This window comes from Bos mutus, chromosome 16, assembly GCF_027580195.1.
Source record: "Bos mutus isolate GX-2022 chromosome 16, NWIPB_WYAK_1.1, whole genome shotgun sequence".
Lineage (NCBI taxonomy): Eukaryota > Metazoa > Chordata > Mammalia > Artiodactyla > Bovidae > Bos > Bos mutus.
The window spans coordinates 22,355,616-22,427,362 of NC_091632.1; the positions used below are offsets into that span (position 1 = coordinate 22,355,616).

The 71,747-nt window shown below is 46.2% G+C and overlaps 1 protein-coding gene across 1 annotated transcript; it reads left to right on the forward strand.

Moving 5' to 3' along the window:
• The first annotated feature begins 12,390 nt into the window (after positions 1-12,390).
• On the forward strand, positions 12,391-38,380 carry RGS8 (regulator of G protein signaling 8). Its single transcript, XM_005910130.3, has 5 exons — positions 12,391-12,416; positions 14,846-14,947; positions 16,185-16,249; positions 36,592-36,758; positions 38,198-38,380. Exons 1-5 carry the CDS (start codon positions 12,391-12,393, stop codon positions 38,378-38,380), a joined length of 543 nt encoding a protein of 180 aa, XP_005910192.1.
• Positions 38,381-71,747: the final 33,367 nt, after the last annotated feature.

Sequence of the window (71,747 nt, forward strand, 5' to 3'; positions counted from 1 at the left end):
GTGCAGAGGAGCCTGCTTGGAGGAAGTGGTCCTGAGTGCAGCCAGAAGGGTGAGGAGGCAGAACAAATTACAGAAACAAGGCCTAGAGACTTGGAACCATGATGTGTGCTCAAGACTGTGAGCACTTTGGAGTTACTAGAGCATGAAGCATCAGCCACTGGGCTGGTGGGCAACTCTCAGGTAGGTGGGACCCAGCTCCTGAGGACTTTATGTGTCAGAATATTTAAGCTTGAACTTTATTCCGAGGCTTGGGCTTACAGGTTGTGAGGTGAAGGGACCATAATCATGTTTTACATAGGTGATTATGGCTGCAGACTGGAGTTGAATTTAAGGAGGTAGGCTGGATCACAGAGCCCGAGAACAAGAACCAGGAACTATGAGCCAGGAGGTGAACCAGAGCAATGGTAGTAAGGAAAGAGAGGAGGCAGGTGTAAAAACTGAAGGAGATTTAATCAGTATGGTTTGGTAACTGCTTGACTATAGGAGATGAAAGAAAAGGTGTCATCTCTAATTGCTTCCCTATTTTTGGCTCGAGTTACTCAGTGGATGTTGGTGCCAGAAGCTGAAACCAAAGATGGCAGAGAAAGCCAAGATTTGTAGGTATATGGGGGAAGGGTGGGCGAAAATGGGTCAGGAGAAGAAGTGGGTATGATGTACTCAATTTTTAGATAGATCTGGATATGTTGTGCCTGGGGAATATCTGAGAGGTATATTCAGCAACCATGGGCTATAAGAATGTTTACAATTGGGAAAAGGGCCAGAATTAGAGGAAAGTATTTGGAAATGGTCAGTATATCTGTGTAGTTAGGAGTGCGGACAAGGATAAGATTGCCCAAGAAGCATTTAAGGAGAGGAGAACAGGAAGCCAAGGTTAGAAAGCAGGAGAATATCAATATTTATGCTTTGAGAAGAGGAGGAGCTAGCAAAGAAGACCAAGGGAAAAGGCAGTTAGGACAGTGTCAGGTAGAGGAGACTAAGGGAGTAGGAATGCTAGAAGTGATGGGTCACCGTGGTGGATGCAGTGAAGAGGTCCTTAAAGACAAGTGTCATTGGACATCACAGGATGGGGGGGGTCCCTGTTTCAGGGCAGTGGTGGGGATGGAAGCCAATTGTGAAGAACTGAGGATGGGATAGGAAGTGGGGAAACGGGAGATGCTGTCAGACAGCTTTGCTGACAAAGGGAGGAATACCCAAGGGGGATTTTTTTTAATGAAAGAGTACTTTTATTTGTAAGTGTAATGGGGGAGAGAAAGAATAAAGATAGAGAGTTGATCAAGCAGGGAGGGTTAAGTGGGGAAGCAGGGCCTCGAGGAAGAATTTGCCCTGATAGACACACCTGCGAGGGGTGGATGTGCATAGATTTGCAGATGAGGAGACAGGAGAAGAGGTTGAGGTTATTTCGTACCTGAGGGCTTGATGATCATGATGAACCAGGAGATGAGGCTGTGGACATGTGAAGGATCACGTTCTAGAAGCCCTCTCTTCTCTGTGGACTTCCCAGGTGGCTCAGTAGTAAAGAATCTGCCTGCAATGTAGGAGATGTGGGTTCAAACCTTGGGTCAGGAAGATCTGCTGGACGAGGAAATGGCAACTCCCTTCAGTATTTTTGCCTGAAAAATTCCATGGACAGAGGAGCCTGGAGGGTTACAGGCCACGGGGCTACAAAGAGTCGGACATGACTGAGCGATGGAGAATGAGCACGCACACTCTTCCTTACTCTCTGGCTTCCTGCCCTTTGACTGCCTTCGCAGAAGCCAGCTGGCCACTGGGAAGCTAATTTGTAAAAAGTGAGTTCACTGTGTAAGGCTCAGGTCACAATAGGGGCAGGGAAGGGTTGGGGATGTAAGCAAACAGGTCATCCTTTGCATCCTCGTCCAAGGGTGACTTGTGGCCCTGGATTCTGGATGTTTGGGCAGCTCAGAAATGGGAGGAAAGGAAGTAAGTAGCTGGATGCTGTTCTAATAGCTCTGTGCTGAGTCCTGACTATGGCTCTAAGAAATGTGACTTTGGGCAAAGTCTTTAAAGTTTAGGTTCTGTAGGTGATATCTGAGAGTCATACCCACTCTAAACCTCTATGAATTTTAGCACCTGCTCCCTAGGAGTCAAATAGTTTTTTGGTTTTTTTTTTTTTTAAGTTGATTTATCCTTGGGGAGGAAAGCTTACAAAGGAAAATAAACAGGAAATCAATTTCTGTTCAAATTGCATCTTTCATATTTTGATTTCCTTGCACTAACAGTTTACACATATGCTCTTTTTACTAAAGCATATCTTGTCACACTAAAAAAAAAAAAATTAGGCATACTATCAAAAATACACAAGTCAAGAAGACAGGACAACTCAGCTTTGATCCCCTTGCACTCACCACCCTGGGTGATTTTTAAGCAATTTCCAGATAGCATATCATTTCAATGTTAAATATTTCCAGGTGTATTTCTAAAGAGTGAGATTGCTTAAGGAAAAAAAAAACCCTCAGTATTGATATCACATTAACAATAATATCTAATCAGTGCTCCCCCTTCCCCCAATTGTCTCATAATATTTTTTTATGTCTTTAAATTCAAGTCAGGGTTCAAGTTAAATTTCACACACTGTATTTGGTTGATGTGCTTCTTAAGGTTTTGTTTTGTTTTTTAACACTGATGGCCACTGTCTGAGAGTCCTGTAATTCCATAACAACTCCTGATTTCATGTCATTTCTCCCAGTGTAGGTCTGCCATTTAATTTTAGGAGCTCTAGGGAACCACTGCAGTTTAGACAACAAAGCCTCCGAAGATTCATTTTAAAATTCCTTCTAGACACGCTTAGAGGGAGAAGTATAAAAATAATGAATAAAGAAAAGAGGATAGAAAGAAGGAAAGGCTGGAGGGAGTCATAAGGAGACACACGAAGGCTCAAGGGGGACAAAAGAAAAGGGCTTTTGTAGCCGGGACTTGAGTAACGCCCATCCACCAAGAAGCTTGAAAATCCTTGCAAATGTGTTTCATACTTTTTTTTTTTTTTTTGCTGTTACCTGGCTTAGCAAGTGGCAAACATGAATCTTTAAACAATAACATTCTATCTATTTAGTGTGTTTTCCCAGACAGCTTATCAAATAGCTGAGTGGGTATCATTGAAGTCATCCCCTATGTAAAGTGGGGAAGGGTAGGAATTCTAATTCCCATTTTACAGATGATGAAACAATTGATACAGCTAATAATGGTGGCTCACAGTCACTTGCCGTTCATCAAACATTATGCTGAACTTGATGATGTTATCTAATTGGATCCTTTTAACAAGCTGATGACATTGGTATAAGGATCGTTATAATCTTTGTAGCAAACTGATGACATGATGAAAATAATACTCAGAGAGGGAGAATAACTTGCCCGCAGTTACAGATCTGGGGAAGTCAAGGAGCAGAGATGGAAATTCAGGGCTGTCAAACCCACTGTTCTTTTTTTCCAGGTCAGTCTACTCTCTACTAAGTCATCAATCTTGTTCTGCATAGACTTGCTCACTGGCAAAATTCCATTTAGAGAGTAGCACAGAGCATCACCAAATATAATAACAGGGTACAGTGTGCTGGAATTTGCAAAGCATTTTCCTTCCCATAGACTGTCTCATTTCTTTCTTATAACCACCTTGAAAAATAGGGCAGGTGTGTTAATTTGTGTTTTACAGATGAGGAAATTGAAATTCAAAGCTCTTGGTTATGTTAGTTGGTAATCATGCAGCTAGTGAGGGCAGTGAGTGTCACGGAGCTAGTTTGCAGCAGAGTGAGGATCAGAGGCTCTTTCTTCTGATTCCAGAGCCCGTGTTTCTCGGGTCCTCTTTGCAAACCTCCTGGGCCCACACCTTTAGCTGCTGACTTTTTTCCATGCCCCCTCTGATGTTCCTTGTGCAAAGTCGAGTAGGCTTATTACAAATTAAATATCAGGAAGCTTGAACTGATGAACAGGAAGGAAATGAGGCTGCTAATGCTCAGAGGAATGGAATCGAGATGCATTTTTTTTTTTTAGCAGAATTTTGGGCAACTGGCCTCTTTCTGTCCTTCCCTTCCCTGTGTCCTTCCAGTCTCCATGGAAACCCCAAATCAATGTGGCATATGTTGATTCATGTTTCTACTGTTACTAGGAAGCTACAAACTGGAAATTGCTTTTAAAAGATTTGTGGAAGAGCTTTAGCATGCTGACCAGAATTCAAATCTAATATCCAAATGACTGTTTTATTAAAAGCTTTTAATGTGGTCCTATCCTAGGTGGTGTGTTGATGAAATCAGCACACAGGGGGCATTTGGCAATAAACCTCCGCTTCCACTATCGTGGCTTTTAAAAATATTATATTGCAGTCTTTAATTCCCTTTATCTTCAATGTAATTACATTTCTGTGGCCCGTGTGACAACGCCAGGTGTCCTTTTGCTCTTGATTAATTCCACTCTGCCCCGACCAGGCAGTTGGGAACAATAGTTTGCAGATGCCGTACATACCTGGATGGCTGCCCCTGGGCGTCATTAACGTTGGTCTGACTTCCATCTTGACCTGGAGACTGCAGAAGTCTGGTGTGTTTCTGCCATAAGGAATCCTCGGTGATTTTTCACATTTTCTCATGAACTGAAAATCAAATGCAGCTGACATTTATTAAACACCTGCTCCATACCAGGCAATGAAAATTGATGGCAGGGGGAACGAGTCAGAGACTCTGTCTTTGTGACACACACAGTCATTTGGGAGGATCTGAAAACATAGATCACAAGGATAAACTACAGGCTGTGATGTGGGCTGTCAGAGAATCACAGCACAGCGGCGATGTCGGAATGGGGGGATTCCTCCCAACTGAGGGAGCTCTGGAAATGCTTTGGAAAGGCGAAGTTTTAGCTTGGAGATATTGGGTTTCAGGAAGGAACTGGGGGTTAAGAGACAGACCCAGAGTGGAGACATTCAAAGAGACTAGCTGAGGAATCAGGTGTGTGCTTGCATGCATGTGTGCACGCATGCACATGCCTGAGTGTACAACGGGATGTGAGACTGGATAGGTAAGTGAGACCAGATTATTGGAATATCAGGCAGAATGGGGAGTTACAGTGGAGCCCGTTACACAGATGATCTGCTTTGTTGTTGGTTGTTGCTGTTCAATCACTCAGTCGTGTCCCAGTCTTTTGCAACCCTGTGGACTCTAGCCCACCAGGCTCCCCTGTCCATGGGATTTTCCAGGCAAGAATACCAGAGTGGGTTGCCATTTCCTCCTCCAGGGGATCTTCCCGACCCAGGGATCAAACCCGTGTCTCCTGCAATGCAGGTGGATTCTTACCACTGAACCACCAGGGAAGATTTGCTTTATGGATCTATTCAGTAGGTTACTCTTGTGGTAGTGGAGTGTGCCAGAAGGTTTGTGGGGAATGGGGGTGATGAAATAGGGACAGGAAGATCAGTTATTTAGGGGAGGTGAAAGGGCATGCATTGTGCTGGGTGCTGATAACCTCTGACATGGCAGCATCAATGGATGCGAGATGAGGAAATTCAGAAATAAATCAGAAGTACAATGACAAGGTTTAGAAATCAATTCAGCAAGAGGAATGGAGGGAAAGAAACCCCAGATACCTGCATTTATTACCTTGAGGGTCTGGAACACAGTGATGTCATGAATGCACACAGGAGCCCAGCAAGAATGGAGGACTTGGAGGGGAAGGTGGTTGTTTTGGAGACAGTTGAGAGTCTGCAGGGTCTGAGAGGGGTGGGGTTGTTTAGAAGACCTCTTGAAGTGCAGCATGGAGCTCAAGAGAGCTAGGACCAAAGTCCTGATTCTGGAGAGAAGCCGTGACCGGTGCTTGGGAGGATGGAGTTCCACAGAGGAGCAAGTGCAGAGAGGGATGATCATCGAGGTGCCCGGCAGCCAGAAGTGCCGAGAAGCCAGAGCAGGGCTTGCGGTGATTGCTTTCCCAGGAAAAACCATGAGTCGCAACCTGAGATGCTGTCCTATGCCTAGTTTTCAGCCAGCAGCTCAGGAGCTGTAAACAGAGAAGAATCCAGAGTTCTATGTCCCTGGACCAGAGTCCAAGTAGCAAGGGCCTTTCTCATTAGCCCTCCAACCTGCTTGCCTTTTCCTATCTCTCTCCTTTGGAAAGAAAACCATGCCAGGATACATATCCCCTCAGTTCAACTTAATTTCCTGCCCCTAAATTCTTTATACACCTGCCTCTATAGGAAGGAAGATAAGAGTCCTCCCTTAAAAAATTATTTATTTGACTGCACTGGGTTTTGGTTGGGGCACGCGGGATCTTGGGGGCTTTTCAGGTGGTGCTAGTGGTAAAAAATCCATCTGCCAATGCAGGAGACTCCAGAAATGTGGGTTGGTTCCCTGGGTCGGGAAGATCCCCTGGAGGAGGACATGGCAACCCACTCCATATTCTTACCTGGAAAATTCCATGGACAGAGGAATCTGGCGGGCTACAGTCCATGGGGTCGCCAGGAGTTGGACACGACTGAGTCCGCATACCCGAACCACTTGGGATCTTGAACCTGGACCTGCTACACTGGGCCACCAGGGAAATCCCTAGAGTCCTCCCTTGGGAGGGACCTGTCTGGTCTGTGCTGCTCAAACTGGGGTGCTGTGAGCTTACTCCTTGGTGTTTAAGAGAGTTTTCTTTTTACTCATGTTAGAGTCATGTCTACACACCCTCATCCCTCTGCTCTTTATATTCCTGTTCTTTCTTTTAAAACTTTATTAATTATGGTATTTCTCCTTAAATGTTTGGGTTGGCTTATTGACTTGCTGCAACTGTATTAATTCTCTAAAAGCTAGTTGAAGATTCTGATGTCTGGTTAATATGGGTCAGCTTCCACTTGAGAGTTGGGCTCCCGTACAACACTCCCCTGCCTCCTCAGTGCCTTTAAATCCTGGATGCTGGACTGGGCAGTGTAAGACTTGGAGGAAGCCTCCAGCCCCCTGTGTTAGCACTAGTAAAGGGGTCCCACGCTGACCCTGCCTTTGTATTCAGGCAAAAGGTGGAATAGGCTGGAGGCACTGAGTTTGGTATCAGACACCCAGCTCTGTTGCTTATAAATGGCTTTTCTCTGTTTTCCCATCTGTAAAACAGATGGTAAAGACGTTGATCTTGTAAGTTTGTGTTAGTCACTCAGTTGTGTCCAACTCTTTGCAACCCCATGGGCTATGGCCCACCAGGATCCTCTGTCCATGGAATTCTCCAGGTAAGAATACTGGAGTGGGTTGCCATTCCCTTCTCCAGGGGATCTTCTGGACCCAGGGATGGAACCCAGGACTCCTGCATTAGGCAGATTCTTTACCGTCTGAGCCACCAGAGAAGCCTGTAAGTTTTTGGTGAGAGTTAAATAAGATAACAAAGTGCAATGTTTAGCACAGTGTCTGGCACATACTAGTCAGTTCAGTCACTCTTTCATGTCCGACTCTTTGTGACCCCATGGACTGCAGCACGCCAGGCTTCCCTGTCCATCACTAACTCCCGGAGCTTGCTCAGACTCGTGTCCATTGAGTCGCTGATGGCATCCAACAATCTCACCCTCTGTCGTCCCCTTCTCCTCCTGTCTTCAATCTTTCCCAGCATCAGGATCTTTTCCAGTGAATCAGTTCTTCTCATCAGGTGGCCAAAGTATTGGAGCTTCAGCTTTAGCATCAGTCCTTCCAATGAATATTCAGAACTGATTTCCTTTAGGATTGACTGTTTTGATCCCCTTGCAGTATGAAAGGAGTATGAACAGTATGAAAATGGCACATACCAAGTGCTCATTAAACATTAGCCCTGGATGAGGAATCTAGGGGTGGATCCAGCTTATAGTATAAACTTACCTTGGATTGCTGCTGCTGCTGCTAAGTCGCTTCAGTCGTGTCCAACTCTGTGCGACCCCATAGACAGCAGCGCACCAGGCTCCCCCGTCCTTGGGATTCTCCAGGCAAGAACACTGGAGTGGGTTGCCATTTCCTTCTCCAATGCATGAAAGTGAAAAGTGAAAGTGAAGTCACTTGAGTTGTGTCCAACTCTTAGCGACCCCATGGACTGCAGCCTACCAGGCTCCTCGTCCATGGGATTTTCCAGGCAAGAGTACTGGAGTGGGGTGCCATTGCCTTCTCCGTACCTTGGATTAGGGAAGCGCTTATCGCTGGGCTTTTATTCACTGGTTTATCTGTGTGCCTGTTTCTGATGGTACAGTTCACCAGGAAAATGCCCAGAAGTGAACGATTCTCTTTATGCTTTAATTCGAAACCCCAGTTTGCCTTGGGGTTCAGGACAGGAATTCGGAGGGATAGAAAACGCTCGTTTGCATCTCCTTTTATAACACGAAGTTCCCTTTACCTAACAGAGGGGCACTGTGGACATTTTCAGAGAGAGACTATGAGTCACTGTGGAGGCAGCATCAGAATTTTTATTTCATCCTATCATCAGTGTGGTTGCGGCAGAGTCATTGCACTGCGAGGGTCCAGGCTATGCACCAATAGATCTGCCAGGAAAGACTGCGTTCTGGCATGACGTAGTAGAAAAAGCTCTGCTCTAAAAGTCATAAGAAAGCAAGTTCTGGTCCTTGAAGTGCCGCTGATGCATGGTGTCACTTTGAAAAAGGCAGGTCACCTTTTCTACCCTCAGTTCTCTGATCTGTGTCACAGGGATGATAATACTGTCTCTTGACTGTGGCAAGGGGTTGTTGAGTGACAACACATGACAATGCTTTCTACATTGGGAACGGGTCAACAAAGAGAGTCTGGTGTCTTTAGAATAAAAGCATCACTTTCCATAGTGATATCTGCTGATATCTCCAGCCAGTGCTGCTTTCTGGGTTTCAGGAATGATTTGCAGCAAAGTCTAGGTGCATTGGGAGCTAGTTCCTGGGTGGGAGCAGGAGGCGGTGCCTTAGAGACCTGGAGTGGAATGAGGAGAAAGAAGGTAAGTAAGCTTTATCCCAGGGTAGCGGTTTGTAAACTTTAGCATGCATTGAAATCACCCGGAAGGCCGGCCCCATCCCCAGAGTCTCCAATTCTGTAGGTCTGGGGGTGGGGCCTAAGACTTTACATTTCGAACACATTCCCAGGTGATGCTGACACTGCTGGTCCAGGGACCATGCTCGGAGAATTACTGTACTAGGGCAAGCAGGAAGAGAGAGTCCTCCTTGTGGAACTGAACCGGGCAGTGTGAAGATCCATGTGGGTAAGGCGATTTGAAAGAAAAAGAAAAAAAAAAGACTGTAGAAGATAGAAAAATAGAGATAGTGTGCGGATTGGGCAGAACAAAGGGAAAAGTCTCATTCTGTGACAAATGCAAGTCGGGAGAAGTTGCTAGGTGATGGATGAGCGAGAGGGGTGAATTTCCAGTGTAGGGAAACCCAGGTGAGAGGCAAGAGCATCGATTTGGAAATGTACAAGTCTGGGGAGGTGGAGATTTCTCATCAAGAAGTGAGGAGTGGTGTGGTTGGTTCTGGGGGCTGGGATGGGTTGGGGGGGACCAACGCCCCTGTGGGGTAAGAGGGACAGCTGAGCTGTGGCAGAGGGGGATAATTTCAGCGCTGTGTGGTGTGGCTTGGCAGTGTGGCACAATAGAAATTGGGAGAAAGGGGGTGGAATTTAGATGTGTGACCTGCCCCATAGCTTTCTTGCTCTCTGCATTTATCACATCACATCACACCCAGCAAGACAGCCCCCCTCCTCCTGGTTCATTAGGAGATTTGATTCGGCTTGGCTCCTGCTGTCAGCAGCTGTCTGGGGGCAAAATCTTTATGCTCCCTGCTCCCTAAGCAGCAACCAGCCTTCAGCCAGCAGCAGAGCTCATTAGAAGACGCCCCCCGCCCCCCACCCAAACCCTTGATTTTCAGCTCACTGGTGGCGGGAAAGAGTTAATACCTCCAGCTTTGCTGCCCCCCTGGGCAGCCTCTGGGTGCTGAGGGAGGCAGCTCTGGGCTGTGGGAACTTCTCCCTGAGCTGCTGAGCTGCAGCCAGAGGAGCAGTGAAGCAGGTTAGTGAGGCTGAAGACGGAGATGCAGGAGGAGTGCCAGGCGAGCTCCGCTCAGGGGCACCTCCTGCATCCTGCCAATGAGGATGGGCGTGCAGCCTGTACCCGGGAGCTGAGCCGCCGCCCGCTGGGTGTAGGCTGCTTCAGTATTTACCGAATGTGACAAGCGGAGAGAAGAGCTTTCAGCGGGGCCGCTTGCTGCCCGGCTCAAGTGGTGGGAGGTGTGTTGTGCATGCAGGCATGTGGATATGTGTGTGTGTGTGTGTGTGCGTGCGCAAGTGTGCCTCCGTGTTCATGCACACATGCCCTTCACCCGCCAAGGATTTGACTGCTAAGAGAAAGATCTACTCTTTCCCCAGAGCTCCTTACCCGCAGCCTCTCTGACCATCCCGTTGGCAAAGACGCGCAGGCCATGAGGACTGGTCAAAGACAGTGAGTATCGCTTGGGTTACTCTCTTTCCTCTCTGGGGTGCCCGTGTGGGCTGATTGCATTATCCATATTTAATTAACCTGCCTCTCCATGCATATTGATTGCCTTCTTCCCGCTGAGGCTGTTAGTTCCTCTTCCCTCTTTATAAATCTTTGCTCTTCGCTTTTAACCTTTTTTTTTTCTTTCCCCTTGAGTATCCTCACTTTCTAATGTGTCTCAGCCTGTCTGCCCCAGAGTCACCTGTAACTCGATGCCCACTTATTAGGGCACATGGACTATGGTACCATCATACCTTTGACCTTCCTGGGCTCTGGGTAACCCCAAACTCTTCTACAAATCGAGGGCCAAGTAGGGTAAGAGCCCCTAGGTGCTGGGATGAATGATAAACGTGGGGTCAGGGTATCCTGCAAACTCTTACATACTTGACTAAGCTGATATAAGGGGCAGTGGAGGGGTTTAAAGGGCAATAGTGGCCAGTGTTGGATGCGGAAGAGAGAGAGGCAGACATCTGAGCAGCCCTGGGAAGCCGGCATGGATGGTGGTGGGACCGAAGAGCCGCAGGGCAGGGACAAAGGCCAGGTGATACCGCCCAGGTGACCTTGCCTGCTGTGAGTGTGGGTGGTAGTACCTGATTCTGCTCGGCCCCAAGCTAATAAAGGCTCCTGGCCTGGGGGTCCCCCTCCTCTGGGGCTCTAACCCACAAGTCCATGAAAATGAGGCTAAGATACCGCAAGTAATGATTCCTGGTGACGCTTTTGGCTGTGAAGGACTTTGATTTCCTGACTTCTGCGCATGCAGGTATACGCACTGTTAGGGCAAAGATTGAGGAAACGTCCCTGCCAGGAACACAGCCCTAGCTCAGTCCCCTGCACACAAAGTCTAATTCTTTTCCCCCCCAGTTTTAAGAAAGCAGTCTTTTAATTTGATTAATTATAGTAGTATGAGAGAAGGTTTTTTTTTTTTTTTAAAGTATTGGTGAAATGTTCCCGGTGATATCAAAATAATTTAACCTGCGTAGATCTTGCTGGGGCCGTATCTATCTAAATTAGGTTTCTTTGAAAATGGATTCTATGTTTGGTGTCAGGGTTCCCAGGGGAACCCTTAATGGATAGGCTGCTCTCCTCACGTGTTTCTTCCTATCAGTTTCGTCTGTGGGAACAAAGGGTTTGACGCCCTGAGAGTGGGACCCCACAGGAGAGAGAGGGGATCAAGTCAATCAGGCCTCTACCTGGAGACCCACGTTTCCCTGATGCGCTTCCTGCTTCAGGTCAGGGACAGGCCAGTCCCCAAACTGTGGAAGGTCAGGCAGTCTCCATCTGGGATGGGGAGAGTGACTTGCATATTCATTTCTTCAGCCTGTGCCTGTGATCCCTGCAAAGGAGCAAACCTGAGTGGTGACAGCGCCTGACGAGCCTCCCTTGGAGTTCTTCCAACCTTCCTCCCGCTCACGCCCTCCCTGGGCTCCGGCACTCCCACCTCCGGGACAGGTCCCCTTGGAGGGAGGTGAGAAACAGCCAATTAAAGGATTCTGGAGCAAGCGCTGACCCCTCCTCCCCCACCCAGGGCTGGCTGGTCACTTGGGCCCCACTCAAGTAAGACATAGGGAACAGTCATTTTGGGCTTGCGATGCTGTGCCTTCCTCCCCAGGGAGGGGCTCGCGTCCCACTTTACGTTGATGGTCAGTAGCCGGGGAAGCAGGGACTCCTGACCAACAGGCAACAATGTGAATCCACCCAACACCTGATCCTCGTGCACCCTGGTTGGTCACCCTTGGTCAGGACCAGCAGACGTTCGTGGGGGACGGGGGTGTGTGGGGAGGTATTTCCTTGGCAGACGGTCACCTGCTAGGACTTGCAGTACAGTCAGAGAGGGGGGCCCCCTCTTACAGCAGATTCTTTGATTTTAGGTGAGAGGACGTGAAAGGGTAAATCCCTGAGCCCTGCAGTCTTATCTCCCGCCCTGTCGTCCCTGCACATCAGCCAGAGGGTTAACCATAAGTGGGCGCCCGTATGGCCGCTTTACTGATGCCACGCAGGTAACTGATGCTAACATGTTTTCTCATCTTTCTTTCCTCTTTTTCCACCTTCCCACCTACCCTGCTGTCTGAGCCAGCCCCAAACCTTCTAATCCTGTGGGTGGATCACTGGCCTCCATCCCCCAGGCCTCCTGTGTGGACTGTGCTGTGTTTGCCTGGATGCTTCTTGCAGAGTTGGGGCCTTGCAAGCAGAACCTGCCTTAGCACCAAGCCCTGCCCTACGGGATGGGACTCAGAGGGTGGGACTGTGCATGAGTTTGTATTGAACCTTTTAGGGGTCTCTCTGTGTTACTGGGATAGAGAAGAAAGATGAGGGCAAGTCCTTTGTTTTTAAAGTAGCCTTAACCTTTGACTCTTGCTTTTGCTCCTGTTATTTCAGACCTAATGAAAAGGTTAAGTCTCAGTTAGACAAGATAGAAAGTCAGAACTATTTTGCCCCAAAGGATATTTTATGGAAGATTTTTGCAAACTATTTGGAAGACTCACTGTTGTCTTGGTAACAAGCAGCACCCTTTACACTGGCCCCTGCTAAACCTTGTTAGATGGCTTGCATGGATTTGCCACTTATTGAAGTCCTCTTAATTGCTCTTTTGGGGGCATCGACCTGACTATTCACTGACTGATGTTTCTGAGGCACCGAGGAATGAGCCAACTCACTCTGAGTTGGTTCTGGCCTGTGGTGCAGCCTGGGCAGGACCTGCACTTGAATTCATGGAATGTGATGATTCAAGGGCCCTTAATCAGTTGCTCCAATAGCCTGATGCTGGGACACCCTGTGATTTGTAAGAGCAAGTGGACATGACATGCTCACTGTTGAGGGAGAGAGAATGGCTGTAGCCAGTGTTTTGAAATGCAAGGAAATCGATGGCTGCACAGTGAGCCTGGCTGAGATGAGAGCTGGGGGCACAGGATATGCAGGAGAGGAGATATTTCTGGGGCCTTGGATGTTCTGGCCTTAAAAGGCTCCTCGGAGATAGGCTGTGCATGTGTTGTCCACCCCCGCCGAAGGTAATACCATCCCCGTAGACGTTTGCTGGATGAGATTTCTGTGAACAATGACCGGGGTCAGAGATGAAAACCCATTTGAAGTAAAAGAGCTTGAATTGGATCTCACATCTCTGCCCAGGTCCAGGATTTGTGAAAATGAGGAAGGGAAACCAGGATGGAAGAAGTTCCTTTTAACAAGGAGAATAATGTCTTCTTGGACTATTTCCAGGCCAAATTGTCACCAGCGTGTACATGGCTGTCCCCTTTTATCAGCTACTTTTAAGTCCTGCTCATCCCAAACTCCTCCCTCTTACCTTTGCCCTCCATCCAAGGAGTGATCATGGTTAGAGGTCAGGGGTCAATGAACTTAATCTATCAGGAACCAGGGAGTAAATATTGTCAACTTCATGGGCCATACAGTCCATCCTCAACCACCCAACTGTGCCCTTATGTTCAAAAACAGCTTCAGACCATATATAAACAAGCAGGGTGTTTCCAATAAATAAGATTCCAATAAAATTTTATTTACACAAACAGGTATCTCTCAGGGCTGTAATTTTCCAATCTCACTGAAAGGTCAAAGGGGGCTAATATTGAGAGTCTGAAAGAGATATTAGCTTCATTTCTCTTGGATGCTGTCACAACAAGTAACTGCAAAGTGTCTGGTCCTTAAGAAAACAAAAAATATGAGAAATTTAAGCACGCATGTTAAAATTTTAAATGTGTTGATTGAGATTAGCCAAAATACAAATAAGTGTATGAGAGCTTAGTTAAGTGAAATTGCTAACAGAGGGTACCCTGGTTCTTAGCTGCTGATTGTACCCACTGCTTCTGCTTCCCACCTGCAGGCATCAGTCCTCTGGTCTGTCACCATTCATGTCTATCCTCAGCTTTGTGGGATGAATGGGAAGGACCTGAGGTAGAATTGACCTGCCCTGAAGGTCCCTACTTTGTGCTCTGAGATCCTGTGACAGGCATCACTGTGTCACTCGAGCATCTCTCTCTCTCCGTGTGGCTATCACTGGGGCTCTGCAGTCAAGAGTTATCGCTGCTGCTGCTACTTTGCCCTCCTAGAGGGAGAGCAAAATGTGGATTGTTACTTCGCCATCACTGTATTTCCTTTCCCCACAGAGAATCCTAATTTAGAAATTCTTCCAAGCTAATGACCTTCATTGACTTACCATCAACTTGCATGTCAGCTTTAAAAAGCGTTAAGCCTCTAGGGCTAGGGGACCTATTACTATTCCGGTCGTCAAGATAGGGAGTGAATACTGCCCTTGATCCTCTTGGTGTTTCTCCTCTCGCTCATGAAATCTTCAGGGGCCACCTGGGGAAGGATGGGAGCGGGGCGGGGCTGGCCTCTGCCACAGCAGCTCCCCTTTGGGGGCTGACAGTTATTTTCATGACAGTTCCCCATCTTTCTGCCCTTGTGTTTGTTGCAGGAACAAAGGGATGAGGACTCGACTGGGATGCCTGTCTCACAAGTCTGACTCTTGTAGCGATTTCACAGCCATTCTTCCCGACAAACCCAACCGTGCTCTAAAGTGAGTTATACGGCCACACTGCATCCCCAGAGTGTCGGCCATGGGATGCTCACGCTGGGACTATACAACCCCTTCTTCTCTGGTAGATGGCTGAAGAGATGAGCCGAGTGACAATAACTTCCAGTCTCTTGGTGGCTTCTTTTCTATCTTTGAACGCAAGTGAAAGAATGTTATCTTCCTTTTCAAAGCATATGGCTTCAGAATAGGGATCCTCCTTTTTCTCCTAAGAAAGCCATATTAAGCACCACTCTTATAAAGCTGCAGTGAAGAATACTTCTTTGTTCTACTTAATTGTCAACCTGAGCTTCTCAGTTTGGAAACACTCAAATCTACTCTTAAAAATCTGCTTAGGTTGAGATGATCTGGTTTCAGTGCCTATTCTCTGTGCAGGCACTGTCTTAAATGACGTCACAAACGGTACCTCATTTAACCCTCATGGGGTGCTGTGATGGGTGCCTTCAACCCCATTAAAGAGGCGAGGAAACAAAGCTGGCAGTAAGAGATGGAGTCAGGAACTCAGCCTCACTTTTGTTTCCAAGTCCAGCTTCTTTCCGTTGTGATTGTGATATGTTAATTAACTAATTTATTAAGGAGAGGTATAGTTGGCTTGGTGGCTCAGATGGTAAAGAATCCACCTGCAATGCAGGTTTTGATCCCTGGGCCGTTAAGATCCCTTGGAGAAGGAAATGGCAGCCCACTCCAGTATGCTTGCCTGAAGAATTCTATGGACAGAGGATTGTAGGGGAGGGGGTCACAAAGAGTCAGACATGACTGAGCAACTAACACTTTAACTTTCATAGTTGGCTTGCAACGGCATCTGTTTTCTTATTTTTTAAATTTTGCTTTTAATTTATTTTGGCTGCCCTGTGCAGCTTATGGGATCTTAGTTTCCCTTCCAGGGATTGAACCTGGGCTCTTGGGAATGAGAACACTGAGTCCTAACTGCTGGGTTGCCAGGGAATTCCCCTACAGTGGCATCTTTAGAGGATATACTTTCTTAGTTTTGCTTTTTAGACTGAAAGCCAACTTATTAAACTTACGGAATCCCAATTCTGAGATTCTTCTATCAGCTACTTAAGAATGTGTACATTTCTAGCAACAGGATTGCAGGAGTCCAAACGTGGTCTTCACTTGCCCTCCATTGCTTTGATTTGTTCTCATGAGCAAATCTCAGTGGTGGCTGAAGGAGAGGAGGTCATTGCAGAAAGATTCAAGACAGATGTTTCTTCTTTCCTAGGAGACTATCCACAGAAGAAGCTACAAGGTGGGCAGATTCCTTTGATGTGCTTCTCTCCCATAAGTGTAAGTAAAATTCAGGCTTTATCATGTCTCAGCAAATCATTCATTTTGTAAAAGATGAACCCACCATGATCCAGGTACTGTGCCTGGTGTTCCAGACAGCTCCAGCCTGCACCCTCAGAGAGCCTGAGTATAGACAAGAAAACATAATTTAAATGCTCTGGGAAGAGGGCCCTTATTTTCTGTTTTCTGAGCTGAAAATTTGGTCCCAAGAAGCCTTCATGTCTCAGCAACTTTAGCAAGAAAGAATTTGATTTAGAGAGTTGGAGTGATGGGTTCTTTGGGAATGAAAGTCTAGATTCCATGCAGATCTTGCTTTATAAAATTAAATGACCTCCCCCCAAGTCACTGGAGAGCCTGGGGTTACTCATCAGTCAAAAGAATATTTTGTGCATTTTGTTATTGACTTGGGTTGGCAGAGTTTTGAGTTTTCTTATCCCTCCTTATTTGGGGGGTTTACTATCCCAGCTGTATTATACCCTCAACTTGCCATAAGTTTATTAGTACACACTTCTGGTATCTTTCCTTTTCTGTTGCCCCCTTGCCTCATCTCATATGCCTTCTGCTTGCCACAAAGACAGAAAGAGTTGTGCATTTTCATAGGAAGGGCATTTTGATGGGAGCCGGACTTTTCAGCTCTTGCTTTTTTCCTCATCGTAAGCAAGTCCAAGTTCACTGGGCTTCACGACCTAGTGGCATGAAAAACATGGAAGTAGGAAAGCAGAGGTAAAGAAGATGGAAGGGTCTTTTGAGGAGAAAGGAAGGTTTTACACAGGCATTCAGTGCTCCCTGTAAATTTGTCTTGTTGGTATTAGGAATCCTGATTGATCTGGGAGCAGGAGGGAAGCTTTTGGCATGGAGTGTGGAACATGATTTTGCACTGCGAAGTGAAGGGCATTGGCTGGTATATCCTTGTTTTCTGGATTCTGACCCAGCTCGGCTACCAGATAGTTGATGGCCTTGATGGGGTTGCTCTGTCTTTAGAAAATGTCTTTAAAAGTGACTTCGCTTTCATCTAGAGGAGCAGTTCCTTCTAACCATATCCTTGGTCCTAATACTAATTAACAACTGCTTTTGAATAGTTTTTAAAGTGAAATGCAAAATTTAAGAATAAGCACATATTGTAACGAGTAATTTTGTGAGACAAATAGTCATTTTAGTGTTCTATGGATTACAGTTAGGAAGGAAAATAAAGCAGAGGACATACAGCAAGTATAACATATGGCTGTAACACCAAACAGCAAACTTCTGTGGTGAATTTGCCAAAGCAATGGCGTATGCGCGATAATACTTAGGATTTGACAGCAATGGTCGTTTTTTTATGCGGCAATTCTGACTTATTTTCTGGAGTGACATTAGGCGGCTAAACAAGTGTCACTATCAATTTACTCCTTCTTTTCTGGCTGGATTTGACTCAAGGTCATCTTGAAGTTTGGTTTCTATTTCAGCCTCATGACTGACTCAGTTTAAGTCCCTGAGGCTGTTTCCTCATTCTTAAATCGGGATGGAAATACCTGTGTGCCACCTGTCACCCAGGTGTGAGAATCTTCACGAGAGGTCACCTTTAGATGATTTTGGGGTTCTCTATGCAAAGGTGTTTTGTGAGAATATGGTGGAATTTTTTTAAGAATGGAATTTTAAAAGAATTTTTCTCAAATGAGAAATAAATGTGCCTTGAGAATAAGACTGCAAATTTTGCTGCCGATGATTAATGAGAAGCCTTTACAGACAAAGTTTATGGTACTAAAGCTAGTGGATGGATGCTCAGGGTATATTTGGATTTCTTTAATGGTAAGACCCGGAGATTGAGAGGTTTAATTGTATTTGTTTGATTCAATGACTTTTAGAGCTAAAGACACTTGGTTCTGCTTCTGTCACAGGTACTTTGGGTTTCCAGGAATGAAATAACAATTTTCTGAGAGGGAGATTCCACTAAAGGGTTACAAGCTGACACCAGATTGCCTCTTTGTAAAAAAAAAAAAAAAAAGGTACAGAAATAGGCTTTTTGAACTTTGAAGTTCTGTGATCTTTCTTGGAATCTGATGTTCATTTTTATTTATTTATTTTTTACTACGGAAATAAAAAGCCGATGAAGTGAATGTCTTTGAGAAGCAAGGGACTTTCATTTAGGGGCTTCTGGCAGAATTTCAAGGTTTTAACACTTGAAAACTTACTCCCCGTGAATCTGTGGAGGGTCAGAGACCAGCCTACCTCCAAGAGTGTTGGCAACTTTCTAAAAGTCTAATTAATTTGGGTTAGTATTATGACTCAATTAGGCCTGATTAAGCTTTTCCAAAGGGATTACATGTGTGCTGGTCTCTTAGGAGGGACAGCAGTTGATCAGAGGTGCACAGGAATTTAAACAACAAAATGTCCTAAAAAAGAAAAGAGAATGATTGAATGACTGGACTCCAGGAACACTTGTGTTGGTCTAGAACACACTGGCTGGTAATTCTCCAGGCAGCTGTCCTCCCTGCATATTCTATTTCAGAAAACTCAGATAATTGTTCTTGTTCCCATTCTCAGTCGACAGAGCATCTCTGCCATCTTGCCCTGCCTGGATGTTTTCATTCTCTCCAAAAGGTGAACCGAGTCCTCATTATGGACAAAATCTATGCTAAGTTGCTGATGGGCAGGGGGCTGCAAGATGAACCAGACTGTCCTTCCCTGGTGGAGAATGCAGCCTTCTGAGAAAACAGACATGCCTACAGACAATAAAGATACAGGCAGTGTGCTAAGACTCGGGGGGGTGGGGGGAGTTCAAGATTTCACATAGGATCTTGGCATCCAGTATTTCTCTTAAATGCTACCTAATCTGTGTTAGAGGTCCTTACCAATCCAGAGCAGAAGGGCTGCTTTTGGTTTAGAACAGCGGTCCCCAACCTTTTTGGCACCAGGGACTAGTTTCATGGAAGACAATTTTTCCATAGACTGGAGTGAAGGGATGGGTGGAGGGGTTGTTTTGGGGATGATCCAAGTACAGTACATTTACTGCATTTTATTTCTATTGTTATTACATCAGCTCCACCTCAGATCATCAGGCATTAGATCCCAGAGGTTGGGCACCCCTGGTTTAGAGATTTGTTCCATTTAATGGGGAGCATGTTTCTGCTTGGAGAAGGCAATGGCACCCCACTCCAGTACTTCTGCCTGGAAAATCCCATGGATGGAGGAGCCTGGTGGGCTGCAGTCCATGGGGTCGATAAGAGTCGGACACGACTGAGCGACTTCACTTTCACTTTTCACTTTCATGCATTGGAGAAGGAAATGGCAACCCACTCCAGTGTTCTTGCCTGGAGAATCCCAGGGACGGGGGATCCTGGTGGGCTGCCATCTATGGGGTCGCACAGAGTCGGACATGACCGAAGCGACTTAGCAGCAGCAGCAGCAGCAGCAGCAGCAGCAGTGTGTTTCTGCTCACACTAACTGGTAGTCAGACCTCTCAATTTTGACCCAGCTCTACTGCTAAATAGCTGGATGGCCTTGATGGAATCCTTCATTCTCTTGGAAAATCTGTTTCCTCATCTGTACAGTGAAGGCTCTGGACTCAAGAGGGCTGGATTGAGCTCTGCCCTGTTCTAGGAGGCTGTCTACAGCAACCACCAGGATTGGCAATCACTCGTCACCTACGGCAGGTGGTTTGAGTCAGCACTGCCTGCAGGGTTATATAAAAGTGCTTTAGAGGTGAAATGGCTTGAGCAAGCAGATAAGAGGCGAGGCCACCTGTATTATGAAGCCTTCTCTCCTTGGCAGGATCCCACTGGACAGGGATGCACCTCATGGGTTGAAATCTCAGGCAAAAAAGAACTCTACTAAATCTTAAACCGTAGAATAAAAAAAGCTAGGACACAAATACTTGAAGCAGTTTTATTTCCAATTACATTTGCTTACAAATGTAGTACAGAGCTGAAGAAGAACCCGTGGCGGTCTAGGAGATAACTATTTGCTAAGTGCTCTTTTTTTTTTAACCAACAAATGAAAAATGAAATTGAAATTGCTGATGGCTTCATTAGATAGAGAGGGATTTCTAATGTGCGTTAATTTGGCATCTTTTTCCTGTTCAACCAGTGACAATTAGACTTGGTGCCTGTGAGTGTGCACATAGTCTGTCCCTGGGGGGGTGTGTGCATGCGCCCACCTCTGCAGTTCAGACCTGGGATGAAGCCTCCCGGCTTGTGGGAAATCTTCTCTGACAGGTTGCTGGAGAGTACAGAATTGTGTGTCTTCTGCTTTTATTCCTCATGAGGTTCAGACATATGCTTGTTATTTGTCCAGCTTTTAGTAGGACATTCAGTCCTTAACTCTGAATTGATTCTCTCTCCTTCCCTCTGTCCCTCCCTCCTTTTTTTTTTTTTGACATAAAAGTTGAAATTCATTCCAGTTTTAAGGTGAAGGTGGAGACCGTGTTCCTTTCCCCTCCTCTCACTTCTTGCAGCCTGATCCCCACCTGGATGACAGAGCTCCCTATCCTGGGTCTCCGTTTGGTCCTTGTCTTTGTTTCATTGTTTGCAGAGCATGAAGGGTCCAGACTGACCTGTCCCCACCAGGCCCAGGGAAAGCAAGATTCATGGAACAGTATAATTGAAAGCTCTTTTACATTTGCAGAGTTAGTCTTCATCTCTGAGCAAAGGAGATCAGTAAAGAAGCTTTTAGTTTAATGAAAAAATTAGCCCCTTTGGGATAATGATTGAGATACAGAAAAATAATGATGTGACCTGGTCACATGGCACCCAAGCAGAAAACCCCAAACAAGCAGACACTAAAATTATCAGCTCACGAAATTCCACACTTGTTCGTCCAAGTGGCCTTTAGCTCTAGAATGTACAGTTTAATAATCAGATTTCCATTTGTCACACAGGCCTCCCCTCATTCCTCTCCAAGCCCTAAGGTTCTAGAATAGTATTACTCAAAGTTGGATCCATGGAAGGCTGCATCAGCAGCGGATGATTCAATGGGAGCTTGTGAGAAAGGCAAATTCATGGGGCTTGGCTCATACCTCCTGAATCAGAATCTCTGCAAGTGGGGGCCCGTAATCTGTTTTTTCTCTATACGGGTGTGTGCTCAGTCATGTCCAACTCTTTGCAACTTGGTGGGATTATAGCCCACCAGGATCCCCTGTCCATGGAATTCTCCGGGAAAGAATGCTGGAGTGGGTTTCCATTTCCTTCTTCAGGGGATCTTCCCGACCCAGAGATGGAACCCACATCTCTTGCATCTCCTGCACTGGCAGGTGGATTCTTTATCACTGCTCTCAAATACAAGTAGGGAAAACTATGAACCTGGAACATCTTGGTGGGGCAGGTGGTTAGTGCTTTCCAAGAGAGACACTAAAGACTGGACTTCAGTTCTCCAAGATTCTCAGGCAACACATCCATTTAATGGGGCAGCGTCTATGTGTTGCAGAGTCCTCATATATAACAGACATGGTAGAGGGTCTTCACAGTAAATAAATACGGCAGGCGTACTTTCTGGATAAAGTGAGGATAAAGGTTAGAAAGAGATACTCTAACTAGAGGTGGATGGAAAAGAAACTTCTCTTCCTCTTTACTACCCTCTCTGTTATCATTGTTAAGTCATTAAGCTGTGTCCAACTCTTTTCCGACCCCATGGGCTGTAGCCCGCCAAGCTCCTCTGTACACGGGATTTCCTAGGCAAGAATACTGGAGTGAGTCGCCCTTTCCTTCTTCAGGGGATCTTCCCAACCCAGGGATCGAACCCACGTCTCCTGCATTGGCAGGTGTTTTCCTTACTGCTGAGCCACCAGGGAAGCCTGCCACCCTCTCTACATTGCTATAATTTTTACTTTCACCCACCCGGGAGCATGGGTGCATTCAGCCTTTATAGAAGAACTGCCAGGAATATATAAGGCAGCTATTAAAAGCTCACTGGAAAAGGTTTGAATGAAAGCAATTGGACACTCATTCTGTTGCTTACCAGCTGTGACCTTTGGTAAATTATGTAACCTCTATAAACCTCGCTTTCTTCATCTATGAAAGGGGAATGCTTAGACTTACCTTGTAGAGTTATGAAAGTGAAAGTGAAGTCGCTCAGTCGTGTCCGACTCTTTGCGACTCCATGGACTGTAGCCTACCAGGCTCCTCCCTCCATTGGATGGCGAGGATTAAATGTGATTGTGAAATGCTATGCATGATGACTGGTGCATAGTGAGGCTCCATGAAGGATAACTATTATTATTTTTGTTATAACCCAACATTAAATTCACTGAGAACAAATGCCTTTTATGACTCCTATATGCTAGAGATGGTGTAAGCTCCTTGATCCCGTAGGCAGCTTGAGGTTGAACTCGGTGGGTGGGATGTGGGTCATGTTAGTTTCACCAGTGGGCTTATTTAGATTTCATAATACCTCCCTCCACTTGCCACATGAGGTTTTGACATCCTTTCCTCATAGCATCCCAATTTCCTCTCAATGTATGTGAGAGAATCTACCTGGATATGTAGTCTTTTCTTTTTTTAAATTTAAATAACATTTATTAACAAAAGTATTGATTTTATTTTTAATTTTATTGGAGTATAATTGATTTACAATATTGTGTTAGTTTCTGGCATACAGTAAAGTGAGTCAGTAATACATATGCATATATCTATCCTTTTTTTAGATTCTTTTCCCATATAGACTGTTGCAGAGTATTGAGTGGATTTCCCTGTGCCACACAGTGGGTCCTTATTAATTATCTCTTTTATGTATAGTAGCATGTATATCAATCTCAGTCTCGCAATTTATCCCTCCCCTCCTTAGCCCCTGGTAACCATCTGTTTGTTTCCTACTTCTGTGACTCTATTTCTGTTTTGTTCATAAATTCATTTGTATCCTTTTTAAAGATTTCATATATAATTGATATTATGTGATTTGTCTTTGACTTACTTCACTCAGTATGACAATCTTTAGGTCCATCCATGTTCCTGCAAATGGCATTATTTTGTTCTATTTTATGGTTGAGTAGTATTTATTGTATATATGTACCACATCTTCTTCAGCGGGAGGTAGTTTTTAAAAGCCCAGCAGGTAAATCTGCTATGTTCCCTCTTTGAGAGTCCTTGCAGAATTGTTATATCAAACCAGCCAGACAAGCATTCCCAAACACTTAATTTTTGAAATCTTTTAAGCTGTGGGCTGTGTACATGGGATTTGACAATATTTCTCTTGTCTTTACAGTTATTTGTGGATGCTAAACTTTCACTCTATTTGGGGCACATCTCCTTTTTCACATATTTAATAAAAAATATTCCTTGCTAATTTCTTATAATAGTTGCAGATACAGGTTCTATCATGTTCTGTTACTTGACTAAGTTTCTGCTTGACAAAATAAGAAGGAACACTGGACTAGAAGTGTTAAGACCCAGGCTCTCCTTTCTCTTCAGACCACATCCTAGGAATGAGGAACTGTGCAACCCAGGGCCTCACCGGTTCCTAGTGTTCAGTGTAGGGCTGGATCGTAGTATCTCCCACGTCCTTCCTGACTCAAAGATTCTAGCAACTAAGTCCTGCTACTTCGTAATCTAACATCTTTCTGTATATACACTAACAAAGTAGAGATCATTGAAGAAAATTACGTTAATCACAAGACTGAAGTACAATTAGCATAGTAATTGCTTGCCAATAAATGTCAAGAACCGGAAATAGTTTGTTCTCTAAATAATCTTCCTACCTAAATCTTCTTAGCCAAAGTTATTTGCTTTAAAACCTTCATTCTGTAGATAACATAAAAGGAAGGCTTTGATCCTGGTGCTATTCTCATCACAAATTTCAAATTAGTAAGCTTGGCTCTGAATCACAGAGGTTTTGATTTGCCGTTAATGTATGTAGCCTAGATTTTATAAATGTATATTCCTCTCTTCTCCTGTCTGACCTTGGACCCATGCGCCAGCTTATTTTTCCCAATTGGTCAGGGATGCAAGAGGACTCTGGTCTTTGAGACTACTACACTTTAGCAAACAGAAAGCTAAAAAAAATAAATAAATAAATCATTCTTGTGATCTTGTATTTTTCCAAGCCTGGGGACTGAGTTAGGCTGCAGCCCACCCCCACTGCCGGCTAAATAAGGACTCCTGGACCTTGAACTGTTACCTAAGCCCCCCTCCCCGCCGCACCAGCTGCACTGATCATTCATAGTGACCCAGTTTCTTTTCTTATGTAAGCACCCTGCATCAAAGAACTAGAGGGAGGGTGCCGGCAGCAGGCAGCGTGTGCGGCCACGGGGTGTGTTCTTGGAGATGCTGTGCATGCTCGGGAGGACGTCAAAATTCTGTCCCATGTTCCAGGAATTCTGGTCACCAGCTTTTCCGTTCCTGCGACTCGATAGACACTACTTTCAGACATGTCTGATGTCTTTAGAGCCTTGACTTCTTAGAGGGTTGTACAGAGAAAACCCAGTATGAAATGAAAAAGGAAAAAGGCGGATCCTCCTGTTTCTCTCTCATTTTCCTCAACTGTTTCTCACCCATCATCTTTAAGTTACCAGGGTCGTTTTTCCTTGTTAGGCATTTTTTTTTTAATTGGAGGATAATCACTTTACAATGTTGTGTTGGTTTTTGCCGTGCAACAATGTGAATCAGCCATGAGTATACATCAGGCATGTTATGTTCTGTCTAATGAGTCCTTAAGGCAGCAAAGTACGGGAATAATGGTCACAAACATGTATGGAGCAATCACTGTTTTGGTGTCAGACTCTGCATGCTCTTTACATGCATTAAGAGTTTCACGGGGAAGGTACTATTAGCATCTGCATTTCACGGAGGAGAGAACTGAGCCTCAGAGAGGTCTAGTGTCTTGCTCAAGGTCACACTTAACTAGTGTGTGTCGAGCCAGAACACAGTCCCAGGCAGAATAGCTTCAGGACTCAGAAGTCACTCTTTCTGGCTGCCTGGAATCTGTGGGTGTGGTGAAGGGGGGACTCTATTTCTCTGGGTACTGGGGAGGGAACTGGGTCTAGGATGCCCCAGGGAGGGGTGGGTAAGGAGGGGTGGATGTATATGGCTGGGCGGGGGTGGGGGGAGGGCAGAGGAAGCACAGCTAATAAAGCAGGTCACTCTCAGAAGCCAGTGGAGGCTATGAGCCTTTCAGAGATGAAGCAGCATCTTGCATTTTAACCAACTGCAGTTTATGGACAAGTGGAAGGGAAGGAGAGGGTCCTGGTAGAAAGAAGGGGAAAGATGGAAGGAGGATCGAAAAGGGATGGAAGACAGAAGAGAAGGGGAAAAGGCAGGGAAAGATGTTGAGGAATCAGGCAGAGGACCAGACAAAAGACTTGCTGGGAGGAGGTGGGAGGTGATAGAAGGGGGAGGAAAAGATGCAGATGAAAAGAAGAAACACTGCTGTAGTCCCATAAGCTTCCTCAGCTAGGTCACAGGATCAGGAAAGGTGGGCCAGGTCGGGACCAGTGGTCTGTACACAGCAGGGAAGGGGAGGGGCTCCTGCAGTCATGGGGGTGGGAGGCTTCCACCTGCATCTCAGGGTCCTTTTTGCAGGATGAAACTTCTCTTTGCACAGTGACCCTCCTCCCTGCCTTGCTCAGAGGCGGCCCTGGGAATGTAAAAGGAGGGGGCGATAGGCTGCGCTGAGAGGGGAGGGGAAGGAAAGGAGGAGGGCTGCGATCCCCAGGGTGGGGGCAGGCGTCTTTCAAAGACACTTTTCGGGTCATCTTTGCTACAGTGCTGCTGTTCGGGTCCAGACCCTCCCAGGCCTTTCTCCCTTCCTTCCCCATCTCTCACTGAGCTCTTCCCTTGGAATGCCAGGCAATTTTAAGTACCATATTTTGCTTCAGTTCCCCTCCCACATCCTCTGAAGCCTCTGAAATGCAAGCAAACACATTTTGGATCAAGGTCACCTGGAAGGATGCACTCTACAAGGTCACTCAGCTGTGCTGTGTGATGGTGTCCTGGGGCTGGGGTGCGGGAGTGTGTCTGTCTGCTCTGTGAGGTACCTCTGCATCCTGGGAGGGACACTCAGGGTGGATATCAGAGCCGTGGAAAAGAAACAAGCCTGATTCTAGGTTATGGCTGGTACCTGGTAGCCTCTGTGGACCACACAGAGATGGTGGTGGCCGATGTTGTCTTGCTGGAGAATCCCCGGCTCTGTGGGCCAAATGTTGCCTTTGCCCTGGTGGAGCGTACTTTCATCATACCGTCCAATGTGGGGTTATTGTTCATCCCGCCTTTGGAGGAAGTGATAACGTGGGACCCACCAATGGTCACGAGCGGACAACAGGCAGAGTGGGCTCCGAAGTCATGTAGATGTGTGTGTAAATCCACCTTCCACCCCTCACAGGCCAAATGACCACAGTCATTTCACTTGAACTCTCCAAGATGAGAAGACCTGGGCTTCGAGATGTTAAGGTGTTTTTCCAAGGTCTCACAGGATTCGAACCCAGGCTGTCTGACCCCACAGCCTCTGGCTTAATAACGGGCTTGGTGTAGAGGTTATGTGAGTTGATAACTGGACTGCACACCATAGAACTTGCCCTGGGGTAAGTTCTGGATGTGTGATGGTGAGGAGGAGGAGGATGGAAAGCCATCGACTGAGAGCTGTGTGTGATGCAGGCTGGTGATTGTGATGGAAGCCCAGGGTGGAGCACTAACCCTACCTGGGAGAGTTCATGAGATAGACCACCCTCACTTACAGACCAGGGTGCTGAGGCTAGGTCAGGTTGAATGTGCTAATTACCAGTGGCCTGCCTGTGACCTGAACTGGGACTCTAGCTGAGACTGCAGTGCTCCCACCCTAGGTGGGATGGGCGGACTCACCGGGCTGCCTGACAATCTGAGTATGAGCCCACCATGCATTTTACTCCAAATCCCCCTCCCCACACAGTCTGAGCTGCTGTAACTCCATTGGATTCTCCTGCCAAAGCGCATCCCTCTCTCCATGTTGTTCTCATCTCTCATACCCTTCCGCCTCCCTTGGTGACTTTTTTCATCTTCTCTCCACCTCATCTGTTGTCTTCATTACTGGAAATGTCGTCACCAGCATGTTCTCCAGACCGCCTTGGCTTGCACTGCAGTGGCTCTCCTCTCTAGTCGTCACTGGCGCAGGCAGGCATCCCTTGAGACCATCATGCAGAGCTGGGGACTGGACCACCAGCCGCAGAAGAATGCTGGCTCTGCAGTTTGGCCTCCTTGCCACTTGCTAACCATGCGACCTTCAGCAAGTTATTTAACTTCTCTAAGCTTCATCTTTCTCTGCTGTGAAATGAAGAAACTCTCAGGACCTATGCTGTTGATTTGCTAGAAGCAGCAAATGCCATGAGGCGCACAAAGCATTTGGTGCTGTGTCTGGCCCAAAATGCGTGCCCAGTACAAATTGGCAGGGAAAAAGAAATGCAAAAAGGCAAAATGGTTGTCTGAGGAGGCCTTACAAATAGCTGTGAAAAGAAGAGAAGTGAAAGGCAAAGGAGAAAAAGAAAAATATACCCATTTGAATGCAGAGTTCCAAAGAAAAGCAAGGAGAGATAAGAAAGCCTTCCTCAGTGTTCAGTGCATAGAAATAGAGGAAAATGACAGAATGGGAAAGACTAGAGATCTCTTCAAGAAAATTAGAGATACCAAGGGAACATTTCATGCAAAGATGGGCACAATAAAGGACAGAAATGGTATGGACCTAACAGAAGCAGAAGATAGTAAGAGGTGGCAAGAATACACAGAAGAACTATACAAAAAAGATCTTCACAACCCAGATAATCACGATGGTGTGATCACTCACCTAGAGCCAGAACATCCTGGAAGGCAAAGTCAAGTGGGCCTTAGGAAACATCACTATGAACAAAGCTAGTGGAGATGACGGAATTCCAGTTGAGCTCTTTCAAATCCTAAAAGATGATGCTATAAAAGTGCTGCACTCAATATGTCAGCAAATTTGGAAAAAGCAGCAGCGGCCACAGGACTGGAAAAGGTCAGCTTTCATTCCAGTCCCAAAGAAAGGCAATGCCAAAGAATGCTCAAACTATGGCACAGTTGCCCTCATCTCACACACTAGCAAAGTAATGCTCAAAATTCTCCAAGCCAGGCTTCAACAATACATGAACTGTGAACTTCCAGATGTTCAAGCTGGTTTTAGAAAAGGCAGAGGAACCAGAGATCAAATTGCCAACATCTGTTGGATCATCGAAAAAGCAAGAGAGTTTCAGAAAAACATCTATTTCTGCTTTATTGACTATGCCAAAGCCTTTGACTGTGTGGATCACAACAAATTGTGGAAAACTCTTAAAGAGATGGGAATACCAGACCACCTGACCTGCCTCTTGAGAAATCTGTATGCAGGTCAGGAAGCAACAGTTAGAACTGGACATGGAACAACAGACTGGTTCCAAATAGGGAAAGGAGTATGTCAAGGCTGTATATTGTCACCCTGCTTATTTAACTTCTATGCAGAGTACATCATGAGAAACGCTGGGCTGGAGGAAGCACGAGCTGGAATCAAGATTGCCAGGAGAAATATCAGTAACCTCAGATATGCAGATGACACCACCCTTATGGCAGAAAGCGAAGAACTAAAGAGCCTCTTAATGAAAAGGAAAGAGGAGAGTGAAAAAGTTAGCTTAAAACTCAATATTCAGAAAATCATGATCATGATCATTCAGAAAAATTTGGATCATGGCATCTGGTCCCATCACTTCATGGGAAATAGATGGGGAAACAGTGGAAACAGTGACAGACTTTATTTTGGGGGCTCCAAAATCACTGCAGATGGTGACTGCAGCCATGAAATTAAAAGATGCTTGCTCCTTGGAAGAAAAGCTATGACAAACCTAGACAGCATATTAAAAAGCAGAGACATTACTTTGCCAACAAAGATCCGTCTAGTCAAAGCTATGGTTTTTCCAGTAGTCATGTATAGATGTGAGAGTTGGATTATAAAGAAGGCTGAGAACCAAAGAATTGATGCTTTTGAACTGTGGTGTTGGAGAAGACTCTTGAGAGTCCCTTGGACTGCAAGGAGATCCAATCAGTCCATCTTAAAGGAAATCAGTCCCGAATATTCATTGGAAGGACTGATGCTGAAGCTGAAGCTCCAATACTTTGGCCACCTGATGGGAAGAACTGACTCATTGGAAAAGACCTTGATGCTGGGAAAGATTGAAGGCAAAAGGTGAAGGAGATGACAGAGTATGAGATGGTTGGATGGCATCACCGACTTGATGGACATGAGTTTGGGTAAACTCTGGGTGTTGGTGATGACAGGGAGGCCTGGTGTGCTGTAGTCCACAGGGTTGCAAAGAGTCAGACATGGCAGAGTGACTGAACTGAACTGAATTCACTGAGGTGTTATTTTAAAAATTCCTCCTCTAACTTCAAAAAAGTTTTTTTTTCTTTTTAACCTTCTGCTTAGCCTCTTCCTTTTTAAATGTCCCAACTCCTTGTTCCTTTCTGCTCTCCAGGTTCCAGCCTGGAGCTGATGCTCCTGTCCTTGAATGATGGGCACACCCCAAAACTAAAAGGTCTTAATCTTTTCCCGGTGCATCATAACCTTTTCCAGGAACTGAGATCTATGTCTTCACAGTGGTTTGCCTATTTCCTACCAGATTCCTACTCTTTTTTCCAAAGTAGCTGTTCTAAACTCTTTCTACTCTCATCGGTATTCCCACTTCAGCACACACTGCACTTGTAATTATTCAATTGATTATTTTGTTATTTATTTACTTATTTATTTTTGGCTACCCTGGGTCTTGGTTGCTCTGAGCGGGGGCTACTCTTCATTGCAGTGCCCTGGCTTCTCATTGCAATGGCTTTTCTTGTTGGAGAACTTGGCCTCTAGAGTGTGGGCTTCAGTGGTTGCAGCGCACAGGCTTAGTTGCTCCAAGGCATGTGGAATTTTCCAGGACCAGGAATCGAACTCATGTTCCCTGCATTGGCGGGCGGACTCTCAACCACTGGACCACCAGGGAAGGCCCTGAATTAATTATTTTAAATGATTGCTTAGTCTCTGTTACACTAGACTAACTTGGAGTTCTGTGAGGTTGTGACCTTATCTGATTTGATTCTACCGTATCTCCAAAATCTAGTGCGTGGAGGAAGACCACCTGCAGGGCTTTCACCCCCCAAATTAAGAAGAATATCAAGGCTGTTCAAATTGATGCATCTCAAATATGTCCCTCCCTGAACTGTTTGTCTTCTTCGACCCCTGCCCCTCTTTCTCTACTTTCGACTTTTAGGAAGTCAAGTTCTTCTACTTCTTGATCTTTCTCCTTCTCTAGAATTTGCCTTTACCAGATACTATACTTTTCCCCTTTAATTGTTCTCTTCCCTTGCTCTTCTTTTCCTTCTGCCTGCAAACACATCGGGAAAGATCCTGCTTTGGAGCCATATGGACGGTAGGGAAACTTGGCTGTTCTTACCAACTGTGTGACTGGGAAGTTTATCTGACTTCCGTACGTTTTAATGTGGAAAATGGAGTGGGTCATTTGTGCTATCTATGGGTCAGCACTGCTGTGAAAGTACAATGAGCTGCTGTGTGCGAAATCTCTAGCCCAAAGCATGGTGTGGAGTAAATACATAAAACTCTCTGCCGCAGACCCTAGATAAATAAGTAAGAAACTTATCTTCAGTTCGTACCACTTTTCCAGCTAACATCAGATAGGACCTCCTTCTGTATCCTGCGCCCAAACTACAGACTTCCCTGCATCCACACACAGCTTTTCTTCTTTCTCTCTATCCTAACATGGCCTTTCTCCTGCCTTCCTGGAGACAACATTTTATCAATTAAACACTTTCTTTTAAAAAATTATTTATTTAGATTGCATCAGATCTTAGTTGCAGTGCATGGGATCTTCATTGCGATATGCAGGCGTCTCCTTAGTTGCGGCATGTGGAATCTTAGTTCCCTGACCAGGGGTTGAACCCATGTCTCCTGCACTGGAAGATAGATTCTTAAACACTGGGCCACCAGGGAAGTCCCCTCAATTAAACTCTTTCTTTTCGTTAGCTTCAATTCCTCCTGCTCAACAAGTATTTTCTGGCCAGATCAACATTTAATCATACCCAAGGCTATCTTGGAGAAGGAAATGGCAGCCCACTCCAGTATTCTTGCCTGGGAAATCCCATGGACAGAGGAGCCTGGAGGGCTCCAGTCTACGGGGGTCTCAAGAGTCAAACATGACTTAGCTACTAAACCACCACCGAGGCTATCTTACCAAAACCCCAACAGACAGACAGACAGACAGACACACCCCAGAGCTCTTTCCTGACTTCCAGCTATGCTCTTTCTCTCCAGATATGCCCTCTGATCTCTCTGCTCCCTTTCTTGGAAGAGGCATCTAAATTCATTGTTTCAACTTCCTCCCCTCTCACTCACCCCTGTACTTAACCACAGTATGACTAGGGCTCTCATCACACCACAGTCACCCTTCCTGCCAATGGTTGCTGAATCTTGCTGCTGAGTCTAACAACCACTGCTTCTCAGACCATATCTAGCTTGATCTCTGGGCAGCACTGGACATGGTGGCTGCCTTCCCTCTGAAATGTTGACTCCCCAGGCCTTTGGAGGGCTGTGTCATCCTTCTGTTACCAAGTGCAAGTTTGCTCTGCACATCACGACAGGAAAATGAACCCGAGAGTCAGGGGTTGAGGCAAGGAAGAGACGTTAGCTGGAGAGCTGGCTGACAGAGAAGATGGCAGTCTAGCACTTCAAAATGACCATCTTATAATTGGGGGGTAGTGATCTGGAAGCCAGGCTCTTTTACAGAGCAGAGATGGGGGAGGTGAGGAAGCAGAGCAAAAAGTCCATTAATCTTGCAAACATCTCCCAGAAATGCAAGCCTCAGGCAGGGGAGGTGTTAATTTCTTCCTTCCTGCCATCCACAGGTGGAGGAGGTTCTGAACAAATGCATTTTAAACAATCAGGCAGAAGGGCAGGATTCTCCGAGGCAGACCATTCTGTAGGGTTATAATAATACAAGCAACAAAAAGCAAGTCAAAGAAACAGTTCCAATGTGGGGTCAGAACTGGCTTCTTTGCAGCACTTCTCTCTCTGGCTCTTTCAGAGGCCTCTTGATGTGTGTGTATCTTCTATGCTATGCTATGCTATGCTAAGTCGCTTCAGTCGTGTCCGACTCTGTGTGACCCCATAGACGGAAGCCCACCAGGCTCTGTCGTCCCTGGGATTCTCCAGGCAAGAACACTGGAGTGGGTTGCCATTTCCTTCTCCAATGCATGAAAGTGAAAAGTGAAAGTGAAGTCGCTTAGTCGTGTCCGACTCTTAGCGACCCCATGGACTGGAGCCCACCAGGCTCCTCCGTCCATGGGATTTTCCAGGCAAGAGTACTGGAGTGGGGTGCCATTGCCTTCTGCAGTGTATCTTCTAAGTAGGCTCAATAATTTTAGCATTATTAGTAGTAGTAAACATTAGTCTTAACTATTTCTGGTTACTCTAACGACGTTTCTTAACTGTAGGCCTCTGCTTGTGTGACTCGCCTTTCCTGCCAGTCTCTTCTCCCTCTTCCCCTCCTGCTTTCACTTAACTTCCTTCTCAGCTTCACATCTCAGCCTAGAAGCTTCTTCCTCCTGCAAGACTTCCCTCTTCTCCTCAGCTCTGGCACAGGCACCCTTCCTGGGTACTTTCACAACAACCTACGCTTTCCCTATCATATCACTTATCATCTATACCATATTTACCATAATTATGTTATCTTGGCTCAAATTGCTCTTTTACTGCAAGTTCTGTGAGCGCTTAACTGTGCTTATGTTTTCTGCCCAGGCTCCTAGCAGAATGCCTGGGTCGCATAATGGGTGCAAGAATAAATGAATGAATGGGTAGAGATGGCGTTACTGCTGTATTAGATTGGAAGTTCACCTATCTTATATTTTTTAACGCTGCGTGTTATTACTTGTATGAACTCAGTCTAGCCACTTTCTCTAAGCATCCATTTCCTCATCGATAAAGTGGAGAGAAGTAAAGCAATGATCCTGAGAATACTTTGCAAGTATTATCTCCTTTAATCCACACAAAGACCCAGCAAAGCTGAGCTCTGATGCAAGGAGATAAGGTCTGTACCTTGGGTAGTATGAGGCCAGAAAGTTTCCCTGGGAGGGTGATTCTCACTGATACCATTGAGGAAGGCGGAGAGGTAATTTTCTTTATCTCTGCTCGCTCACAAGCACCTGTTCTTGCTTGATGAGAAGCAAAACAAAATCTAACAGGAGCCACAAACTTTTCAATTCGAAGAATTTATCCTCTTCTGGTTTAAAAACAATAGGCTCTTGAGAGAGTAGCGTTGACATATATACACTGCTGCTGCTAAGTCACTTCAGTCGTGTCCCCATAGACGGCAGCCCACCAGGCTCCCCCGTCCCTGGGATTCTCCAGTCAAGAACGCTGGAGTGGGTTGCCGTTTCCTTCTACCAGATGTAAAATAGCCAGAAGGAACGGGCTGTCTAGCACTGGGAACTTGGTGCTCGGTGAGGGCCTAGAAGGGGGGCGGGGGTGGGAAGGAGGTTCGGGAGGGAGGGGACTTAGTTATACATATAGCTGATTCTCTTCAGTGTATAGTAGCAACTAACACAACATTGTAAAACAATTAGACTCCAATTAAAAAGAAGAGAAAAAACCCAGGCCCTTCCTAGTCACTCTTCTGAGTCTCTTCACATTTGCTCCTTTAGATCATTGCAGTGTTTTAGGGTCCCCCCAACTTTTTCCTTCCATACCCTGACCACAGTGGGAAGGCACAAGGACAGGGCCTCTGGCCTGCGTCCTCCCCACGCCATGGACAGGGTCCCTGGCTCTGGTCACATGTGGACTGATCTCTGCTCCGAGGTCGCTTTGCTGGAGCAGACCCCCACCGCCCACCCCTCGCCTCTCACAGGCACTGAGTCCCCTCAGAGGCTCCCACGGCAGCAGGTGGGTATGGAAACCTGTTGAACGCCTCTTTGAGACCTTGGAGGAGACAAGACATGGCAAAGAGAGCACCCACAAGGGATATCATGGACAGGAATTTTATGATTCGTTCTCTAATGTATCCCAAGACTTTGAATAGTACTTTGTACATAAGTAGGTTTTTTAAAAAGTTGTTGAGTCGAATGAATGATTTTTAGACTCTCTTTCTGCCTAATCATTGCCAGGCCACTGTTTCACACGTACATTGATCCTCAGTTTATCTCGCATTTCTATTCCCTCCTCTCAGGGTTTCGAACCCAAGGCAGGTATAAGGGTGCGTGGAGCCCTGAGCGGCCTCTTATATGGATCTAAACTGTGAGTTACTTTCCTCCTGCCTGGCACAGCAACAGTTTTATTTCCATCCTGCCTGATGCAAAACAACCTTATATCATGTTCTACTTTCTCCAGTCTCCTTGTCTTACTGTTAAGGTGACCGTGTGTCCTGGTTTTTGGCTATGGTGGTCATGGTGTATGCCCGTTCTTCCTGTGTAATTAACAGAAGTGGTCCCCTTCACTCTCAGAAATGTCCTGGCTAGGGTGATAAACGTCATGGCCAACCCTACCTTTGTTTAACACTTTAAGCTCAGGCCCCCAAACTTAGATTTCTTTGTGATTTAAGGTTTAGGTTTGAGAGTTTCATCGAAACCCTTTTCTCTCCCAAGTTCCTGGCTCTTAAAATGAAAAGTTTGGGTTTTTATAACTACGGTTCTAATGCGGGCAATAAGATGTCTATTTTGAAATAGACGTTTTAATTAGAAATAAAAATGTTTCAGGAAATTAAAACAAACATTTAAAATGTCACCCACGTGGGTGGTGCCGCCGGTCCATGGAATGAAGCTGGGCAGTGGCCAGTCCTGGTACATGTGCGTGGACCTAGGCTGCTCAGGGGAGTCCACGGGTACCAGTGGGGGAAGCGGGTGTGAAATGAACTGGGAGATTTCAAGTGGTATGTGTATATATATACACTACTATGTATAAAATTGGACTTCTCTGGTGGCTCAGGGATAAAGAATCTGCCTGCCAGTGCAGGAGAGTAGGAGATGTGGGTTTGATCCCTGAGTTAGAAAGATCCCCTGGAGAAGGCAGGGGCAACCCACTCCAGTAATCTTGAATCTGGGATATCACATGGACAGAGGATCCTAGTGGCTACAGTCTGTGGGGTCATAGAGTTTGACACAATTTAGTGACTAAACAACAACATGTATAAGATAGATGACTAATGAGAACAGACTGTAGACCACTGAAACTTGTACTCAGTGCTCTGTGGTGACCTAAATGGGAAGAAAATCCAAGGAAGAGGGGATATATGGATATGTGCGGCTGATTCATTTTGCTGAACAGCAGAAACGAACACAGCATTGTAAAGCCAACTATAATAAAGAAATTATAATACTATATACTATATATAATACTATATAATACAAAAATCCAATTGAAAAAACAACTAAAAACTGAAAAAAAAGAGTGAATAAAAACTTGTTAACATATTGTCCTTCTAGTAAATTTTAGAAAAGAAATGACACATTCTAGCCAGAATCATTTTTTACAAAATGCAGTCTCTCCTTTGTTTTCAGTTGAATCTGCCCTTTCTCTGGGGACAGTTGGTAGAAAGTGATAGGTCTTATTTGATTTAAGGAGTGTGTGTTAAGGGTTAGGATACTTTATAAAAACTCTTTTAAGATGAAAACATCAGCCCAATGCATAGGCTAATGTTTCTTTTTCCAAATCTGTGTGATAACCCTACCCATCTAATTCTGATCAGAAGCTCCATTTGGCAATATGCGTGACATTAATTAAGAAAAATGAAAGGATATGTTAATCATTAAATCATTTGGTAGAAAAGTAATAATTGATCTTAATTAAAACATATCATTTGATAGGCAAGCTTTTTAAAAATAAAGGATCCATGTAATTAATCATTAAGGTATGGGACCTCAAAAGTTTGTAAAAAGAGGCTGAGCACCCCTTCCATATAATAGGATGGTTTTACTGACTTCATGGCAGTGGGGTGTTTACTTTCAGACATTTTTCTGATATTAGTAGAGGATTTGCCCTGAGACATTCACACACCCTGACCCACCCAATTTGTCTTGTGACAGATTGTTTTTTTTCAGGTTGGTTGACTTGGATTGGGTGAGAACGAATTCCATATATTACTTTGGCCTCATTAGAAACACAGGCTCACCAGTAGACCCAGGGGATAGCTAACTCTGCGTTACGGGACAGGCAGTGACCACTGAGGGCTGATCCTCTAATGAGGAGCACGGCCCACCTCTGAGGTGCCTGTGTGTTTAAGAGAAGAGAATCTTCAAGAGGATGTGGAGGAGGATCAATGGGGGCTGGACAGTGGCCTAGCTAGGGCCACTCTTGCATTCTGACCACCTTTCTTTCTTTCTTCTGCAGTTCTTGAACTGAAGCCTCTCCCTATTTCTCTTCCTTTCCACACCCCTCCACATCCACAGATGGAGTGGCTGCCTTCCGCGCCTTCCTGAAGACGGAGTTCAGTGAAGAGAACCTGGAGTTCTGGTTGGCCTGTGAGGAGTTCAAGAAGACCAGGTCAACCGCCAAACTGGTCTCCAAGGCCCATAGAATCTTTGAGGAGTTTGTGGATGTGCAGGCTCCGCGGGAGGTGCGTTGGCGGTGGCGTCTTGTCAGACCTCCATCCATAGCCCTCTCTCTTTGAAGGGGTTTGAGCCAGGTTTGACGGGGACTTTCTTCTGAACTGAGCCTCACTGCTCTGATGGCTCTTGATGAAAAAAGGGATCACTTTTAAGGTGCGGAGCCCAGGGATTCTATAAAAAGGAGCTCTATTAGGAGTATTTTAGCTGTCTGTCAGTTCAATATGTGCCAGCAGGAACTGTGTTTCTATAGGGATTCTGCAAGATAGATGCCAATAAATCCATGTTAGTTTTCCTACAGCATGGCTTGATGGAACGAGCATGTACTTTGGAATCTTGTTGCAACATTAGCTCCACCACTTACTTGCTGTGTGATCTTGGTCAACTTACCATGTTTCTCTGAATCACATTTTCCCCAGTGTAAAAGGGTATAATATCACCTCCCTTTCAAGACTACTGTGAGTATTAGGGGTCCAACACCTAGCCAATATTTGCCATTGCTTATTAATGAGTGATTACAGTCACTTATATTATTTTATGGTATTTCATTTATTATAATTACTTATAATGGTAATATGAATTTCTATGTACTGCTATTCTGAGTTATAAAACAGGGTTTTACCTGGGAGGGTTTTATAGAAGAAAAATATTTGCTCTCTATGAATTTAGATGCGTTATGTATGTAGAACTCTTCAATTATGCTTTGACTTGGGACTCAGGAGGTCTTTGGCCAATGGCCAGGATACAGCAGGCTTCTTATAAATGTTGGTTGGATGAGAGATGTACATTCTTAACATAGTCTTTCTCCCCAGGGCGTTTGTTTCCTTAGTAGCTGAGAAAGGACAAACGGTCAAGTTTACTTTAGGGAACCCACATTAATGCTAGACTCTGGTTTAACTCTTGGCCTGACATTGGGAAGACCTCTGGATTGAGGGTTGAGTAATTTGGGCTTTTTTACCTTGACTGTTACTAACTTTCCATAGTACGTTAGACCAGCTTTTTTTCTTTTTTTAAGATTACACACTAAATTTTAATAGCAACAGGGAATAAAAATGGGGGAGTGAGTGGGAAAGAAGAGTGTTCAGTCACTCAGTTGTGTGTGACTCTTTGTGACCCCATGGACTGTAGTTATCCCACCAGGCTCCTCTGCCAGTGGAATTTTCCAGGCAAGAATACTGGAGTGGGCTTCCATGTCCTACTCCATAGACCAGCTTTTTGATAACTCATTTCTTCAGTATCTTTATAAATTGGAATGAAGCATATCTGGTCTTTAGACCTTACAGGACTCTTCCTGGGATCAAAAGGGATGACTTTCATGAAAGCAGTTTGAAAAGTACGAATAAGCTTAATGTATTTAAGATGCTGTCATGAATAATTATTAAGTAGGACCAACTGCCAGGTGCCTTGGCCCTTGAGGGCCTGTGATGATGTTCTCTGCTTGTGTCTCCAGGTAAACATAGACTTCCAGACCCGAGAAGCCACGAGGAAGAACATGCAAGAGCCATCCCTGACTTGTTTTGACCAAGCCCAGGGCAAAGTACACAGTCTCATGGAGAAAGACTCTTACCCCCGGTTCCTGAGGTCCAAAATGTACTTAGATTTGCTGTCCCAAAGCCAGAGGCGGCTCAGTTAGAACTCAGATGGGGACTCTTGGAGATCACTGGCTTCCCCTTCCCCTTGCTGCCAAGACCATATTCTAATGTGACATGTCATAGGTGTTCAAAAGCAGTGGCGATTAGGTTGGAAGGCCAGGAGTGAGGAACGGATGAAGGGCCATCCCAAAGTCTGATCAGCCGCCGGAGCTCGGACTCTGTCCTGCCCCCTTTACCTGTGTTTGTGTCTTGGTTAGTGGTAGTACTTTGTCACCCTTCTCTGGGTTGGCAACTTGCTCTTCATAAGGCCTTGGGTCATCTCCACCAAGAAGGGAGATTTGCTGTGCAGGGCTAATCTGTAAATAATGCAAAGGCAATTTCCACCACTTCCACACGCTCCTCATTTAGGATTCCTGACTCTTTGAACTTGTCCTAGACCCCTGTGAAGAAGGGCTGGAAGACTCAGGATCACATTTGTGATTTGCTGTCATAATGTAATGGCCAGTCCTGGGTGCTGAGACCTCAGTGTTATCTGGGGTTTTCCGCACTGTCACTGACAGGTGGCCTCTGAGGAAAGGGACAAACTCCATGAAGTTGGCTATTTCTTCCATTTCCATAGGACCAGTATGAAAGGCCGTGATCACTGCCCATCCCAACCTAGGAAATTCACAAGACTCATACACTTGCAAATCCAGGAAGGATCTTGGGAGACGTCCTTCATCACTTCTGATATAGAGCTGCTATTGAGAAATAGACAGCTTGCAAGTCTTCCTCAGTTCTACCAAGAAGTTTTCCAGAAGTTGAATGAGCAGGGAATGTAGCACCAGTAGACTTTTGGGCAGCGGGGCACCATATAACCTCTCTGTTGCTTAATGTACACTCTGTCCTCACCTCCCTGTGGCATCACACATCACTGACCCCGTAGAATGATGGACGGCTTGGTAAAGGGAGGTGAATTCCCCTAGCATGGACAGCTCTCGTGTGCCTAATACTTTCCCTGTCTCTCCCTCTTCCCCCCTCCATGCAGGTCATGTAATTCTGATGGGGGAGAATGGGAACTTAGGCTGTCACTCTCTTTCCAGCTTGCTTCCTGGGAGTATGCTTTCTTAGAAAGGTCCCTCTCATGAGGGCCATCTTGGCTGATCAGCCGCTTCCTTCTTGATGTTTTGGGATTGAAAATGGAAGCGAAAGTGAAGCTGAGAAGATGACTGTGAACATCTGGTTTATGGAGAACCTTCCTTCAAGGTGACTTCATGGTACCCTGGCGCTGCTCTTGGAAGTACATCAGGAAACTCTTCCTTGGATGGTGAGTGAGATGCAGGAAACCTTTTTCTGGCTGCCCAGGAAGAAGCTGACTTTGGCCCAAGACTGTGGTGCCAGGGAGATGGAGCCTCAGCAGAGAGACCAGAAAGTGGAAGAGGAGCCTGGGAGGTGCGGGTCTCCTGGTAGACTGAATCAGAGAGAACGGGCTGGAGGTCACTCGGGGTGATTGACAGCCGATGGATTTGGATTCAGTGCAGAGTTCCAAAGCTTTCAGCTGGACTAAATGAAGCCACACAGGTGTGGGTTCTGCAGCACAGGTGACTGAGGCCTTGGTGGAAGCTGTCTCGTCCTGGGGGAAGGATGGGCCTCTTTAAATGTGAGGGTATTCCACGTTTGCATTCTCGTCCAGCAGCTTCATGAATCTCTTCCTTCCTCGGCTACAGCTACAACAGGCCAAGAAGGCTCTTGAGTCCCACTGGCTGTTAGGGTCCGCTGCCCTGCTGTGTATCTATGAGCATTTGTGAATGAGAGTTGATGTGTCTGTATAAACCATCAAGGAGAGAGAGAACACAGGACTCCTGAAGAGACCTGTGGAATTTCATGTTCAAGAACTCTGCAGCCTTATGTGGGTGTTCCTAGTTAGATCGGGTAGTATTCCCCCGTCCTCATTGGTGAAAAACCATCCTTAGCTTACGCTGCCAGAATTAATTTAATGATCAAATTCTCAAACAGGGTATTTCCAACGTTGTTTACATACAAAACGTGCATCTGCTGCCAACTCTACTGTCGAACATGAAGGGCATGTAAATTGGAACAGCACTGAGTTACAGAAACATGAAACGTTCTAAGAGGGGCCTTTTTACCACTTCCACTGTCCCCAGGAGAAAAGTCTGAACAAGACTGTTGTACAGGGGAGCCTAGGGTTCTTCCCAAACTATTGGTGGAAGGAAGGCAGCAGATGGTGGTGTCATGGAGCCTGGTGACTTCCTCCCACGATGGGGAGGTGTGAAGGACCCAGCTTGGGTATCCCGAAATTTGCCACTAAGTGAAGGGTGGGTGGGTTTGTGTTTGTATGTAGAGGAACGTGATAGCTATGTTTATGGTACTCCCATGGAGAGAGTGTGTGTGTGTGTGTGTGTGAGAGAGAGAGAGAGAGAGAGAGACAATTAAGAGCACTAGACTAGTACACCACAGAGATGATCTTCCCATGGGTGGAGCTTTCCTCACACCCTTTATGTTCTGCTTCCCACAAGTGGCACAGGGCTCTCTGCTCTGATGCTTCTTTCAGGCACTTTGGTCATGCCAACCCAGATTCTGGTCTGTGACGAAACAAAGAGAAATGTTTACAACATCTAGAGCAATATCCGAGCATACCTCATCCCTGACCTTCCCCATCACCCTGTCCCACCCGCTCCCCTGCCCTCTTCACAAGCCCTCCTCTGCCTCCTTAGGGGGGCATCCCCAGGGGCCGCTTCTCCCATTTGCCGTCTTCCTTGGCGCCTTGTGCCGGGCTTGTGCTGTGGCCTGCCTTCCGGGCGCAAGCCGTGCAGTGGGCGGGCAGAGCTGTGACGTTTAGGGCTGCTCTCCTCCCTGAGTGGCCTTTCAGCCCCACATGAGTCGTAACCGATTTGGGGGCTGGTGTGAGATTTCCTGTCGCCCTCGCTAAACCAAATACAACATCATCAATGACAACCCTTCAGAGCTCTGGGCACCTCTGGGGTGAGGAAGGATCCCTGAGCAGCATCTATTATGAAACCTGAGGATGTGCAGGGGTTACCCAGAAAGCCTGTTACAATTGCTAATTCCCAGCTTCCACACCCAGAGATGCTGATCTGATAGATCTGGGGTGGAACTCAAAAATCTGCATTTTTAATAAGTTCCCAGGTACGTAGTGGCTTGTGAACCATACTTTGAAAAAAGATGGTCTAAGACAGTGGTCTAAGACAGAAGCTCTCCCCCTTGGCTGTTCAGTGGAACCACCCGGGAAGTTGAAAAAACCCAAATGTCCAGATCCCACCCCAGACAGCTTGGGGTTGGAACTCAAACATCAGTAGTTTTTAAAGCTCCAAAGGTGAATTCAATGTGCAGATGAGGTTGGGAAGCTGGACCCGAGGAATGGGGAGGGAGGGGTGGTGGTCTCCAGCTGGTCTCAGAGGGCTAGAGCACACCCAGCCACAAACAAGCACAATAACCAGGAACCTGCCAGCCCTGAATCTGACTCCTAGGGTGGCTGTCTCTGTGCCCTCTCTGACTTGCTCTTTTGAGATAAAAATATTTCTGTCCCAGCTGCATGCATGGGGTATGCCAATGGTGGGGGCTGAAGGGGTCCTTGGGGTTTTCTATGGTTCCGGCTCTTGTTCACAGGGCTTCCTCCAAGCTTGCCTCGTGGGCTGCTTCTCTGTTTTTTGTTTGTGTTCATGCACTCATGTGCTTGCTCATTTCATGTTAGGCTGTGCCTCTGTGCCCAAGGCCATGAAACATGGGAGCTGGTCTTAGGTAGCGGGTGAGGAGTGCATAGCAGTAATAATAGTGGTAGCATGACAGCTTCAGATTTCTCAGTGGAGGGTGTCACACCCTCAGAAGTGCAAGCTCTTTGAGGCTTTCTCTGCCAAGGCCGCCGTGGGGTTTGGGTTGTTGCTCTGCGCCTCACCATTCCCTTGTTGGTCTCAAGCCGGGTGGGCAGCTGGGAAGCTCCTAGTTGATTTTACTCTCTGGTGCTCTCTGCAGAACTTGCTGCTCTGGATTAACCAAAGCTGTGAATGGCTCTCTGCCCAACCTGCAGGCCCAGCCGCTGGGTGCAGGCCCTGGGCACGTGTCCCCGGCACGGCCGGGTGTCCAGGTGTGAGGGCAAGGCGTGAACTCACTGTGGTTGAGCAGCGGGGCTGCGGGTGGGATGAAGACAAGCTGCTCCTGTGGCATCTGCTTCTCCATAAACCGGAAAGGAGAGGTGGTGAGTGGTGAGTTCAGAGGCAGGATGTCTCCCATCATCGAGAGCACCCAGACCTCTCCTGACCCCTGTCTGTGCCCACTTCCCAGCCAGGCAGAGGAATTAGTGATTTTCCATCTGAGGCTCTCCTGCAATCTGCCAAGCATTAGCCCTCTTTAAATCTGCATCCTCCGTTTTGAAAGCAAAAGAGGTGGCGAAGTCACCCCCTGGCACGGGGAGCCTGTGCCACTTGGCATGAGACTGAGAAGGAAGAAGCCAATCGCGGAGATGTCTTCCTGTCCCTGCGACCTCGCCGAATCATGCGATGCCGTGGTCCAAGTCGGCAGGATGAGGCCACTGGCCGTCCCAGCTGTGGGGGCCGGGTCCTGTCGATACACTGGTCCCCTTCCTGCTTCTTCCTCCCTTCTGCCCCTTGGCTCCCTCCCCTCTTCCAAAGACAGAACCGGTGGCTGTGCTTGTGTGCCCTCCAGGCGAGGCAGCGTTAGCTGCCGAGTCACTGGGCGCAGGCGCATCTGTAGCAGCTCATCCTCATTGAATTGTTTCATTACTGTGCAAAGTGGAATAATGTCATTCACCTCTACTATAAACAAGGCTGTGAGAACATAATAAACCAAACCTGAACACGCTGCCCTTCACTCTCTGCCCACATTTCTGGCCGGCTGACTCTTTTGTGAGGCAACGCTTCCCGTAACACATGGACGCCCCAGGAGGGGGCACGCGGCCTCTCCCTGGCAGAGGCTGGCACCGTGCCAGCCATGAGGAAAAGCAGTGGTGTGGGTGAAAACGGGATGGGAAGGACTCGGGATGAGTGGGGGTGGGTGGAGAGCGACTTCAGGCTGCAAGAGTGGCTTTGAAACTGTAAAGTGCTGTGCAAACACGAGGTGGTATTTTTATTAGTACCACCTACTGCTTGAGAACGCAGGGAGAGAAAAGAGTGAGGCATGGCTTGTATATTTGTTCAGCTGGAGCTATCTGAGAATGGAGTGGGTTGATCTTTCTTATGCCTGTATCTCACTTTATACAATCGCTGTGCCCCTGAAAGGCCTGGGTGAGTCATCGAATCTTCCAGAGTTTCTGGTGATGGGTCCCATGTAGGGGACCCACAGGAGAATGAGCTGGAGAACCTGCTCGAAAAAGCTCATTTTTCAGGGGTGGTGATGAGACAGAGATACACGAAATGTTAATCGTCCAAAATAATTAAAATGCACTAGAGGTGGTCTGTCTTTAAAGGAAAGCTGATGTTTCTTCACAGGTGATTGCTTTGGGTTAAATGAAGAAGCCTTCTACCTGGAAACAGTCTGCCCGCACCCCCCTTCCAGTTTTGTGGACTGGCCACAAGAGCTGACAGCCCGGCTGCTGTAGATGGGAACGCTGCCCCTAGGGAGCGGGTGGGATTGACTCCTCTCTTGCCACTTTGCCCTGCTGGCAGCTTTCCTCCTCCTGCCTTGCCAGCTTTCCTACCCCAGTTGCCGGCTGGGTTTTCCAACCCTCCTACCCCCAGGTGGGAGAAGAGCAGGATAGGAGGCGAGGTGAAGGAGCATGGGGCTTATACCTGGCACACATGCGTCCTGGGACAAGCCCCTGTCTCTTGGAACCTGGAAGACTCGGGTGGGTCCTTCCTGGGCTCATGGGGGACCCTGTCTCTGGGGGATTCCTCCCCTCTGCAGCTCTCCCAACTAGGGTAGTGGCTTGCGCCTTCCTGGGAGGTACCCCGGTGTCCCTCTGCTGCAGTCCATTTGTCCCTCCAGGACCTCCTCTTGGACAGCCCCTAGGATGACCCCACGGCAGTCTCTTTCTTGCAGAGACCCACACCTGGCTCATTGGAAGCACCGGGCCCTTATGTGGCCCTAGAATTACAAAGCAGCAGTTGCTCTGCCTATGCTCTGCAGCCAAAGCCTCCAGCCCGCCCCTGCTCACGTTTTCTATTTTCCATGCGGGAGTCAGGACCCCAAACATTAGGAGCCACGTCTCAGGCTCTCCAAGGGAACCACTGTTCTTGGGGGCCAGGCGAGAGAGACGGGCATTCAGCCCCATGTGCGTGGGGTAGTACTTAGAGTACACCCACAGCTCTCTCCAAAAACCTTCACAGATTCTCTCTAGCCCTGACCGTTTTCCCTTGGAGACAGGTTTTGAGTGCCTGCCACTGGTTCGAGACTGCCTCCCTGCAGTGTTTGCTTGATCTGCAACCCTTTGGATCTCAGATTTATCTCCTAGATCTTGAAAGAAGTCTCTTACAGATGGGAAATACTTAACTCTATGCCGGGCATCTCATTAACACACAGTAAGTGTGGGGCGGAAAAAACAAAGCCCTTCTGGTCCAATTGTCTACATCAACAAGGTGAGAGCCACAGTCAGAGGGAGACAGAGCAGAGGTCCTTGAGATAACACCCTGCCACAGATATATTTCTTGGTTGGGGTCTGTCCTGGTCTCCTGCCCAGAGGCTGTGGGACACAGCCCCCCTGAAGGCTGGCGGGGAAGGGTGGAGATCCATCACGGACACTGCCTCCCCATCTATGACTCATTCTACAACAGAGAGGGAATGAGTCATGGGGACCACCATGACCCTGCGGCTGCCGGGGGTGAAACAAAGTCACAAGCCTGGCAGAGCTTTCTTTGATCAGGGTGTCATCATACACTCTTTCTCATATTTGGGGCTCTGATGCAGATTCTGAGTTTGAATCCCAGCTCTAACTCTTAGAAGTTGAGCCTAGGAAAGTTATAGCTCTGTTTTCTCATCTGTAAAATGTACATAACAGAGCTGACTACTTGGGGCTGCTGTGAACATCATGTAAGTTAACACAGAAGAGTATTTATTATGATGCCGGGCACATAGTAGGCACACAGTATGTGCTGTCATCTTCTCTCACACTGGGGTCACCAAGGCCCTAGCCAGCACCCGCTTCTTGATTGAAAAATGAAGCCATTCAAACCAAATGATACGAATTCAGTGGCTCTTGTGAGTATGCTCAGTCACTCAGCAGTGTCTGACTTCTTTGCAACTCCATGAACTGTAGCTCACCGGCTCCTCTGTCCATGGGATTTCCCAGGTAAAATACTGGAGTGGGTTGCCATTTCCTACTCCTGGGGGTCTTCCCAACCCAGGGATCAAACCCATGTCTCTCGTGTCTCCTGCATTGACAGGTGGATTCCTTACCACTGCGCCCCCTGGGAAGCTGTCAATGTCTCTTCCCTCCCTGCTAAATCATAGACTCCCTGAGGGTAGGGACTATATCAGCCTTGTCCCCTGCTCTAGTCCTTAAATATTTATTGAAAGAATATTGTGCCTGTAAGTGTTTTCTGAGCACCTCTTACCGGTTGTTGTTCAGTCTCTAAGTCGAGCCCAACACTTTGCAACCCCATGGACTGCAGCACACCAGGCTTCCCTGTCCTTCACTATCTTTCAGAGTTTGCTCAGACTCATGTTCACTGAGTCGGTGATGCTATCTATCCATCTCATCCTCTGTCGTCCCCTTCTCCTCCTGCACTCAATCTTTCCCTGCATCAGGGTCTTTTCCAATGAGTCAGTTCTTCACATCAGATGGCCAAAGTAGAGCTTCAGCTTCAGCATCAATTCTTCCAGTGAACAATCAGGGTTGATTTCCTTTAAGGTGGGCGCTTACAGGTTAGGCACCCAGACTGTTTGGAGATGGAGGCAAGAAACCCACAACTTGGGCGTCAAAGAGCTTGAACTTAACCCTTCCCAAGGCCTAGAAGATAGATCTTAGATACCAAAGGACTTAACAAATGGATAGTAAAGGAAGTAAGTGGCTGCATAGTCGCTGTGAAAGTACTAATAGAAAACACCTAGGAGCCAAGAACTTTGAAGAGCAATTTAGATGCTTCATCTAGTTGAATCACCACAATACCTCTATGAGGTAGTGTATTGGTTTACTGCTGCTGCTGCTGCTGCTAAGTCGCTTCAGTCGTGTCCGACTCTGTGCGACCCCATAGATGGCAGCCCATCAGGCTCCCCCATCCCTGGGATTCTCCAGGCAAGAACACTGGCGTGGGTTGCCATTTCCTTCTCCAATGCATGAAAGTGAAAAGTGAAAGTGAAGTTGCTCAGTCGTGTCCGACTCTTAGGGACCCCATGGACTGCAGCCTACCAGGCTCCTCCATCCATGGGATTTTCCAGGTAAGAGTAACTGGTTTACTAGGGCTGCGATAACAAAACACTACAGGCTGGGGAATCTCTAAACAACAGAAATCAATTTCCTCATGGTCCTGGCGTCTGGAAGTCCAAGATCAAGGTGCAGTCATGGTTAACATCTTCCAAGGCCTCTTTCCCTGGCTTGCAAGGGGCACCTTTGCACTGCGTCCTCACGTGGCCATTCCTCTGTGTCTAGGCCCTTGGTGTCCCTTCTTCTTATAAGGACACAAGTCAGATTGGAGGAGGGCCTACCCGAACAGCCTGATTTTAACTTACTCACTCCTCTAACTACCTATCTCAAAATGTAGTCACATGTGAATTTTGGTTGGGGGGGGGGTATAATTAATCCCATGCAGATAGATAGTGTATTCTGTTGTTATCCTCATTTAGAGATAAGGAAACAGAGAGTTTAAGCCACACATCCAAGGTCACACAACTTGCAGATGGCAGAATGGGGATTTAGAACCCTAAAATCAAGAACCCCTGCTATGCTAATGGACCAGAGGGGAATGTGGGGATGGGGGGCGTTGGGGTGGGGAATTGAGCAGATGCAGTAGTGGGGGAGGGAGTTCATTCAGTTCAATCACTCAGTCGTGTCTGACTCTTTGTGATCCCATGGACTGCAGCACACCAGGCCTCCCTGTCCATCACCAGCTCCTGGAGCTAGCTCAAACTCTTGTCCATCGAGTCAGTGATGCCAACCCTCTCATCCTCTGACCTCCCCTTCTCCTCCTACCTTCAATCTTTGCCAGTATCAGGATCTTTTCTAATCAATCAGTTCTTCCCATCAGGTGGCCAAAGTATTGGAGCTTCAGCTTCAGCATCAGTCCTTCCAATGAGTATTCAGGACTGATTTCCTTTAGGATGGACTGGTTGGATCTCCTTGTAGTCCAAGGGACTCTCAAGAGTCTTCTCCAATACCACAGTTTAAAAGCATCTATTTTTCGGTGCTCAGCCTTCTTTATACTCCAACTCTCACATCCATACATGACTACTGGAAAACCATAGCCTTGACTAGATGGACCTTTGTTGGCAAAGTAATGTCTCTGCTTTTTAATATGCTGTCTAGGTTGGTCATAACTTTTCTTCCAAGGAGTAAGCGTCTTTTAATTTCATGGCTGCAGTCACCATCTGCAGTGATTTTGGAGCCCCCCAAAATAAAGTCTGTTACTGTTTCCACTGTTTCCCCATCTATTTCCCATGAAGTGATGGGACCAGATGCCATGATCTTCATTTTCTGAATGTTGAGTTTTAAGCCAATTTTTTCACTCTCCTCTTTCACTTTCTTCAAGAGACTCTTCAGTTCTTCTTTGCTTTCTGCCACAAGGGTGGTGTCATCTGCATATCTGAGGTTATTGATGTTTCTCTTGGCAATCTTGATTCCAGCTTGTGCTTCATCCAGCCCAGTGTTTCTCATGATGTACTCTGCATAGAAGTTAAATAAGCAGGGTGACAATATACAGCCTTGACATACTCCTTTTCCTATTTGGAACCAGTCTGTTGTTCCATGTCCAGTTCTAACTGTGGCTTCCTGACCTGCATACAGGTTTCTCAAGAGGCAGGTCAGGTGGTCTGGTATTCCCATCTCTTTCAGAATTTTCCTCAGTTGATTGTGATCCACACAGTCAAAGGCTTTGGCATAGTCAATAAAGCAGAAGTAGATGTTTTTCTGGAACTCTCTTGCTTTTTCGATGATCCAACAGATGTTGGCAATTTGATCTCTGATTCCTCTGCCTTTTCTAAAACGAGCTTGAACATCTGGAAGTTCACAGTTCATGTATTGTTGAAGCCTGGCTTGGAGAATTTTGAGCATTACTTTGCTAGTGTGTGAGTGCAATTGTGCAGTAGTTTGAGCTTTCTTTGGCATTGCCTTTCTTTGGGATTGGAATAAAAACTGATGTTTTCAAGTCCTGTAGCCACCGCTGCATTTTCCAAATTTGCTGGCATATTGAGTGCAGCACTTTAACAGCATCATCTTTTAGGATTTGAAATAGCCAGTTTCCCTGGTGGTGCATTCAGGTGCAGTTATGCAGGTTTGTTTTGCTGCTGGCCTGCCCTTTATACTCTCTCTCCACTAGTACAAGTTCACTGTGGTCGGTCTCACCCCAGCCCACCACTCTTCCAGGGAAGGCTGAGTCACAGCCCTGCCTACAACTTCCAGACAAGCTTTGGCTCCATTTCCTACATCTGCCATAAGGTAAGCAGATCCTGATGGTGCAGGCTCCAGACATGCCTTTCCAAGGAGGAAGAAACAGCTCGTCTTCTCAAGCACTGAGACCAGGCTGGCAGGCACCAAAAGGGACAGAGAGTTATCAAGCCACAGCGTGGGAGAAAATAAGGGATTTGATGCGCTGGCCTGAGACTAAATCCTGACACTGTTGCTTACTCCGTGTATTTGACTCTGGGAAACTTTGCTTCTCTGTTTTCTTATTAGCAAAAAGGTGTGTGTGTAGTAATGCCTATATTTCCAGGTACAATGGCTGCAAGGATTACAGGTGGAACTTCCTGGTGATCCAGTGATTAGGACTCTACGCTTCCACTGCAGAGGGCGTGGGTTCAATTCCTGGTCAGGGAAGTTCTGCATGCCTTGAGGTGTGGCAAAAAAAATTAAAGAATTAGAGGTGATATGTGCAAAGCACCTGAGGCAGGAGCTGATATGGGTTGGGACTCAAAAAACGGCAGGTATAAGTATTAGTGATCCAGCCCCGGGGTGGTAGGCATCCTGGCTCTCAGTCTATTTTTTTTAGGTTTTCTGAGGGTCAGAACCTGTCATGAAGCTGGTGGCAGTGGAAAATCTATGGGGTGGGTTGAGTGTAAGTTACTCTTGCAGGAATGGAGGACCTCGGTTAGCTAGAAATAAGACATGATGCCTTTCATTGAGGAGGGCGCTCTGCCCTGGCCAAGGTACTAGGACCATGAATGCCATGATGAACTGTAACTGGCATCACTCACTTGTCACACAGGCTCTTCAAAGGGCACTGAAAAAGCAACAAACTAACCGGACTTTGAATTGGCAGGATTAAAAAATCCCTGTGTCTTTCAAAACCAATTTCACAGATCAAGCACCTCCAGTACCTTCTAGTTCATCCCGGGACCAAAATTATAGTTTTGACTTGTACCCTTTGCTGAAACACAGGAAACATAACTGATGTGGATATTCTCATTCCAGGTGCAGAGAATGTAAGTGGCTCTGGAGTAGATTAAAGTGGAGCCTGCCTCGACTACAAAATAGCCATGTGGAGGTTTGCTGGGGTATTAAGGGAAATCATTTCAACCGTGTATTTTTAAAATGAATTCGGCAGAGTTTTCCAGGCAGATGTAACCAATAGCACAGATGATGTAAATCTACAAGTCCACGGGGTCTAGATTGGCAGCAACTCCCAGGAAATAGCAAAGAAGGGATGAGGAGCTGGTAAGCAGTCTTCTAGGACCGCAGGCTTCACAATCACGTTCCCATCACAGAAATCCTGGGACAGGAGCACGCTGGGTTGGGGCCAGCTTCTTCTCCCTGCATCCTGGGGAGGAAGGGAGCTGACTCCGTGGGAGAAGAATAAGGGGCAATTACCCATAAGAAACACCAGCCCCCACTGGGGCCTGGCCTGGGTGAAGTCTGAACCCAGACCAGAGGGCAAGCAGCTTTCCTTTCCTGACTCGGGTGGGGCGGTTGCTAAGATGCAGGGAACTCACTGGAGAAGCAGGGAGCTAGGGCTTGCGGGCGGCCAGGGGAGTCTGGGACCCTCACCCCTTTCCCTGGCAGATGGCCCTGGGCAGGCAGCTCTGCAGAGTACTTGTCTCTGCCGGGAGGGAACATTCTCACGCAGAGGGGCAGCATCTGGGCCCCTCTACAGCGGCCGAGACACTCTTGCTCTGTCCAGGGAGCAGCTGTTGGCCACCTGCTCACTAAGGCTGGGTTAAATCCTCTTTTGAGCAGGAACGAAGCGGGCTGGCCTCTAGAATAAAGGGTGCGTTCAGCGCCGCCTGCCCGGGCCATTAGCTTTGGGAGGAGGTAGCTAGTCACGTGCCCTCGCAGCTCCACCTAAGGTCCCACACAGGGCCCCCCTGGATGCTGGCAGCTGTCCCGTCTGCCAGCCTTTTTGTCTCAGTAGCACCTGCCCTTGCTCCCACACCCGTGTCCCAGAGGAGGTGTCTGTCCCAGAGCCAGACAGGCTGGGAGCCCACGGTCAGAGAGATCGGGGGGGGGGTGAGGGGGTGGGGGAGCATCAGACTCCCACCCCTGCTCTCCCACTAGAACACATGCAGATCCCAGAGCAGAGCCAACCAACCACCTTTGGGGTGTCTGTACTTGTGTGTGAGGAGGGTGGAGCGGGGTCGAAGAGCGGAGACGTATTCTCTGAAGCTGTAGAAGGAAATGCCATGTGTACAGATCACCACAAATCAAGAAGGAGAGAGGAAAGAAACAGAGGTGAGGAAGTAAAGCATCTTGTCATCTTTGGGTTTGAGCAAAGAACTCGATGGGGGTGCTCCATTCTTGATGTAGGAATTGCTGCTCTTCACGAAGCCCTGGTTATAAACCTTACAAACCGGACGTGACCCTCCAGGCAGCCCTGGGAAGCAGGCACCATCATCCTGTTTTACAGAGAGGGGCGTGGGGCTCTGAAGGCTTGGCAGGACGAGACTGTAGACTCCGGTCCCGTGCCCTTTGCCCTGGCCTGTCACCACCTCCTGTGTCTGTGCGTCACCTTCCAAGAGACAAACCACTCCTAAGAGCTAAGCCATTTATTTAACGTTTCATCTGTTGTTCATTTTCTTTTTATCCAGAATGTAAGCTTTCCAAGGGCAAGAGCCACATCTGATACTTCTTGGCAGGCAGCTCCTGATGCCCGGGCACTTGGATGATAGACACTAACACCCGAATGTTCTCTGATGACCCAAGAACACCCCGGGCTGTTCTCTTGCAGGAGATGGTATTCCTGACCCTCTATCTGCAGGGCTTCAACACTAGATAGGTATCCCAACTGGGACCCATACTCTTTCCCCTCATGGCCTTCAGCAAATTCCGTTAGAAGAGAGAGGTCTGAGTGAGGGCAGGTCTGTGGCCTTTCTCCAGAGAACAGGATCTGTGTGCCTGGGGCCCTCTGGGGAGGGGTTTTATGGCCCTGCCATTACTTAAACAAGCACAGATCTGTGAATCCTGTAAGCCTGGGGCCAGTGAGCAGCTGGCAGGCTGAGGGCATATTCTAAATTTTATTTGAACGCCCATCTGCCCCGTCTGCTGACGTCACAGCGCAGCTGCGGGTCTTGTTTTGCCTTCCGGTTGCCTGCGCCTGTGGTGTGGCCTTGCTCTGGGGATGATTAAATGGCTCTGTGGGTGGCCTCACCCTGTAATATGTGAGCATAGGGTGGGGGTGGGGGCAGGCAGGCCAGAGGGGGTTGGGCAGGGACACCCTAGAGCAGGAAAGACAGGGGAGGTTCTGGCATCTCATATGCACCGTGGGGGGAGGTGGGGCTGGGCAGGGGCAGACTCTGGGAGCACCTTGGCTACAGGTAGGCAAGGGGGGGCCCTGCGAAGAGGCTGCCCCTAACGCCCAGAAAGGTCTGCTGCTGCTACTGCTGCTAAGTCGCTTCAGTCGTGTCTGACTCTGTGCGACCCCATAGACGGAAGCCCACCAGGCTTCCCTGACCCTGGGATTCTCCAGGCAAGAACACTGGAGTGGGTTGCCATTTCCTTCTCCACCAGAAATATCTGGCCTGTAATAAAGCTCTCAGCACTGGTGATAAAGGGCCTAGTGGCTCCTTTTCCAGAACCAGGGCCAGAGTTTTTCCCAACCTCTGTGCTTTCCAAGTCCAGGACAAACCAGGGCCCATGAGGACAGGGATACAAAGTGCTGAGCACATGGAGCAAATAGAAGTTCTCATCTCATAAAATCATTAAGATATGGAGTCGCCTCATTTCTCTGAATACGCCTCATTAATGCTTTCTCCCTCACCTACTGCTTTCCCTCACCTTCTGCTCTTCACAGCTGTCCTGGATTCAAATCCTGGATCTGCTTATTTATTAGTTGTGTAATTTTGAATAGTTTCCTTAATCTTGCTAAGCCTCAGTTTCCTTATCTGTAAAAGGCACCCAGCATTTCCTCCCCTTTAGGTATCAGTCAGTTCAGTTCAGTTCATTTCAGTCGCTCAGTCATGTCCGACTCTTTGCCACCCCATGAATCACAGCACGCCAGGCCTCCCTGTCCATCACCAACTCCTGGAGTTCACCCAGACTCACGTCCATCGAGTCAGTGATGCCATCCAGCCATCTCATCCCCTGTTGTCCCCTTCTCCTCTTGCCCCCAATCCCTCCGAGCATCAGAGTCTTTTCCAATGAGTCAACTCTTCGCATGAGGTGGCCAAAGTACTGGAGCTTCAGTTTTAGCATCATTCCTTCCAAAGAAATCCCAGGGCCGATCTCCTTCAGAAATGGACTGGTTGCAGTCCAAGGGACTCTCAAGAGTCTTCTCAAACACCACAGTTCAAAACTATCAATTCTTTGGCGCTCAGCCTTCTTCACAGTCCAACTCTCACATACATACATGACCACAGGAAAACCATAGCCTTGACTAGATGAACCTTTGTTGGCAAAGTAATGTCTCTGCTTTTGAATATGCTATCTAGGTTGGTCATAACTTTCCTTCCAAGGAGCAAGCGTCTTTTAATTTCATGGTTGCAATCATCATCTGCAGTGATTTTGGAGCCCCCAAAAATAAAGTCTGACACCGTTTCCCCATCTATTTCCCATGAAGTGACGGGACCAGATGCCATGATCTTCGTTTTCTGAATGTTGAGCTTTAAGCCAACTTTTTCACTCTCCACTTTCACTTTCATCAAGAGGCTTTTGAGTTCCTCTTCACTTTCTGCCATAAGGGTGGTGTCATCTGCATATCTGAGGTTATTGATATTTCTCCCGGCAATCTTGAGTCCAGCCTGTGCTTCTTCAAGTCCAGCGTTTCTCATGAAGTACTCTGCATAGAAGTTAAATAAGCGGGGTGACAATATACAGCCTTTACATACCCCTTTTCCTATTTGGAACCAGTCTGTTGTTCCATGTCCAGTTCTAACTGTTGCTTCCTGACCTGCATACAAATTTCTCATGAGGCAGATCAGGTAGTCTGGTATTCCCATCTCTTTCAGAATTTTCCACAGTTTATTGTGATCCACACAGGCAAAGGCTTTGGCATAGTCAATAAAGCAGAAATAGATGTTTTTCTGGAACTCTCTTGCTTTTTCCATGATCCAGCAGATGTTGGCAATTTGATCTCTGGTTCCTCTGCCTTTTCTAAAACCAGCTTGAACATCAGGAAGTTCACGGTTCACATATTGCTGAAGCCTGGCTTGGAGAATTTTGAGCATTACTAGCGTGTGAGATGAGTGCAATTGTGCAGTAGTTTGAGCATTCTTTGGCATTGCCTTTCTTTGGGATTGGAATGAAAAGTGACCTTTTCCAGTCCTGTGGCCAATGCTGAGTTTTCCAAATTTGCTGGCATATTGAGTGCAGCACTTTAACAGAATCATCTTTCAGGACTTGAAATAGCTCAACTGGAATTCCATCACCTCCACTAGCTTTGTTCGTAGTGATGCTTTCTAAGGCCCACTTGACTTCACATTCCAGGATGTCTGGCTCTAGGTCAGTGATCACACCATCGTGATTATCTGGGTCATGAAGATCTTTGTTGTACAGTTCTTCTGTGTATTCTTGCCATCTCTTCTTAATATCTTCTGCTTCTGTTAGGTTCATACCATTTCTGTCCTTTATCGAGCCCATCTTTGCATGAAATGTTCCCTTGGTATCTCTAATTTTCTTGAAGAGATCTCTATTCTAGGTATATGACTCTCAAAGACAGTCTTGTCTGAGGACACCAGTAGACAGGCATGAGTGTGTTCTTAGCAGCACTATTTGCAGTCATCAAAGGCTGGATACTACACACCAGGCTTTAGAAAAATGAATAGACTGTGGCACATTCAGTGGAATACCATCTATCTGTGAAAATGAGTGGACCGCAGTGATACTATAGTAACCATATGGATGAATCTTAGTAAAGCAACATTGAGCTAAAAACACAAGTCCTTTTTATTAAAATTTAAATATGACCCAAAAAGGTCCATATAGTCTAAGCTATGATTTTTCCAGTAATCATGTACAGATGTGAGAGCTGGACCATAAAGAAGGCTGATCACTGAAGAATTTGAAGCTTTTGAACTGTGGTGTGATAAAGAAGACTCTTGAGAGTCCCTTGGACTGGAAGGAGATCAAACCAGTCAATCCTAAAGGAAATCAACCCTGAATGTACACTGGAAGGACTGATGCTGATGCTGAAGCTGAAGCTCCAATCCTTTGGCCACATGAGTCATTGGAAAAGACCCTTATGCTGGGAAAGATTGAGGGCAGGAGGAGAATGATGGTTAGATAGCATCCCTGACTCAATGGACATGAGTGTGAGCAAACTCTGGAAGACAGTGAAGGACAAGGAAGCCTGGCATGCTACTGAGCCACTGAACAACAGCAACAATGACCAAAATAAACAACGAGGCTCCCCAGGTGGTTCAGTGGTAAAGAACCCACCTGCCAATGCAGGAAATGCACGTTCAGTCCCTGGGTTGGGAAGATCCCCTGGAGGAGGAAATGGCAACCTGCTCCAATATTCTTGCCTAGAGAATCCCATGGACAGAGGAGCCTGGTAAGCTAAAGTCCATGGGGTCACAAAGAGTCAAATATGACTGAGCAACTGAGCACAAGCACAAAATAAACAATATATTTTGAGATTTCAGATATACGCAATAAAACTAAAAAAGGGCAAGGGAATGATAGAATGGGGTTTGACTTGGGTGAAGGGAGATTGGAGAGGATAGGGAAGGGGCATATGAATAGATGTAATTTAGCATTAAGTGTCTAAATTCTCAGGTTGGACATGGTTCAAGGGTGCTCATCATATCACTAAACTAAGTGATTGAAAGGGAAAATAAACAATTAGGGCACAAACATGAACCAATAAGCATAATATGAAATGAATTAAAAAATCGTAAAGATTAATTCAGTTTTGCACACTGAGGTTCATTAAAAAATATGATTGCAGAATTCCAATAAATGAGATAATGTTCTTAACAACTTACTAATGCACTGTCTAGCATCTACTAGGTATTCAAGAAGTAAAGTGAATCCTGCTATTCTCCCAGCCTACCATGGATCTGATCTTGCTCCCCATATATAAGGATCCTCAGTGCGTTGATCCTTTAGGACTGAGACCTAAATCACTCACTAATTTTCTTCTACTTCCTTCCTCCCTCCCCCTACTCTTCTCTCCCTCCCCAGAACAAATAAAGCTTATTTATAGCCTATGTCACTGAGTTATGGGGGTAGTATATATGAGCAGGTTTTTTGATTGCTGAGAGCACTCAGTAAGCTGTCACTTTCCCATGTGGTCTGCCTTCTGTCAGTGGGTGAAAACAAGAGACAACTGCTGAGCTGGGCAGCGTCTATAAGGGAAATGGATCTGTGACCATGCATGGGGAGGAGAGAGGCTGCTGTAATTTCTAATATTCTAGGGGGATAGAGCAGGGTGCTGGAGAAAATGGCAAGGCATTGCCCCTGGGATGGCATCTGTGATCAAATGGAAAAAACCCCGGACTTGGTCGTGGAGCTATAAAACCTAGATTAGAATCCTGACCTTCCTAGTCATTGGCTGTAGGTGAGTGAGTTACTCAGCATCACTGAGCTCTACTTCCCTTATCTGTATGATGCAAGTTGAATGTAAATTAAACACACTCATGCACACACAGCACACACAGAGGCAGTACAATGCTTGCCTGACACATAGCAGCCATTCAAAACTACTCGCCTAATCTGAATCCCATATCCTTTCTAGAGCCTGAGTTTCCTTCCAGGCGATTGGGACATTCACTTCAGCTAGAGTGAAAATGACTTAATCCAGATTTGACAAGAAAGCATTATTCTCAGATTCAAGGCTGATGAACTGGTGGGACAGATGGGTGACGTCTAACATGGGGTTGGAAGCAGGTCCTGACTCTCTTCCTTACTTTCTGAGCCCCGCCCACTGGTGTGGGAAGCCTGGGAAAAAAAGATCACAAATCACATTACTGGTGGCTCTTTTCTCAAGTTTTGTGTCAGACAGAACCAATGGGAAGGAGTCAACCAGAGCAGTCCTGGGAGGAAAAATAAGTCACTGGCTATCGATTCTGGAGAACCCTAATGGTGGTGGAAGTCGGGAGAAAGGTTTAAGGGTACCAGTAATGAACAAACGGTAGGCCTTTTAAAAATTATTAGGCTTAGCTGAGAAATTTGCCTACTTTTCCCTCAAAAAGAGTGACAGCTCATCCCAGTCCATGATTAGTTCTAGGTCTGTGAAATACACCGGAAACCTGAGGGGAACTCTGAAATTTACTTTCAAAACAGAGATATAGCCAACATCCATTATGTGTTCAGTTCAGTTCAATTCAGTCGCTCAGTCGTGTCCGACTCTTTGCAACCCCATGAATCGCAGCATGCCAGGCCTCCCTGTCCATCACCAACTCCTGGAAATCACTCAGACTCACGTCCATCAAGTCAGTGATGCCATCCAGCCATCTCATCCTCTGCTGTCCCCTTCTCCTCCTGCCCCCAATCCCTCCCAGCATCAGAGTCTTTTCCAATGAGTCAACTCTTTGCATGAGGTGGCCAAAGTTCTGGAGTTTCAGCTTTAGCATCATTCCTTCCAAAGAAATCCCAGGGCTGATCTCCTTCAGAATGGACTGGTTGGATCTCCTTGTAGTCCAAGGGACTCTCAAGAGTCTTCTCCAACACCACAGTTCAAAAGCATCAATTCTTCAGCACTCAGCTTTCTTCACAGTCCAACTCTCACATCCATACATGACCATTGGGAAAACTGTAGCCTTGACTAGATGGACGTTTTTTGGCAAAGTAATGTCTCTGCTTTTGAATATGCTATCTAGGTTGGTCATAACTTTCCTTCCAAGGAGTAAGCGTCTTTTAATTTCATGGCTGCAGTCACCATCTGCAGTGATTTTAGAGCCTATGTGTTAGCTCAGTGCAAAGCTTTTGGGGTACTTTAAAAAAAACAAAAAAACAAAAACACCCTACAGTGTATAACCAGTACGTCTCCAAATCTTCATTTTCTAGACGTGGGATGGTTTTTTCAATTAGATGGGGTTACCCAGAGATAAATAGTGAAAATGTGGGGGCAGAGAGCAGGCGTCAGGACGGAGGTGACTGCCCCAGACAGGAAGTGAGAGCATCCTGTATCTTAGGTCACACCTGCCTGGGCGGGGGTGGTAACTGCAGATTCTGACCGGAGCCCAGCTGTGAGACTTGGGAGGGAGGCCCTGGGGCCCCTCACTTCCCAGTTGGAATCATCTCCTGGAAACACTGACCTTTCGACGCAGCCCCTCCTGCCACACCACTGTGGAGAAGGGAGGTGACTGAGGCTGGCCTGTCATCCTGGCAGAATCTGCATTTAACTGGGATGAAGGACTTAGCCTGAAGGGATAAAGCTTGGTGAGATTCTGAGCCTCTGTAGGCATCTGGGGGGAGGGAGGGTTTTAAAAGGACCTCCTCGGGTGCCCTTCTCTTTACTCTGAAGGGCAGGATTTTGTCCTATTTGGAAGCGTGGCCAATCTCTTCACTACCCCCCACCCTCCCAGAGGTTTGAAACTCTGGGGTGTTTGTCTGCCTTTGTGAGTAGGGACAGGCCTTTTTACATTTAGAAGCATACTTTTTTTTGGAGATAAGGTATATGAAAGCATTTTATAAATAGTAAAAGGTTACATAAGTGTAAGGGGATGCTTTTCTTCCTGCTTCTTATGGAGCCTGCTGCAGGCAGGGGCCTCTGATCTTGCTCCCACTGGGAGCCTTTCTCCCTTCCCAGGAACCTGACCCAGAATTGAGGCCCCGGAATACATCTTATGTAAGATTTGGCTAAAGAGATAGAGCCCTTCTTCCCAGTTCAAACTTGGTTAGAAATTTATTCATTCATTTATTTATTTTTAAAACTAGTTTTCTTTCTTTATTTTTGACTGTGCTGGATCTTTGCTGCTGTGTGGGTTTTTTCCAGTTGTGGCAAGAGGGGGCTGCCCTCCAGTTGCGGTGCCTGAGTTTCTCTTGTTGTGGAGCATGGGCTCTAGGGTGCTTGGGTTTCAGTAGTTGTGGCTCCCGGGCTATAGAGCACAGGATCAACAGTTGTGGTGCCAGGGTTTAGTTAGTCTTCAGTACGTAGGATCTTCCAGGACCAGAGACCAAACCCATGTCTCCAGCATTGGCAGGCAGATTGTTTTTATTTTTTCTTTTCTTTTAAAATTTATTTATTTTTAATTGATGGATAATTGCTTTACAATGGTGTGTTGGCTTCTGCCATACATCAACATGAATCAGCTATAGGTATACATATGTCCTTTCCTTCTTGAACCTCCCTCCCCATCCCACCCTCTAGGTTGTCACAGAGCCCCAGTCTGAGTTCCCTGAGTCGTACAGCAAATTCCCATTGGCCATCCAAGGGTGGGCCAAGTGGACAGTAGCATGGGAACAGGCAGGCAGATTCTTTATCACTGAGCCACCAGGGATGCCCTGGTTAGATTTATTTTAATTAAACATTTTTATTAAATGTTTACAATATGCCCAAGCACTGTGCATAGCTGAAAACATAAAGAATAATATATTCATGATTCCTTTGTACAAGGAACTTATAGTTCAGGAGTAGCTAAAAAAAGAGGGGGGATCTTTATGTTAAGAGAAATTTTGTTTCAAAACTGCCATACATAAAATGAGAGGGCCTGGGCTGCTTTGATTGAGGTGGAGAGAGAGGAAGGAAGGGGTGAAAGAGGTAAAAAGTCAGGGGTCACCTCACCATGTCCCCTTGAGGCCCTTCTGGGATTTCTCAGAGGTCTGTTCAAAAGACAATAATTTGCATAAGCTTCTAGGAGAAAGCAACACTTTCATGGTTTGGAGATAGGCAGAGATTACTCAGGACCCAAAAAACCCTAAGCATTAAAAGGAAGAAAGTGATAAATTAGACTATTTCAAAATTTAAAACTTCTGCTCCTAAAATGACAATTACTAAAATAAATACAGAGACCAGAGTGGGAGACCGTATTTGTAATACTGCAATCTGACAGTAAATTTGTATCCAGAAAATGTGAAGAACTCCTGTGTGCTATGCTTAGTCGCTTAGTCATGTCCAACTTTTTGCGACTTCATAGACTGTAGCCCTCCAGGATCCTCTGTCCATGGAGATTCTTCAGGCAAGAATACTAGAGTGGGTTGCCATGCCCTCCTCCAGGGGATTTTCCCAACCCAGGGATCGAACCCAGGTCTTCCACATTGCAGGCAGGTTCTTTACCATCTAGCCACCAAGGAAGTCTGAAGAACTCTTATAACTCAATAAAAAACAAATAAAAAGCAATGTAAAAATTTGGTCAAAAGACTTACACAGAAACTCCACAAATGAATGTACGTCAATGGCCAGTAAACCAAATTATAAAACTAGTCAACACCATAAATCACCTGGGGTGTGTAAATCAGTAGCTTGCCAACACTGTGCTTTTAAATAGCTGAGCCACCATTTGAGATGGCTTTGTGTGTATCCTTAACAGTTCCATGGATTCCTGAGTGCTTTTTAAAATTTAAGTTATAAAACTTTTCCTCATATCCCTTCTCTGCCTCCAAATTATTTTTATCCGCAGCACTAAAGCCACGAAGATACAGCTAGGTGATTCGTAGGTGTCAATGGTTTTGTAATCTTTCATTAATGGCCTCCGAGGTCTCTTTCCTAAATTCAAAAATGGTATATTAATATTTGGGTTTGCCAGGCAGTGGTCTCCCAAAAGGCTGCAGTTACCATCCTCTGTAAACATGCAAACCCACATTACTAGAGTATAGCACCATAAGGATTTTTCTTGCCCATAAAAACAGCTGCACTTGTGAAGTACAAGTGAAACCAAACGGAGTGCTAAGAGACTGCTGCTCAGAGTTCTACGAGGCTCTTCCAGTAACTAGAGACCACTTGGAATAATTATGCCAAAACCTACACTGGGGTTTCACGACACTCCCACCAGATTTGCAACATGAAAATCCTGGTCACACAAGAGTTGGCAAGGATGTGGAATAACTGGAGTTCTTATAAAGTGCTAGTGTGAATGCAACATGGCACAAAGTGCTTCAGAAAGAAGTTTGGCAGTTTCTTATAAAGCTAACTTATAACATATATATATATATAATTTATCAATAGCTTATAACTTTCATATAAAGCTAACCCTATGGCTCAGCTAAGTCCACTTATGGAGATTTCATAACTGAAAATACATGTTCACAAAAAGACATGGACACAATCACTCATAGCGGCTGTATTCACAATAGGCAAAGACTCGAAGCAACCAAAATAAGGAGGACAATGCAGGATCAGCAAATTGTGGTGTACTCATACATGGAAAATACTACTCAGCAGTTAAAAGGAATGCATTATTGGTACATGAAACAATTTGGATGAACCTCAAAAGCAAGCTGAGTTCAAGAAGGCAGACACGCATACTACATCCTGTGTAGTAATGTATACATGAATTTCTACAACAGGCAAACTAATCTATGTTTTTTTAAAAAAAGAGTCTGGTTGGGGATGGATGGAGTGGGACGGTAGCAGGAAAGGGAAGGGCCACGAGGGATCTATCTAGGGTGATGGGAATGTTCCAGATCTTAATAGCAATGTGGATAACGTGCATGAGTGCATTTGCCAATACTCCTTGAACTAAAACAGTTACGACCTGTGTATTTTGCTGTATATGTCTCAATAAAAATATGAGGCAAAGATATTACAAGCTTCCAATTTCTATAAGGCAGAGTAAAGACCTTCTTGTATCCCCTCTTCTCCCAAAAACAACTAACAACTGGGAGAATAGCAAATAGCAAAATAACCTGTAACTCCATGAAAGTAGGTAACATCGGTAGCAGTGATACACAGATAGAGAGCAGAGGGAGGAATGACAAGCGACTGACCAGAGAGGATAGGAATCTGAGCCCAGCAGGTGGGGGTGAAGAGTGGGGTTTTGGTTGATTGGCAGGGGTCAAGTTCACATGCCTGTGGGAAGTGGGGATAGGATGCTGGAGCAGGACTAATTGAGAGCCTAGGAAGAAGGGTTTGCCACATACTCCCCATGACTTCCCTAGGACACCATCATAGGAACCCACAAACTCCTCCTTTTATTTTCTGCAATCCTGAACCCTTCTCAAGATTTAGGGTCTGGGAAATCCAAAGCCAGGAAGATCTGCAGTCTGCTTGACTGCAGAGAGGAAGCAAAAGAGGAAATTTCAGATAGGGGAAGAAAAGCCCAGGTAAATATTGGCAGATATCCTTTTGCTACTTACACAAGCACGTGCATGCTCTGTTTGCTAATTTTATACCTTGTGTTGTATTTCTTCTGTACGTGAATCTGTGAAGGAGTGCAGGCACGATTATTCCCCATTTAACCAATGAGGGAAACTGAGGCACAGAGGATAACGTGACCCATCCAAGGTCACATGACATGCTACTGTCTACTCAGAACAAGGGCCCTGGTCCCTTGGCTCCAAAATGAGTATTCTTCTGTGATTCAGTGATGACAGTGTTCTGCTCTTCAGAAATATGGGGGGAAGGAGAGAATATACTGTGATTTCCTTTCTGTACAATTCTAGAAAACATAAACTAATCCATAGAGACAGTCAGCAGCTCAGTGGTTGCCTGGGGACAGAGGGCAGAGCAAAGTGAGAAGCAGAGATTACAAAGAGATGAGAGATTTTAGTGGGTAATGGATATGCTCACTGTTTGATTGTGATGATTTCACTGTGCTTACATATGTCAAAACATCAGATTTTACACTTTCAACGAGAAACACTTTGTTGTGTTGATTACCCCCTAATAAAGCCCTTAACAAAAATACAAGTAGAAATGATTCATTTGCTGGGAGGCCCTTCAATGATCATTTCCACTTTTTAAATCTCAATGAAACATCCACAAATATGCTAGACATATGGAATAATATAGACCCTGCCTTCCTGGGATACACTTTAAGAAGGGGATTTCCAAGGAAGGAACCAAGCGATTAAACATTTACTGAGTATCCGTTATGAACTGCTTGTTCAAGTCCCCTCAAATTAATATGTTGAAACTATGACCCCTAAGGGCACTGGGTTAGGAGGTGGGGCCATTGGGAGGTGATTAGGTAAAGATGAAGTCATGAGGGTGGAGTCCCCATGAGAGGATTCGCTTTCTTAGGAGAAGGGAAAGAGCCTAGAGACCGCTCCCTCCCTAGGCCATGGGGACACAGAGAGAAGGCAACTGTCTACTGGGTCTGCCAGCGCCTTGATCTTGGACTTCCGAGCCTCCTGAATTATGAGAAACACAAATCTGTTGTTTAAGCCATCTAGTCAATGAGATTTTTGCTATAGCAGCCCCAACTGACTAAGACAATATCTAACATACTATCTTTTAGTTTCTTTGTGTAGCGTCTGCCTGCAATGCGGGAGACCCGGGTTTGATCCCTGGGTCGGGAAGATCCCCTGGAGAAGGAAATGGCAACCCACTCCAGTATTCTTGCCTGGAAAATTCCATGGATGGAGGAGCCTGGTGGGCTACAGTCCCTGGGGTCTCAGAGTCGGACACGACTGAGTGACTTCACTTTTAAGTCCTTGTTGGTTATCCATTTTAAATATAGCAATGTGTACATCTAACATATTATCTTTAAAAATCTTCACTAAACCCCATGCATGCCTATTACCATCATATCCACCTTATTGGTAAGAAATTCTCAGGCAGTAAGAGTTGGGATTTGGCGGAGCTAATAACTAACACCCCCTTTTCCCACTCAGTTCCTGAGTGCTGAACTCTTTGACTGACTCAGGAGTCAGACACACAATGATGAAAATGTCAACTTCATTACTGATAAAAGCCGGTTTGGGAGGCTTGACTGAGAAATGCTGCTAAATGGTTGAGCTAACAGGTTCTTCTGATCCTAACTGGCACATTCCAGGCTTTCCCTCAGGCCTCACTAAACTTAGAAAAAGAGTAGGGAGTTTGGCGACAGGCCACTTAGGACGTTGCTGCTTACATGGTAGGACTGAGTCAAGTTGGGAAGAGAGGCCACAAGTATAACTTTGGGGGAATCTCTTCACATGAAAAGGCAAGGAATCAGAGATTAACATTCCCCCCAAAAATCAGGTGGAGTTCAGACACAGGTCCACAGACCAAAGCAATTACTGCATCAGTGGGCTTAATCATTCTGAGAGATGTGGGAGAAGTCATTTCTGTGCACTGAGTCCTACGTTAAACGGACTAAGGGGCGTTTGATTTAAAGAAAGGCAGGAATGGACTTCCACGTTGGTCCAGTGGTTAAGAATCTTCCTGCCAATGCAGGGGACACTGCTTTGATCCCTGTCCACACTACATGGGCAACTGAAGCCGTGTGCCACAGTTATTGAGGCCTGCGCTCTACAGACCACACTCTGCAACAAGAAAAGCCACCACAACGAGAAGCTTGAGCGCCCCAGCTAGAGAGTAGCCCCCACTTGCCGCCCCTGGAGAAAGCCCTAGAGCAGCAACGAACATCCAGTGCAGCCAAAAGTAATTAAATTGAAAAAAAAGAAATCCAGGGGTAAACTTTTGGTAATGGTATAACTTTCTATATTCTTTCATTCATTTAAATACTTTCTCTGCACCTACTCTGTAGGCCTTCGAGCCCATGACCAGACAGGCTAGGATAAACGTCCTGGGCTCTCTGCTTGGGAGTGATCAGCCACTGCCTCCAGTTTCCTTTTCAGTGTATCTTCCATTGATCGATTTTGTGCATCCTTTTAAAAACAAATAGGATTACTACTTGGGACTCCTATAGATGTATCCATACCCTTTCCTGCCCCTTGCCTTTACTTATGCTATTCCTTTTGCCTGGAATCCAATTCAATAAAACATAAAATTTTGAGCATCTGCTGTGTTAGTACTGTGGGAGTCGGGGTACAAAGAGAAAAACTATCTGGCTACTGGATATTGTAAACCTTGGCCCTTAAATGTCTAAATCCTATTTAGCCTTTAAGGTCTACTTCCTCCATGAAGGTGTCCCAGGTTTTCCTACCTGCCCTGCTCTCTGATCTTTGCCTCCTTGGAGGTAATTTGAATTGTAGCTTTGAATGGTGCATCTACCTGCTGATCAAATTGCCAACATCTGTTGGATCAAAGAAAAAGCAACAGAATTCTAGAAAAACATCTACTCCTGCTTCATTGACTATGCTAAAGTCTTTGTGTGGATCACAACAAACTGTGGAAAATTCTGAAAGAGATGGGAATACCAGACCACCTGACCTGCCTCCTGAGACATCTGTATGCAGGTCAAGAAGCAACAGTTAGACCCAGACATGGAACAATGGACTGGTTCCAAATTGGGAAGGGAGTATGTCAAGGCTGTATATTGTCACCCTGCTTATGTAACTTATATGCAGAGTACATCATGAGAAATGCTGGGCTGGATAAAGCACAAGCTGGAATCCAGATCTCAGGGAGGAATATCAATAGCCTCAGATACGCAGATGACACCACCCTTGTGGCAGAAAGTGAAGAGGAACTAAAGAGCCTTCTGATGAAAGTGAAAGAGGAGAGTGAAAAAACTGGCTTAAAACTCAACATTGAAAAAACTAAGATTAAGGCATCTGCTCCCATCACTTCATGCCAAATAGATGGGGAAACAATGGAAACAGACTTTATTTTCTTGGGCTCCAAAAATCACTGCAGATGGTGACTGCAGCCATGAAAGTAAAAGATGCTTGCTCCTTGGAAGAAAAGCAATGACCAACCTAGACAGCATATTAAAAAGCAGAGACATCACTTTGGCAACAAGGCCCATATAGTCAAAGCTATGGTTTTTCCAGTAGTCATGTATGGATGTGAGAGTTGGACCATAAAGAAAACTGAGCACCAAAGAATTGACGCTTTTGAATTGTGGTGTTGGAGAAGACTCTTGAGAGTCCCTTGGACTGCAAGGAGATCCAACCAGTCCATCCTAAAGGAAATCAGTCCTGAATATTCATTGGAAGGACTGATGCTGAAGTTGAAGCTCCAATACTTTGGCCACCTGATGGGAAGAACTGACTCATTAGAAAAGACCCTGATACTGGCAAAGATTGAAGGTAGGAGAAGAAGGGGATATCAGAGGATGAGACAGTTGGATGGCATCACTGACTTGATGGACATGAGTTTGAGCTAGCTCCAGGAATTGGTGATAGACAGGGAGGCCTGGCATGCTACAGTCCATGGAGGACGCTTACTCCTTGGAAGGAAAGTTATGACCAAACTAGATAGCATATTCAAAAGCAGAGGCATTACTTTGCCAACAAAGGTCCATCTGGTCAAGGTTATGGTTTTTCCTGTGGTCATGTATGGATGTGAGAGTTGGACTGTGAAGAAGGCTGAGTGCTGAAGAATTGATGCTTTTGAACTGTGGTGTTGGAGAAGACTCTTGAGAGTCCCTTGGACTGCAAGGAGATCCAACCAGTCCATTCTGAAGGAGATCAGCCCTGGGATTACTTTGGAAGGAATGATGCTGAAGCTGAAACTCCAGTACTTTGGCCACCTCATGCAAAGAGTTGACTCATTAGAAAAGACTCTGATGCTGGGAGGGATTGGGGACAGGAGGAGAAGGGGACGACAGAGGATGAGATGGCTGGATGGCATCACTGACTCGATGGACATGAGTCTGAGTGAACTCTGGGAGTTTGTGATGGACAGGGAGGCCTGGCATGCTGTGATTCATGGGGTCGCAAAGGGTCGGACACGACTGAGTGACTGAACTGAACTGAGTGACTGAACTGAGCTGAACCTGCTGATTGGTGACTTTTCAGCCACACTGACCTTACAATGGAAACACTCCTAATTCCATGACTCATCTCCATAGCAGAGTCACCGAAGAGTTGGTCTTTCATTCGCTTGTCCCCAAATGTGGCTGCCTAGCATACAATGGGCAGCAAAGAACATAATCAATAGATGGCAAAGGCTACTAGTGATTGGCCTGCCCCTGCATCTTGAGTGGCTCACCTTTGCTTTGCTTATCCCTGCCCCTCCTTTTTCACCTGGCCGTTGCCATGACTCTCGGGTCTCTACCTTCCCCTCGCATCTTCTCACTGCAGACTCTGCACTTCCAGCCTGAATGAGCCCAGCCACAGATGTCCTTGCCACCCCCAGAGACCAGGACCTCAGCCTCTGCTGTCCACCCTCTCATCCCATCCCACAGTCCAAGTCATTCCCAGGAAGCCAGAGTCGCTCTGTCCTGGGCCCAGAGCCAGATTATATTTCAGTGCAAGTCTGGGGACTCCTTTGGGTTTTTCCAAGTTTAAACTTCCCCATGTCTCATCAGGTCAGGGAATATGATCAGATTTTCTTCCTACTGCCTATTACAGGAGCAGGGAGCAAGGGAGGCCCCCTGTATTACAAAGGAAATTTTGGTTTACAACATAGATTCACCTCAAACCAGCATGAATAAAAGAGAAACTTGGCCAGAGTAGGGGGCATCCTATGGAATTTAGACAGGGATGCCACCCATCTGGCACCAGAAACAGTGAGCAGAGCTTTAATGAACCTGGGAGCCCTGTCCCTCCTCCTCTCTGTTTCTCTCTGTGCACCTGTCACACCCTATTCTCTTCTTGTAGACTGTCTTTCTCTGTTTCCAGTTCACATGGTAAAAAACGGCTGGCAGCTCCCATGTTTACATAGCAGTCCTAACACAAAGACACGGAGAGGAGACCATTCTGTCTTTCAGATTTGGGTCAAAAAACTCCCAGGCTGACTGGCCCAACTTGATTTGGATATGCTCCCTTGGGTCAAGGAGGCAAGCTCACTTTATCAGAACACAGCTTCAGCTGTGACTGTGTGGAAGCAGGAAGGGAAGGGGAAATTTGTAGAGAAGAGAGTATTAGAGGCACAATCCAAAAAGTGTCCCCCAGAACCTTCCATGGAGCATGTTTTGACAATCTCTCCTTCTGGGAATCTAGTCCTCCTGGTTCTGCATTCAGCCACCTGGACACTGGTGCTGGTAAAATGCTTACTTATGGGCACATCTTCTGCCCCAGTTGGTACCTTCTCCTTAAGCTCCTGGAGGGCAGGGACAGGCTTAGAGTTCTTCGTTTTCTGCACTGCTTATCCAGTGCCTGCATTTGGTAAATGCACCAAGTAGCTGTTGAGAGAATACTTACACGTACCAAGAATTGTTCTGAGTCCTCTACACTTTAACTCATTTAATCCTTGGAATAATCCTACAAGGTACAAACATTTGAGGAGACTTAAGGGGTAAATTGCATGTCCAATATGACATAGTTGGTGGCTGAGCCAGGATTCAAACCCAGACAGAGTGACACTCAGGTTTGGGATCCTAACCAGCAGATGCTACCAACTTCTCCACGAGGGCTTGGTGTGTTTCTGCCTCGCTTGATTTTTCAAGAGAGCCACATCTGCATACACACAGGCAGCAGTGACCCTGGATAAGGTGGGGGACAAGAAGTCAGGAATTTCTTGGCGCTCCCTTCTTAAGTAGAATTAGCTATTCTCTTTTATGCCCATGTTTCACCTGTACACAGGTAGCACCTGTAACTCTTTCCCATTCTGATCTGTTTATGTGTCTATTTCACATATGTGACCATTGGGGGCCATTCTTAATATTCATTTAATATTCTTTATATTGAGAATTAATAATCTTAATATTATTAAGATATTAAAAATATAAAAGTATAATATTCAATTAATATATGTTTCAATAAAAATATACTAGGAAATGAGTTGTAAGCTATATACGTAGGAAAAAAATACAATAACAACTGCCTGTCTCTTATTCTCTTCCTCTCTGCCCCAGTTCCCTTTCCACAGAGAAAACCACCAGCAACTCAACTCTGACTTGTTTATCTGGTGATTTCCCCTACATTTCTAACTCAAAAAACATGCTGCTCACTCTTGATTCATCCATTTCAGATGTTAGCTGTAGACTTCCCATGATGATAACGAGGATTCTAAACTCATATACTTTCTCACTTCGTCTAGGCCTTCCCAATTTCTGGTTAACAATGCTTTTACTATTATGATTCTATAAATATTGTTTATTTTAAGCCAATTAATATATTAAATTACATATGCTTTCTTGCATGATCCCTCCCCGCCTCCGGATTAATAATTGCCTTTAATTTTAATCTGTTCAGTGTTCCATCAACACCTGATTAAGTCTTCCTACATGCTTCCACAGCTGTAAAACACTGCCCAGTGGCACTTCCACGTTGTGGAGCCTGTCAGACAATCCACCACCCCAGATGTGTCTCCTGGAGTCCTCTGACTCTTTACTAGGATCACTGACCGTCTCAAGTCTACCATTGAGATACTATAGCCCTTTCACTTGCTGACTTTCTGCGAACTCCTATTTTTAAAAAATGTATTTATTTATTTGGCCATGCCGGGTCCTAGTTGTGGCACTCAAGACCTTTGATCTCAGTTGTGGCAGGTGGGATCTTTAGTTGCGGTGAGTGAACTCCTAGTTGCGGCATGTGAGGTCTAGTTCCCTGACCGGGGATCAAACCCTGGGCCCCCTGCATTGGGAGGGAAGAGTTTTAGCCACCAGACCACCAGGGAAGTCCCCTGGGAATTCCTTCTGCCTCTCTCTTGTCTTGTAATTCCTGTCTCCCACCCCATCTTCTTTCTTGTTCTTATTTCCTTGTTCTTATTTCCACAGGGCACACTTTCCAGTGGTAGCTTTCTAAGAAAGGGTACATGGAAGATAAGTTTTTGGAAACTTTTTTGACTAAAACTTTCCTCTCTGCTCACCTTTGATTTGAGTGGTATAGAATTCCAGGTGGAAAACAGTTCCCACTTAGTCCTTTGGAGGCGCTACTCTGTCTTCTGTTTTCAACATTGATGTTGAAAAGACAGATTATTCAGACTTCTGGGCGTTATTTGTGGTCTGTTCCTCATCCCCCATCACTCTGGTTTCCCAGGTGGTGGAATCTTGTTTTGTTTGTTTCAGGGTTCTGAATTTAAACGACAGGGGGCTTGATGTGGGGCTTTATCCATGCCTATGAGCACTTAATAGGCCTTGCCATTTGGACATGACTCAGAGACTAAGCAACAAGAACAATATGCTTCACTTGGGTGGCATTCGTGGTGAAGAATCCACCTGGCAGTGCAGAAGAAAAGATACGAGTTCCATCTCTGGGTCAGGAAAATCCCCTGGAGGAGGAAACGGCAACCCACTCCAGTATTCTTGCCCGGAGAATTCCTTGGACAGAGGAACCTGGCGGGCTACAGTCTATGGGGTCACAAAGAGACGGACACGACTGAAGTGACTTGGCACGCACGCACACTTCACTTTGGGGATGGTGTGCTTGTATCATTGCTTTGACAATATCTTTCCTATTGTTTCCTGTTTTTTTCTGGCACTCCTATTAGTTAGAAATGAGACTCCTAGGCTTTATCTTCTATTAGTCTTATTCTTTTTGTGTGTGTGTGGGGGGGTTATCTTTCTCTTTCTCTTTTTCTTTCTATTTTCTGGGAGATTTCCATAACAATGACTTTGGACACTTCTGTTGGTTGTTTTTTGTTTGTTTTGCTATTGTATTTTTAACTGCCAAGAGTTTGTATTTTTTTCCTCTGATTAGTCCTTAAATCTCAGAAACCAAAATTCTGTTCTTGTTTATTTTTAAGTTTATTTATTTGGCTGCACTGGGTCTTGGTTTCAGCAGGTGGGATCTTCGATCTTTGTTGTGGCATGTGGGATCTAGTTCCCTGACCAGGGATCACACCCGAGCCCCCTGCCTTGGGAGTGAGGAGTCTTAGCCACTGGACCTCCAGGGAAGTCCCTGTTCTTACTTCACGACGCAACATTTTCTCCTACTTCTCTGAGTATATTAACAATGGGTCTTATTTTTTTCTTCTCTTCCCTATGTTGTTTCTGCTTCTCCTTGGTCCCATGATATTATTCGTTTTAGTCTCTTTCTTTCACATTTGACACTTTGCTCTACGGTCTGGTGATCCCTGGCTTTCACTCACATTTAAGAGCAAAACACGAACTGCGTGACTCAAAGCTCTATGTGCTTGAATGGGGCTTTTTCTGTGGGGAACTCCACAAGCTGATGTCTCTAAGTCTCCTCTCTGGAGTGGTTTGAACTCTCCACTGGAAAGGGAGTCCCCTGGGGCTGGGGCAGAAAGGAATAGATGGCTTCTGGGTCATCAGAGCAGAGGAGGCCTGGGACCTGTTTCCCACGGGTGCCCCCAGGGAGGGAGCAAGACCCTGACAGGCTTGGCTGGGAGGGCAAGGGGGCCACAGATAGTACTTCCAAAGGTTGCTGGTCAGGAAGAGAAGTTACAAAGCATGGGTCTGACTGTGGATGGGGACCATGGCTGTCTGAGTCAAAACCTGGGCCGTCAGAGGAACAATGCCCTGAGAGGGCCACTCACTCCCACTACCCGAAGCCTTGGTGTTGTATGAAGCCTCATCACCCTGGTACCATTCCATGGAGAGGTACCTCGGGTAGGTTTGACCTCTTGTGTTGTTTTTGCCCCTCTAGCACTCTGTAGAATGGGTGCTCAGATATGTTGGTGGTGGTGGTTTAGTCGCTAAGTCGTGTCTGACTCTTTGCCAACCCATGGACTGGAACCCCGTAGGCTCCTCTGTCTCTGGGATTTCCCCAGCAAGAATACTGGAGTGGGTTGCCACTTCCTTCTCCGGGGGATCTTCCTGACCCAAGGATCGAAACCCAGGTCTCCTGCATTGCAGGCAGATTCTTTACCATCTGAGCCACCAGGGAAGCCCACCACATAATAATGACATAAAGTAAATTGTCAGGCCCCAAATTCAGGAGCTCTGCATAGGCTTCTGTTAGCCCCCTGGCTTTCCTCAGCCTGCATGTTGTAAGTCTAGCCTGAATCCAGCACCGGAGGAGGCTAAAGAATGATTCTATCCTGTCCCATCCTACTCATACATTACCAAGGGATCACCGACCCTCCAATGGGAATGTCAGGTCAATGCAGCTGAAACTGCTACGTATTTGGAGAGAATTTC

Bases quoted from the DNA above. Each gene is read 5' to 3' on its own strand.
- RGS8 (XM_005910130.3), top strand. From the start codon at position 12,391: ATGGCCGCTTTACTGATGCCACGCAG. The intron at 12,417-14,845 runs GTAACTGATGCT...TGTTTGTTGCAG, and splicing joins GCTTTACTGATGCCACGCAG to GAACAAAGGGATGAGGACTC. The intron at 16,250-36,591 runs GTAAGTAAAATT...CCACATCCACAG, and splicing joins TGTGCTTCTCTCCCATAAGT to ATGGAGTGGCTGCCTTCCGC.